Raw genomic sequence first — 72,089 nt, 5'->3', positions numbered from 1 at the left:
AAATATCACCTTGATATACTTGCTGATATTAATAATAAAACTCATAATTGGGTTTTGTGCCATAACAGGGTTTATGCACATATCACAGTTAAGTGGGCTGCTTGTAATGAGGGCCCCATGTAATTGGGTGGCAGGCATAAAAATCTATCAAGCTATCTTTCATGTCAAACTACTTCTGGAAAAGCTGTAGACTGGAGCAGTGCTAGTCAAATGAAAGGCTGATTCTGGCCCGGACCTACTGGATTATCAAAGGAATTATACAATGTGACAATAGGTAGATTTTCTCTTGGACATGGCCTCTAAAAGTTGTTAGGATCAGGACAATGAAAGCCACATGAGCTATGTATGCCATTGGAAATTTCATGAAAGGGTTTTTTGGTTTGTGAGCACCATGACTAAATATCCCGCACAGTATTATAGTCTGTTGATACTGAAACTCTTGTTTATCATACCTGATCTGAAAGTTGAGAGGGACATAGAGACTGTGCAGATTCATTTTGCTGCCTTTCAGCTGGAAAGGCAATTAGTGTTAGGACTTCTTGAATAACAGTCCTGCAAACGTTCTGAGGGAAGTCAGTGCTTGAAATGGAAATGTAGCAGTACAGGTACTCCTTGTTCCAGAGTACGTTTGCTGCTTAGAAGTGCCTGTACTTTCCCATCAAAATGATTGGAGCGTTGCTGAGAAGTGCCAGTACTATCCCTTTTAAATTAAATAAGTGCAGGTACTGAGTACCTGATAGTACCTGCCTATTTACAGCACTGGGGGAAGTGCTAATAAAGACATTGGTGCACCAAATGAAAGGAGTTTGCAGAGTAATGGTCTTCCAAGAAATATGGATTTTGTCCAAATAAAAGTACAACAGTTATATTTTGAAGTGCTGACACATTAAAATTATAAAAGCCCAATATGGATATTCAAAAATGTAACTGGCATTGCAGCCCTGGATCACCCAGTCACCACCAAAAGGAACTTTACTTACAACAGTAACTAAATCATTTTACGAGTCCACATTTCTGTGAGGTACACAATTTGCAAGTCACGTGTAAAAAAACCATATATATGCACATGCAAGTAAAATGTCCAAGCCCAAATTGAGTTCTGATTAGAGACCCATATGCTCCCTCAAAAAAGAAATGTGGCACATGGCTATAAAGTAAATGACCATGGATGAAACAATTAAGTGTAATGGAGAGAGCAGTATTAGAAATCAATCAATCAATACTCTTCATGTTGCCAATTTCATAACACATAAAGTGCAGCTACAAGAAAAATGTATTTTAAAATCGAATACAATAAGGAGGTATCATTTAAAAACTAGTAATAAATAAGTTATAAAAATCAACTTACAATATTCAAAAGCTATCTCATCCATAAGACTAAACAGCAAAATCACTTGAGCATTATTTCTTAAAAATTAAGAAAAAAACAAAATAAACTTCTAAAATCTAATTTCATGAAGTGACTGGACTCACTTTTACTTTAGAGCGGCCCAAAGGAATGAAGTCAGTAAGTAACACACTACAGGATCGCCAAGAATTTGAAATAAGTACAGTGCTGGTCTACAACTCCTAAATTTAAATTTATGTAAGATCGGAATTATAAATCTCTTCCTGTGAACAGTATACAGGGAGCAGAAAAAGGGTATGTGCATATCTGTCTGAGAAGACATCCCATCACAGGGGCATATTTTCAAATAATCTGCAGAATATACATTGTGGGTAACCCAACATCATAGGGATGGAATTTAAACAAAACCTCATTACGATGAACCAGTGCTAAAGATTAGACACAGTAGCTAAGTAAGAACACATAGTCTGGGGGTTTAGGGATAACAGTTGAGACAGCTACACAGTTACTTTATTGCTGTTAGCCTCCCTTCTATCAAACTTAATTTTCTGAATGACTATTTCTTTAAACCTAGTTTCAGAGATGAACACAAAATTTGAAGGATTCTCTTGCAAATATAGTAAATCAAGAGCCCTAAGAGTATACTTAACATGCTTCAGCCATATACTTTTATTAGCTGAGTGCAACTCTAAACAATCCTTCAGAATTAACTTGTTCAGGCTAACCATTGCCCTGTGCGATATAGAATGCCACAAGAAAACTGGGGCATGGCGGAGCGTATCTGATAGATAAGGAACGTCCAGCTCTGTATGACATATGTTATTTGAGCAACTACTTTGAAGAGCTAATAGCCTTTTGAAAAAGCCCAAATCCCTGCCCCATACATGGCTACTGAAATAGCCTTAGCTATTTACACCTGCATAATTTCAGGAAGAGGTTTAGATCCCAGCTTTTTGACAAAAGAAAAAATTCATTCTATACTATTCTCAATGGAGTTCTCTACTGGTTAACCTGTTTTTCCAGGTAATCTTTCTATCAATTAAGATACTCAGGTTGGGAAATGTATCCACCACCTTCACAGTGCATGAACCTGATTTGGGAGCTTCTTTGGAAGTGCCCCTGCCTCTATTACATAGGAAATAGACTCAGTGACCTGTAGGTCCAAACTGCATAAATCTTGTATACTCCTCAATCAGTATGTGCAGTGCCTTACCATTTATTGCTATGAGCACTGCATTATCTGCATAGAGAAGTACTGGGAGTAGGGCGGAGTTAAAATGTGGCTTGTCACTTGTTACTCCTCTCAGCGCAGCCTACATCCCATTAGCGTATAATGAAAATAAAAACAGGGCCAGTGCACAGCCCTGTCTGACTCCACAACAAATTCCAAAAGAACTAGTGCACTCTCCATTCTTCCCGTACCATGCACTGGAAGTAGCCTGGGACTAAATCAGTTGGATAAAATCAATGACAACTGTGTCTATACCCATGTATACCATTAATTGGCATAACTTTGAGTGGGTGACACAGTCAAATGCCACCAAAAAGGTCCATAAAGGCCATATAAATTTGGCCTTTTTGTTGCCACTGTGTACTTGTCGATTGTCATGCTTATGTTAAGACATTGATCTACTCTCCCTTTCCCTTTTTAAAAACCAAATTGTATCTTTATAATGGCATTAGTAACTTCTGCCAATTCCTCTAATGTATTCCAGAAAAGCCGGACCATCAATTTAGCTGTAATATCCAACAAGGAGATTGGTCTACAATTATTGGGTAAGGTATTATCACCCTTCTTGTGAATGGGGATTATTATAGTTTTGGCCCATGACACCAGAGGTCCCATTTTTCCAATAGCGTTAAAAATATTGGTTGGTAAAGGGACCCATAAGTCTGGGTGTTTCTGGAATAACCGAGGGTCAAAGAATGAAGTGCAATGGAGAAACCAGCATTAGAGCTCAGGTAGTCAACCTAAATATTGCAACATGCTGGCATCCTTTTCCAGCATGTAATGTTACAAAATTATAATTCAAGTACATAGTCATATTTAAACATAATACTTGTTTATCATTAAAAAAATCTCTGATCTATGTGTTATATCAAGAGTTTACTATTCAGACCAATACCTGTAGCTCCCTTGCCTTTCTGCTTTCCTTGGCCAAATGTGTGACAAAAACGTGACCTGAGAGTATCATAAATGGTTCTCAGGGACAGATAAAAATGAAGCTGCACTGCTAAAATGCAGAACTGTAAATAGGTATTTATCCCAAGAAAGTCTGCCACGAGTCATTTGTGGGGGTGGCAAACATTAAAAAAGGCTGACCTGCCCCTCACAGCCCCCTGTAGCTATGGACCTGCTTCAGCTAGTCCTTGTCTTTTCAGCGAACATCAGTTGGCTGCAAAAATGAAGCCAGCTTAAAGGTGCTGTTGAATTAAAAGCCAGAACTGACAGAAAAGGTTACCTATGGCATGGTGCCAATTGGCAGCTACATTCATCCGGCCCGAATGCCTTCTGCTATGGTTACTGAAGTCTGTGAAATCTCAGGCAATGACCTGATGCACTCACTCACAGTGACACAATACACCAAGTGGGTCTAGCTATACCCTATTCTCATAGAGCGCAATATGTCATTCTGGCATAGGGATTAAGGTCAGAGGGTTGCTGTACCACACTGTCAATGTCCGCATGTCTCTGTTGGCAATGCGTTGGTGCTCCTACTACAGAGGTACGTGTCCATCCTTCAGATCTCAAGTTCAGATTTCAGTACTACATTCTCCTTTCATCCTTCTGAGCTTTCTAAGAAGAATGCAATTGTGTCTGACATGAGTAACATCTTTGAAGTCTCAAAGTCATGCCTCTGATTGCTACATAAGAATAAAGGTTAATCTTGTTTTTCATAGTATCTTCACAGGAATCGCAACATAGTTGTTGTAAGCAAGAAGAGCTCTGTAAACATGCATACATAGTAATAACATTTATTGCTTTTTAATAATATTATGAGTACTTCTAGGGACTCTCTGTATGCCAACACGCTGAAGGACACCTGGTTACTGACTGTCTGCCAGTACCCAGTGGTGAAACTGTCCTGCCAATTTTGGGACCTTTGCTGCTACCCAGTCAGTTTATCATCAGTAATCACAGCACAAGAAGACTGAGGTTGGGCATGCTACCCGCATGCACTGACAGAAGGAAGGTAGATCATTTTTCTTGAGTGCACTGCAGCAGGAACTGTTAGGGGAGGCTATGATTAAGAACCTGCGGCAGCAAACAAAGTCAAGCATGAATCATAGATGTAACAAGCCACTGTTGTCCCTACTTAGCATGGGACTCCCACCCTTCAGGGGCCATCATCAGCCTAAAGATCAGAACTATCTGAGAGTTATTGAGTTTCAGGGGGCCATCAAGAAAAACTGCAGGGGGGCCCATCATTTTGCATTATGCCACTGAGCCAAACAAAACCTTTCCCCTGATTGCACAACCACAGTACAGCAACTACAATATACATTGAAGTAGCCAGCTAGTTTAAAAAATGTAGATGAAGAGATGTGGCCCAAACGGTCAAAGCTACTGACTTTGGAACTGAGGAATCACATTTAATTCCTGGGTCACTTGACATCCTGTGATTCCACTCAATTCACTTCAGGTCAGGTTTAGGAAAGGATTGCATGGCCCTTACGTCATGCAAGGTTTCGCAAAGGCAACCCAATCCTTAAGTCAAATTCAACAAACCATGCAAAACCACCATGCATAGCCCTGCGTGGCTTGATAAATTTCGAGTAAGTCAAGGCAGCAGAAGTCGCTGCCTTGTGTTACTCGGTGCCGGGAAGGGAATTGAAGAGTCAGTTGTTCCCACTCATTCACCCATGGTTTTTGTGCTTTCCCAGATTTACTAAGAGCATTAAACCTTGGAATGCTTCAAAACTGTACACCTTCTCAATAGAGGTGCAAATAGCAGGAATATCTTTATTTCCCCTTGTTGTTTCCTCTTTGTAAGAAAAAGCTTCAGCAGGAAGGTGTCCCTTCCTGCACAAAAATGATCCTGCAATTCATGCACCCTTGCACCATGGAATAACGGTGCCATTGTTGGCGCTGGGCAGCACATAGTGAGCAAGCACAGTGAGAGAGCAGGAATGCACCACATCTCAGTAAATATGGCGCATTCCTGCCCTTTCTATTTAACACAGTGCTGCAAGTTGTTTTGCTGCCTTGCACTGCTTAAAGTATTGATATATCTGCCCTTCCTCTGCTTGAAGAAAAAAAACAAATCTGACAATGTATAATGTAACCTGGTGCTCATGTAAAGTGCTCTGATGCCCTTGGCCAGAGTTTGCGCTATAAAAAACAGCAAAAGAATTGTGTTACATTCCCTGCGAGGATCAAACTTTCCACCGGAGCTATAGCGTGTCTGTCAAATAAGTAGTTATTTATCTTTCCTGTTGCCCTCAATGTTTCACGCTTTGGATGAAGCATTTTATCACTGTTAAATGTTAGTAGGTGGTTACATGTGTTCAGTGCATTGAATAGGCGAGTACAAAAAACAATGGGGCAAATTTATGAGGCCCTTGCGCCTCATTTACGCCGCCGTTGCGTCACTTTTGTGACGCAGCGGCGGCGCAAATCCTGCGCCATGCTGCGGGGTATTTACAACGTGATGCACCTGGGAGATGTGTCACATTGTAAAGCCCTGCGCCAGCAGTAGGCGTACCTGTGCAGGGGGGGGGCGTTCCGTCGCAGGAACGCCTCCTAAAAGTGGCTGAGTGAAATCTACAAGATTTCACTCAGTCACTTTTGAGCCCATGCTGCGTCAAAACCCTTCTCCTGCTTGAAGCAAGCGTAAGGATTGACGCAGCATTGTGAAGATAGGTCCCCCCAAAGCATTGCTGGAGCTGCGTCGCACTTGCGACGCAACTCCAGCAATGCGCCACTTTTACGGCACAGATGCGTCACGCGTCTGTGCCGTTTTTGCCCCATGGTGCGCCGCATTGTAAATGCGGCGCATTCATGGTGGCGGAGCTGTGGCGCATAATAACTGGCGCATCCCTGCTGATATGCAGGGATGCGGCAGTTATTATAAATCTGCCCCAATATATTAATTACCTTAGAGAGAAATCAACGCACAAATAAAAACAACAACGGAAACTAATGTTCGAATCGAAAGTAGATAAAAAATAACACTAGCACATATCAAAGACATAAGTGGTAGTGGAATCTCAAGGCAAAAAAAAACAATTTAATGTCTGTATAAAAGATACCATGCATGTAGTTTTCTCAGGCATTTAAGGCCTCCGATGTTGGCCTGGAACGTCGACTACGTGCCGAGTTTGCTCAAGGAACAAAAAAGCTTAAATCCAACTGCACAAATGGTTTTGATTACATTGTCCTGTAGATGGAGCTGCGCTCTGCAATTACTGCGCTGCCTTTGACAATGAAGCGTTTGTTTCCTGTCTCCACTTAGCGATTCCGCCCTCTCTTTCTGTTCGTTCTGGTTGCACGTTCTATTTATTTTAATGTATACGTCTCTGCAAAGCCTGTCTCTGAGTGGTGAGATGTCCCGTTGATATGTGGCCTGCAGGGGAGGAGTGGGAGGCAAGGAGCATAGCCTGTTCCCATGACATCCTTTGACTTAGTGGAGCCAAAAAACTCTTCTCAGGAACACCTAATCCTTGGGAACTTTCCAAGTACCACAATCTCTGCACAACTGACACGGCCCACTTGGGACATTAGAGAGCTATAGGTGTGTCTCTCTGAAGTCAGCCACAGCCAAACTGTGCCCAGACCAAGGAAAATAAATTATGTGCACTTCAATTTTCAGCGGTTATGAAGTATTGCATTACACATGTGAAGAAGCTTTCGAGTTAACTCTTCGCGTTCCCGCCTTTTTCCTACTCCCCTCTTGTAAAAGTCATGCTTTGAATATAATTTACGATTTAGTCATGTGCTATTTTTGGAACCTGGCTTGATGATTTAATTTCAATTTTAATGTCACCTCCTTAAACTGCCAGAGTATATAGTGTTGGTCTGACTGCATTTTGTATGATTTCACTTTTTAAAAATGTACTCAGAATATTCTTTCGCGATCCGAAATGAAGACCATCGTACCGCAGAAATTAAATTCCCAAATTTCGCATAGTCTCCTAAGCATTATAAGATGATGTATTTCTTCGGAATTATCACCCAGCCTTCAATCACATTTAAATAAGCGGTTGGAGAGCCCGTAGGAGTGTGCTGAATTTATTTCTGTAATGCTCGTGAACGGGCATTAACCTTTCAGTAAGAGATATAAAAAGAAAAACTCACCCTGCCCTTGGAAAGTTTTTCTGGTTTCCCACAAACATCTGTATCAACATGTACCCAATAAAGGCTGCTATTAAAGGTTAGAATGCACATACCTCAAAAATATAGCACATGCCGTCTTAAAGCATCAGAAAAAATGAGTGTAGCAGAGACTGTATGTGATGAGGGGCACGCCTTTTGGTATTTGATTCCGCACTGGCTTCATATCAAAATTGATCAGAAAAACATCAAAATAGGGAATGTGCATTCTCACTATTAATCAGGCAAACATTTTTGTTTGAGAAACAGCTAACAAAACATAACAAAATACTTAAAATACAGATTACGCGCCTAGTACATTAAAACTAATTGAACAGAAAATGGATGGCATGCCCCAAAATGCAAGAAATGATATAGTATTTAAGAACATTAAAGTAGAAAGAGGGCCTCATTACAATTCCTGCACATTTACATATGGTATTTACTTATTTATAGGTTTTATATAGCACTAGCTAGGCCTGAAGAGCGCTTTACATGATCCTGAAGAACACAGAAAATCAAGAACGCATTACCATATGAAGTGAGACTCAATAGATTCAAGTACACACCAAAGATAAACAAAGGGAATTTGTTAGGCAATGAGCGTGGGTAACCGAAAGAGGTCAAAAGAACAGTATGCGTTAAGGGAGAGAGGATCTAATAGACAGCAGAAGCAGGCAAACATGGTCATTGCTTGCCTGGTAAATACAGTTACTGTGCTGCAGAGAGGAGTGCTATGTATCGAGCATGGGTACAAAAAAAAAAGGTGGGTAGTGACTGGGATTCAATTGCACCTCTTTCGTAATGTTCAACTACGTAAATATTGTCCAACAAACTTATTTCATTTCCAGGGTGATGTTTGGTACACATGCATCATACCACCCAAATGCAATTTTCCACTTTAGCCACAGCTTCTGTGTTACTCATAAAAGATAGATATCATTGCACTCCTGCCAACAATCTACGAACAGTTATATTTGACATTTTTGCTATCGTCATTAAGCATAAACCAAAAATATTACACAATACAAAGTCAAATGTTTTTCAATGATGTTTATATTTTTCAGTTGGTACAGGCAAGTACAGCCAGCACGTGTTTCGTCACGCCTGTGACTTTTTCAAGGCTGTAATGTATATATGCAAAAATATCAGAGGAAGATTGATAATATTACAAGCAACTTATTAAAACCTGATTGCGTTTAACAAGCAGTATCCTCAGTAATGTGCTTACGTGAATAGTGAAACAACGGCAAGGAAAAAAGTGCTTGGTATTTCAATCAACCAGTATAGAAAAATGATTTACAATAGTGCACAGCATGCAAAAAGTGATATAGTTGGTAAAGGAATAAATATCATGCAACTTTTCATTTCTGTGCAAAACCATCCAGAATTTATTTGCAAATCAATAGCCAGCTAATCAGAAGATGAAAGTAGATAAGAAAGAACCTAAGACCCCAACGTAAATATTTGTGGGTGTACAATTAATTAAAAGAATAAAGAAACAACACCTTCTGTGTCCTAAAGGTTGTGGACCGTTAAATGTGCAAAAGACAAAAAGGTCCTGTAGCACTGACCTACGGCAGCGGTGTTAAGGTCGCTGATCTTAAAAGGTGATCCGGTTAAGTTGTCAAGATAAAGCAGTGGCTGCTGGGATGAATATAAAAGTTATAAATTAGTAAATATTTAAGAACTAACTACTTGAGATGAAACACATGTAATCTAATAAAGTAAACACGTACAAACAATTTTGGAATCCAAAAAGACCTATGATATAACAAAGATGTGGAACTTCAATGGTGGTCACCATGAGGTCCTAAAAAGAAAGACATGGTGCATGTAAGCAACCTCCCAAACACTTTATGGGGCGATGAAACCGTATGAATCCATCTCATCAGTGGTGACTCATCAAAAATAATAAAAGGCATCTGTATTGTCCTATTGTGATAGAGCACTGTGTAGAGATCTCAAACGTTAAGTGTGTCCTCCTGCCATCCATCCAGGGGACGTCCTGCATATGAGCCTTGATAAGCCCCCTAAGCGGTAGGAAACGAGTGATTTCACAAAGTGATGCATAAATCACAGGTCATATCAGTGAATAAGACCACAACAAACTTCTAATGGTAAAAAGTACCCCACGTAGGTTACAGTAATGGTAAAGTCCGTAGTAATCGGCCTAATATAAGCACTGGAGGACAGGAAGAGGCCTCGCTCTATTTTAATACAAAAAATCATAATGAAATGCTTAATATTTGTGTCATATGGACAAGTATTGTTATGTTATGTTATGTTATATGCTTTTATATAGCGCACGGATGCCGCAGCAAAGTGGCGTCCCGGCGCTTATGGAGAATAGTAAACACAACACGACAAAAGATAAAAGAGATGGACCTAAATTGTGGTGAAAAGAAAAGTTTTAAGAGCCTTTCTAAAAGGAAGCAACTCAGGGATGGAGCGCAAAGGGGCAGGCAGAGAATTCCAAAGAGTGGCCGCCAAAACTGAGAAAGAGCGTCCGCCCATCCTAGATTTTTGGAAGCGTGGCACGATGGCCAAATTAGCTCCAGCAGAGCGGAGAGCTCTGGCAGGAACATAGTGCTGGATAGTCTGTGCAAGGATGGGTGGGGAGGCTGCTTTGAGAATCTTAAAAGTTAAGCAGAGAGCTTTAAACTTAATTCTCTGCCCCACCGGCAACCAATGAAGATCCTGAATAGTCCGACGGGCCGATACAAATTTGGGAAGGCCAACAAGCATCCTAGCTGCCGCATTCTGAACTCTCTGAAGGCGAGATAACTCGGCTTGATTCAGACCCAGGAACAGGGAGCTAGCATAATCCAGCCTGGTGAGAACCAGGGCTTGGACAATAATCTGTCTGGTCTCCGCATCGAAGAACTTAAAAATAGGTCGGAGACACTGCAGAGTACCAAAACAAGTGCCAGCCACACGTTTTGTGTGGGAAATAAAGGAAAGCTTAGGGTCGAACCACACCCCAAGGTTTCTAACCTCGGTAACAGGGGAAGGAACGGGGCCAAGATCGGACGGCCACCACTGATCACCCCATAATTCATTGTCCCTACCAAAAATAATGACCTCGGTCTTAGAGGCATTCAGTTGGAGTCGATTGTTCGCCATCCAGCCAGCCACAGCTTTTAGAGCTGACTGAAAGGTGGAGGCATCCATGCTGTGGTCACCATTAAGAGCCACCGCCAGCTGCGTGTCATCGGCGTATGACACTAAGGAGAGACCAAAACTATGGGCAACCTTCGCTAATGGCTGAACATATAGGTTAAACAAGGTAGGGCTCAGGGCCGACCCTTGGGGAACACCCTGGAGTATGGGGCGAGAAGCAGAAACAAAAGGGGGGGTGGAAACCTTAAAGGCACGGTCTTCAAGAAAAGAGCGAAACCACTCAAGTGCCACCTCTCCCACTCCTGCTTCCATCAGGCGGTGTAAAAGAATCTGGTGAGACACCGTATCGAAGGCGGCACTGAGATCCAACAGGATCAGTGCCGCCGTCTGGCCCCGATCCAACAACTGCCTGATGTGCTCCACCACAGCCAGGAGGGCAGTTTCTGTGCTGTGGCCAGCACGAAACCCATTTTGGGAATTGTCCAATATACTAGCTTCCTGCAAGTGAGAGGATAAAATAGCGTTAGCATGAGCTTCAGCTAATTTAGCAGGCCAAGGCAGAAGGGAAATAGGTCGGTAGTGTTCGGGCTTGGTGGGATCAAGGGCGGGTTTTTTAAGTATTGGAATTACCGTCGCCTGTTTCCAAGCTTTAGGGACACTACCCGTGCTGAAGGACAAATTAATGAGACCATGAAGAGCAGGGAAGCAGCTATCAGCAAATTCCCGGAATTGGGATGGTCTCATAGAATCATCCGGAGAACCGGATTTAACTTTAATCGTCAAGGCAGAGAATTCATCCAAGGTCGGACTAGGAATAATCAACAATGGTTTATGAACCGGTAACGTATGGCGAATCTCTACAATAGGAAGCTGGGCAAATGACTTATAAATAGCCTCCACTTTTTCGACGAAAAAAGAGGCTAAATCTTCACAATGCGTCATAGAGGATTGAAGGGCAACAGTGTCAGTCCTTTTACTGGTAAGGTCCTTACATATCCTAAAAATGATCTTAGTCGGATTAACACTATTCTTAATCTCCTGGGTGTATTGTCAAACCGAAATGGTAACAATTAAGAGATCGCCCCAAAAGGTGTAGTACGCTGAATAGGGCAGACATTTGTAAATTCGCCAAACAGTATGACTGTAATCAAAGTAACTTGCCTATAGGGTTTCTATACAGACTAATAAATTCTCGGGGTCGACCGAGGTCAATGTATGTAAATAGCTAAACAGTCGAGGGAGATTGGTAACTCAGCACTAAAAGATCTCTAAAACAATCAATAAAAAGGGGAGACAAACTAGTGAAAATTAAGATGCTGGCCCGCCAACTCCTAACTATCGAGTAACACGCAACCAAAGTATCTGGTTCTCACCTCTAAATTTTCACTGTAACGTCTTCCCAGTAAATTATGTAACTAAGTGAAGTCAATCCCCGGTCTGAAAGGGGATTGGGTTATATGCCGTGCTACATAGGTATATAGAAATCGAATGAGGACTGGCGAACCTAAGGAAGCTCCTAGTCAACGAAAATGCAGCCACTATCTTAAAAGTATGTAGACATTCTGTGTAAACAAATGTGGATGCAAGAAGATTCGACAAAGGGGTAGGCATCTGAAATATGCCCCTTGGTAAACATCTGTGATGGTTGCAAATCCTATTAATATGCAAGTCTGTGTTATCAAAGGCACATGGTGCAAAATTAGTAAAACACATGCCTGCTAATCTACAGTGAAACAGGAAAAATAAGAAAGTAACAAAAACGGGGGAAGTATTCATTGACCAGATCTGAAATCCAACGGGGAAGAATATCACATATTAATTGGAAATGTAGAAGTCATATTCATGACGAAGATTGCACTAAAAGGTCAGTATGTGTATTGGGTAAAGTCACCACTTGCGAAACTCGATGGGCTAAAGATGAGGACATGAAACCAAAAGTTAAACCGTGCTAATTGATAACTAATGGCAGCAAAAAATTAACATCTGCCATCTGAAATGTGTGTCAGAATTCATGTTTTCGGAAGAGGGTGGACTTCCCGAGTAGGCTTATATGTGCCAGTAAGCAATGGTCGCCCTCAAAAATTGGCAATGGTACATCCCATTGGTCACCGAACACAAGTGAACATAACAAAGGATAATAAAAGGTATGGTGTGTACAATACAGAGGATCCACATTGAGGTGTTGTAAGGGTGATGGATCACTGGTGATTGCAACCACTACAAAAGTGAACAATTGTAATTAGTTGTGAGTCAACCTGTTACTATCACTCTTCGTTGTAATCCTCCACAGAATTTAACAAAATATGATCCTCCTACATTTGTTAGTTTGTTAACTGGTATTATACATCCTATTGCCTAAAACGTTGTGATAAGTAGTTCCTGTCAACAATCCTTTATATCCAGTACATTGTTCAATTTCAAACAGAATAAGATGCACTTTATATGCATTCTATGCATCTGTAAAACATGTTATAACCCCAAGCATTTGAAATCCGATTACATTTTGGAGGCTGACAATACAGTAATAGACAGTTAATCCCTCAGGAATAAGTGCAGCTCTTTGTCAGTGTTGAGCACCAGTTCCACCGCCCATAACCTAGTAATCCACTTGGTTTCCTCTCTCCTAAGGGTCAGTATCCTATTGACCCCCCCCCCCCCTCGGGTTGTCAGCATGTGCCAGTCCATGGAATTTGATGTCTATCAATTCAGATTCCGCAAATGCAGTGTTGTAGTGTGTTGCTAGTGGATAGTTGCAGTTCTTTCTAATGGCCCTGATGTGCTCTTGCACGCGTTCTTTCAAAGGTCTTATAGTTCTCCCTATAAATATTAGTTTGCACTTACAGATTATAAAGTATATCACAAACTTAGTGTTGCAGTTCATGAAACTTTGTATATGGTAGGGTATTTTCGTATTGTATTGAAAGCATTTGGTCTTGTCTAATGCAAATTGACATACATTGCATCTTGTGCACCGGAAAAAACCTTTCGGTGTTCTCAGAAGCCACGAACTCTCAGAAGTACTGGTCAGTGGTGTTATGTAGCTATGGCATAGGAGGTTTCTCAGTGTCTTGCCCTTGCTGCACGTTATCAGTGGTTTTCTTGGGTTGTGTTTGTTTAACGAGCTGTCCTGACCCAAAATGTGCCAATGTTTTTTCATGATGTTATAAATGGTCTGGCTTTGGTCACAATATCTGGTTACAAGTGCTAAACGTTGCTTAGTTTTGTGTTTCTTGGAGCGCATCTTAAACAGTGTCTCCCTCTTGGTGTTTAAGATCTTTTTATGTGTCCTTGTCAATGTTCGGTCGGAATAGCCCCCATTTTTGAATCTGTCCTCCACACTGTCCAATTCTGTAATGAAGTCTCTGTCATCACGGAAAATTCTACGAATGTGTGTCATTTCTCCCATCGGTATGGCATTAATCTGTGATGATGGGTGCGCACTTTCAGCATGCAAGACCAAATTGTAGGCCGTGGGTTTTCTATAGAGTTTACTCACTATGTTTTTGCCTTCTGAGTACAAAATAACATCTAGAAACTCTATCTGTCTGGGATTCACATTATGTGTGAAAGGAAGTTTATATGCATTGTCATTTAGATGGTTGAATAGTGTACCTAGATTCTCCATATCTCCTGTCCAGATGACAAATATGTCATCTCTATGCCCGCCTCAATATAAAATGTGTTCTGTAATTGACGCAGAGGATTTAAACCAAAGATGTTCCTTTTCAAAGTGCCCCATGTGTAGATTGGCATAAGAAGGTGAAAATTTAGATCCCATGGCCCCTCCCTGTGCTTGTTGTTACCAGTATTTGCCATGCAGGAGAAAGTTGTTTTCAAGAGCAAGTCTTGTCAAGTCCAGAATCATCTTTGTATGTTCATACCGTGTGGCATCGCTTGTTAAAAGAGTAGATGCTAATGCCATTAAACCTTTCTCTAATGGAGTGCTAGTGCATAAGGAATTCACATCAAGTGTTACAAAGTGAAAGATCTCTAGCCATTCGATGTCCTCCAATTTACTCAGTAAGTCGCCTGTGTCACGGATATAAGATGGTAGTCTATGTACAAGGGGCTGTAGAAAAACGTCGATGAATTCAGAAATTCTCTCCGTAAGTACACCAATCCCTGAAATTATAGGTCTACCTGAGGGTTTTTTTTTGTCTTTATGAATTTTTGGCAGAGTGTAGATGCAGGGTGCATGTTGGTGTAAATTGTGCATAAATTTATACTCAAGGTCATTAATCAGACAAATATCCCGCCAATGGTTTAATTTCAACTCTATCTTTCTCATGGTGTCCTTTATTGGATTTGTAGTCAATATATATCAATCAAGCTTTATTCGACAGTTGAGTCATAAAAGCACATTACAATCATTACATAAAACAGTTAATAAATTATCTAAAAGAATTAAAATTACAATTAAATCTCTAGACAACCGTCAAACAAGATGTTTTAAAAAGATATGATTAAGTCAATCTAAAAAAGAACCAATCCATTTGCTCTTATATTACACAAGTATTAACGTGGCTCAGCTTAATGGTCGTACTACTTTAGTTACCAACCTATATTAGCTACATCAAGTGGATTCTACTAAATACAGATTTTTTAGGAGGGAAAATTTACAACGTGCCTCAGAGCTTTTGACCTTATGCCCCAAGCCCACCCTAAGAATTTAGCCACAGCTATGCAAATTGGGGGTGCGGAATCTGTACACAAAATACGGAGAGCTATAGCATATCTTCTGATGCCCAGAAGTCTAGAGATTGGTTTTATCCATTTTTCCCGAGGTACTACATACATAGGGCAAAAAAATAGTACATGTCCTACGGATTCGCATTCTTCTACACATCTATAGCATTTGTCGTTTTTGTTTCCTTGGCCCCCCCATCTGGAGGTAAATTCAGCAACGGGTAGAGTACCCACCCATATCTGAAAATACAATTTGCGATCTAGGGTTTTTTCAATTGTATCCCAGTACCTCTCTAGGGATGGGTGGACTTTTAGATCAAAAAATCGACATGATAAATGGGAGGAGAGACCTTGTGAGATTTCTACCTTATATACCCATTCCCAATACATTGTTTTCAGCTTTTCCTTAGATGGTAAAACAGCATTTACAGGGTCTTTCCAAAGTTCAGTCAAGCCTATGCTACCCAGGAGAGATTGTATCCCATGCAGCCAAGGTATTTTGTGGAACCTATCAGATTCTATTAAATCCACAAAGCCACTCCTGTAATGGTCAAGTTCACCTGTACACCAAAGCCGACGCCAATAAAGTATTGGACGGAGCTTCACAAGATGTTCAAGTGGCTTTTTGCCAAGGTCCAATAATAAAGGTCGCAATGGTGTGCTAGAAGGGAGATTTGTAATCTTGCGTAAAAATGCATTTTCTAGCACCATCAGGCTGTTCAGATTACCAAAGCCCCGGAGCTCAGCCCCGTAAAGGCATGAGCTCAAAACCATCGTCCCATAGACTTCTAATACTGGTGAGATTGGTTTTGTAAATGAGGTTTTGAATCTAGAGAGAAGGACACCTGATTTTTGTTTGTGTATTAATGCGGCACGATCTAATTGGCAGCCCCAACGCATGTCTTTCTGTAGTGTTATGCCCAGATATGTAAATGAGGAAACCTCCTCCAAGGGTAGCTTATTCATATAAATTCTTCCTTCATAAGATTTGTTAGCATTAAATGACATGAACTTCGTTTTTCCGGTATTAACTTCCAGGCCCCTCGCTATGCAGAACTCTTCAAATCACCCAAGAGCCTCTTGTAGGCCACTTGGGGTCTTGGAAATTATCAACGTATCATCCGCGAACATGAGGATGGGGATATGTACTCCTGCCAGTACCGGCGCGTCGGTGGGGGTCAGCGAGAGGAAATCGGCCACCCCGTTGACAAAGAGCGAGAACAGAGTCGGCGCCAAAACGCACCCCTGCCGCATGCCCCTGCCAACCGGAAAGTCCTCTGTCACCTCACCCACACCCCCCAACGCACCCGGGCGACATTTCCCTCATGCAAGCGGATAACCACGGTGAGAAGTTCAGGTGCAATACCCATTTCTCTCAGAACCTGCCAGAGCTTTCTACGTGGGACCAAGTCGAAAGCCGCTTTTAGGTCCACGAACACCGCATATAAGGCGCCTTTTCCCAAGACCACCATCTTCCAATACAAAATAACAAAACGGAAAACTTGGTCAATGGTACTTATCCGAGATCGGAACCCTACCTGCATTGGGCTTAGAATTTCCCGGTCTTCTGTCCATGTTTGAATCTCATGTAGGAACATTCGGCCATTAATCTTCTGTATCGAATCTATTAGGCTGATTGGCCTGTAGTTACCCGCAATAGACTTATCCCCCTTTTTCAATACTGGGACAGTTTCAAGTGGGCAGTGTTGTCAGACAGTTGTCTATCGATCTCTGTACAGTAATCTATATTGTTCATTGCCACCACATTGCCACCTTTGTCTGCCTCATTTATCACAATAGTGGATGTTTTTCTGAGTTTGCCTGTATCAACTGAAAAATATAAACATAATTGAAAAACATTTGACTTTGTATTGTGGAATATTTTTGGAAATATTTTTGGGAATATGCTTTATGACAATAGCAAAAATTTGAAATAAATCTGTTCATAAATTGTTGCCAGGAGTGCGATGGTATCTATATTTTATGCAGCATGTGTGTTCCCACACATCCACTTATGGATTTTGATAAATTCACAGATTTTCCAACTGTTTTATACCTGGGAATGCATCAGAATTGTGCGCTTCCACACCAAAAGTGTAACAAGGAGAAACATCTTTATTTCTCCTCATTCTTTCCTCTTTCTAAGGGGCTGATTCTGATGAGGTTAGGAAGGTCTCCTAACGGCATTTGCTCTGTCCAAATCGAATCGGGAATGTGTCTTTCCAACCGACTCGGAAATGTTTTCAATCGACCAAGTATGATGCAAGTTAGGCGTTAGGAATATCCCAATCAAAACCCCAAGGCATTTGGATTGACCAAGCCGTACGGAGCAGAATTGGACGTCTCTATGGGCCGCGTTTCCAAAATGACCGAGTACGATGCTGGATTTGGACAGCCTTTCCGAATCATGCCCTCCTACTCACATCGGCAGTCGGAAACAGACTTTGGGGGCCTGTAGTGGGCCCCCCTGCACCTGGAGCCTTCCCAATCGGGCCTGTGGGGGCACCCCTGGGTCTTTCCTTAACCCGGTTTAACTCTCCCGATCCGATTAAGTTGGAAACCACTCCCAAACCCATTCGGTTGGGAAGCTTTCCAAACCGCATCAGAATCGGGCCTAAGTGTGAAGCATTCTGGAGCACACTTAGAAAAAGGAAAATGCCTTTAAAGGAAGGAAATTGCACTTATACGTGCTCCAGAGGGATTCCCTTTTTAATCTCATCATGGGCTTGGGGAAAAGTTTGCCCAACAGCATGAGGCTTTTTTATTTAGTGAATAATGATCAGCACTTGGTGATCTGAAATTATCACTCTAGGGAGTGAAAGTAAAAGGAGTAATTTAGTTTCTTTCACTTTTGGTGTATTCTGGGTTCAGGGGCACGGCTCAGCTGCTGCTGAATGCTGATCACAAGGGGAAAGGTATAAATAGTACGGAGAGATTATCACTATTCTAATGATATATCTCCCTAGTGAATCCCTGTTTGAGGATTGCAAGAGGAGAGGGATCCCCAAGCAGAGATTCATCCACTGGGCACCAGGGATTTTTCAAAGTGAGGTGAGGTTACACAGTTTTTCTGCCCCATGGGGGGGGATTGGGCACTATATCCCAATCTGCCTTCCCAAGGGAAGCAGAAAGTACACTGAAAAAATTTGATAAAAAAAGTTTTAAAGAGAAAACAAAGGAATGGGGTGACTCATCCTGGCATCAGGCCACACACTCACTCATAAATACGCCACAGCCTTTCTGCCCCTCCAGGGGTAGATTGGGGGTGTTCACTTTCCTCCTTCCTGAGGTGTCGAGAGTGGCAGAAAAAACACCAAATGCCAGGGAAAGGATAACAAAAAGAATGGAGAGGAAGCCACGTATTTATGGAATTGGGCTCTACTCATGCCTCTAGAGACCCAACAGTCTTTATGCCCCAGCTTTGTAAACAGGTTTTTACATCAATCTGACCCCCTCCACTGGGCCAAAGGCCCATCAGTTTTCAGGGATAGTTGTTTAATGGAATCGGAACAAACATCCAATCTATAAAGCCACTTGACTCTTTCTGCTCCAACAGATTGGTGGATTTACCACAGTGTGCTTCCCAGGTGGGCAGTGAGCCACTAGTTACCAGGGATAGACTTATTTTTAAAATGGGGTGGGGGTCAGTCTGTGCTGACATTAGGTATTACCACCCACCCCAAAAACCCCAACTATCTTTCTGTCCACCTAGTGGGTAGATTGTGTGCTTTACCCCCAATCTGCCTCCTCTAGAGAGAATGAAACTACACTAGACACCAGGGAGTGTATTACTACAGGTACCATGGGGGTACTCTGGGCATTTGAGCCCAACCCTTGCACCTCCGGGTGCTTGGTCTTGTGAAAGTGTCCTCAAATGCTTGTGTTGCCACTTCAACAGTATGGATGATACTGGAACATATATTGCACTGGTTCAGTCATGAAGGGGCAAATACTTATGTGCATGGAATCATGGCTTCATGCATATAAGGTAACACTTTGCCTTCGCACTGGTGCCATACAACAGGCGCAGATTCAGAGGCATAACAACTGAAGTGTGGCACACTGACTGCACTACAAAGAGGTGGTGCATTGTTAGTGTGGCCCCTAAGAGTGTCCCTTGGGAGGGGAACACCAAGGTCCCAGGGAACCAGTAGGTATCTTCCTCTTCAAAGAGAGGCTGTCCACCTCCAGTGAAAGAAAGAGCAACAGTTGCAAACCATGGCCTTGTGAATCACTAATGCCCTTTCCTCAGCAGTGGTGCAAACTGCCAGGGTTTGCCTGTGCACTCAGGCTGTGGTTTCCTTCCTATTCAGCTGCATGTAATTAAGAATGCTCCACAGCACAATCAGAAATACCGCATATTGTAAAATATTTTTTTAATGTGGTAAGGGCCAGTCCATCGGGTTACGACCGTTATCCTTGGAGCCCAAACAATCTTTCTGCCCCCTGGGGGCCTTGAGCCTAATACACTTTCCATCCTTTTCGCAAGTGAGAAGAAATTCGTAATCCTTTGCAAATAGTTCTGACATATGGGCCAGCAGAGAGGTGGCAAACCCATTCATTTGGCCTTCCAAGTCTGTCCAAATGACTATGTGGTGTCTTAGGGTAGGCAAAAAACCCAATATGTTGATTGCCCCAAACAGTCCCTTTTTTTACACCAATCTTTAGTGCATTAGTTTGTCCCTTGGGGCAAAAAGATAGGAGGCGAATTTTCTAATCTTTCTCCAAAGGTAGCAGTAATATTGTTTGGTGCCATGGGCTGGAGGCTGCAGTCCAATTTTAAAATGAAAATGCACAAGCCCTTCACCCCATTTTGTTTTTCACTTCTTTCTATGAAGGCTTTGTGGATTTGTAACCCTCATGCGATAGGTAAAATTAGGTAAAAGCCCCAATCTGCTATCCCAAGGAGCCAAAGTCCAACAGATTACCAGGCAACAAAAGTGATAAAAGGAATGTGGTGGGGCGCCATCTTGGCATCCGTCTCCACCTGGGTCAACAGATTTTATTTCTGCCTGCAGGGTTTTGCAGAATATTGGCTTTGCCCCCGCCTGCCAGCTCATGTGTCAACATCACATCTGAAGAAATCCCAATTTACTCTCACTTGCTTTGAGGGATGGCTGCAGTATTGATGTTCTGCATCTGCAGGCACCCTGAATATCCTGCAACAGAATAATATGCCTAAAACACCCGATTTACTTTCTCTTGCCATCGAGGATGGTTGAAACATTTTGACCCTGGATTACTCAGAAACAAAGGAACCTTACCACCCTGGGCTATTCTGAAACCCAGCAACAAAGAGGAAATCAAGGTGGTGTGGCATGTGAGGGAGGATCCACACGTCTTCTTTCCCAGAATGTCATATGAAGATGAAAGAATGAGTAAATGATAATGTGTTTTTTTACGTGACCAAATATTCAGACACTTCCAGCGGTTAATATTATTTTGGGTCCAATGCAACATTAAGCTAAAAACATATATTAAAAATGCTCCTCATACAACAAAGATACTTGTTCTTATACATATTTCAAAATGTTTGTTATGATATAAAATGTGACCAAAATAGTCAAGTTTCCATTCATTTGAATGATGAGAAAAATATCGGTATAATTCAATATAGTATCAAGGAATTAATACAATGGCCAAACAACAGATACCCAAAATAGCACAGTGTTATGGCTAAAGGTAGTGAGTGGACATTTACTCATTCACAGCACAGTATTGGTGTGGATTAATGAGTACTCCGTGGCTCATCGGGTTGAACCATTGTCACGCTGAACAGGGATCTGTGCTGCACATGAGAATCATGCATTCCCAGTTACAAGATCATCAACACTTGGCTGTGAATAACAGCCGTGGATTAATTTCCCTCCACTATATTATTTTTTCCAAAGTCAACCAAATGGAGGTATAAGTGAAATCTTAACAAATCATTTACATCTTCCCCACACAGGCAAATGTATTTGTCTCTGTCATACTTTAAATGCTGTGATATTGTCTTTCTTCATTCTGGTGATGCACCTTTGGCTTGGGGATGTTAATTTTCATTGAACACATTTAAAACCATTGCAACCTGAAGTGCTTAGACACGAGCTATAAAAAAACTAACAAGTGCACTGTAGTCTCTTCTTGCCTCTCTCACAAATAATTCAGAACAGAAAGTAGTCGTTTTACTCCAACCACCTCCTAGTTGTATACCTTAAAGTGGGCTGTAGTACTTTATCTGTTAAATGTCATTCATTCAGACCTGTATCTTCACATAATAACCTTTGTCTTGAGGGGTTTTGTACAATAAACTGTTTATTGCAGTCTTAACATCATTCATGATTTTCAATGTCATTACGTTATTTTCTTGTGTGTTGCGGAACTTTTATTTAAATGAGCAGGATTTTATCAGAACTTAAATAGGCCAGCACATTAATGGCATAGGAAACTGAAGAAAGATTGAGTGAATTGAATTGACTGATATTACATAGGACACACTTATTTGTGGAAACAAATATGCAATTCAAAGCCATTTAACTCAGATACCAAAGTAACTCAAAGGGTATCACTTTCCAAGCACAATAGAATATTGTGTATTTGGTTGTAATATTTGTCAGCACCCAAACAGTCTCTCCCCTGTAAATGTGCACCTCTCTGCTGGAGCTTTATTAAAAAAATGTCATTAGGATGTTTAAAGACGTCTACTCTTTGGGATATTTGTGCACCATGAAACTATATGGTGCTTTTGACAAATTTATGGCTATGTACTGGTGCAAACCCCACATCAATATCCCATTGCGGCCTAAAGATATAATGAAAAATGTTGAGGCATTAATTTTTTTAAATAAATTTGATAGAATATTTGATGTCTTCAATGGACAAACCTAAAGCCTGGAACACTAAGTGGATAGGCATTGTTAATAATTTCCTCCTTCTGACTGTTGGGGTAGTCCCATGACTGACTCCGATTCCCGAATGAGTTTGAGAGACATAAAATGGTACTGTTGTTGATGAACAAGAAAAACCTAAAAAATATAGAAATTGAGCTTTTTTTAAAATGCTTCCCTGACTACCTGGAGTCCAGCAATGACAAATATATGTAGGCTTTCCAAGGAAACATAGTAAGCAAGGTCAAATAAGTTAAATTAGAACAGATCATTAAGTTGGGTTCAGAATCAATGTTAATGGTGCACAGTTCATTTGATGATTGTTATCAAACTCAGGACAAAGTGGAAAGTATAAAAACTACATTTATTCTGTTTTATGGGAGATAAGGAATCTATCGGTGCAAGTAAACCACCCTACTCTGACTTGCTGGTGAGTAGGACACACTGAACATGATGTTTGTAAGATTTTCGGCAAGACATGATAATTCTGTTTCAGTTTCTCTCATTGAGGAACATTTCCCTGCCATGTCATGGTTTTAAACACTGATATGTCTTCACATCAAAAGGTTCGTTTAGGTAGATGCCAAACCTTCCTACCTCTGACTGGTTGGTGGGAAAACTGTGCTAAATGTGACATTTAACAGATTTTTAGTAGGCCTGGGCAGAATTATAATTTCTCTTGTGGAATTGGCAGAGTTTTGTAACTCCACGTTACGCTTGTAACAGAGAGTTCCTGCCAAATTCAATTCCTGCCAAATTCAGCCAATTGTACATTTCAAGCTTCATGATGTCATTTTGTAACTGAACTGGATTTGTCTCAGCCGCAAATCACTCAATTGTCGCAAGGAAACTGAGCAAAGTAGACAACAGGAACCACAGTAGCAATAGTTCTCCTTGATGTAGGAGCAGAATGGGAGGTTGAGCTTCCTGCTGAGCAAGATGTAGCTCTTCAACCATTGGCTTCACAATCTCCAGCAAGCAAAAGTAAGATTGCTTAACCACCTTCTCCAAGCTGCCCTTCTAATGTTCTAAACATGGATTACGCAAATGCTACTTCCTTTTGAGGTTTTCAGATGGAAAATCAGCTAGGAAGACAGTATGATGAGCCAACAATTCCCAGGTAAAAAAGGTGTTACAAAGGTTGGTTGGTTGGAACGAAGAAGCATATGAGTTGGTTCAGAGCTTAATACTTCAGTTGGCTGTTAGTACAAGGTTGCAAAAAGAGATTGTGTCCTCCATAGAGTACATCTCTGCCACAATACTTCATCCACGGTATAAAAAAATACTGGCCCCTTTCTTTCCTTTTTCAGAAGAGGATGTTTCACAATAAAAGACTTGGATTGTTGACCAAGTGAGAGACTGAGAAGAAGAACTGCTGGAATTTAGAGTCCTAGGCAAATGTTTTGGCATGCAGCCTTCAACCTCCAGAGAGGGCACATCAGCCAACACCATCAACACCAGCAACAACACTAGCAACAAAAGAATCTTATCCAACTTCTGCGGTGGCTTGGTTTCAAGTGGAAGGGCTTAAGTCAAGTGCAGAGGTAAAGGCAACATAGTTTAAGCAAGTGGCAGCACCAAAGACCATTCAGAGGATGGTCTAAGACTCCCTGGATAAGCCCAAAGAGGTGTATGCCAAAACCAAAACCCATTGATCTATTGGAATGGGAAGGTGCAGTAACAGCCAAAGCTCAGCAGTAAAGTATCTGGCTTGTCCAGTAGCCCGTGTGTCTTCTGAGCATGTGTCCAGTGTAGCGGGTACATTTGTCACACTCAGAAGGTTCAGTCTCTTGCCTCAAAGCTTAAAGAGATTGACCATGTTTAAAATGATGAAACACTTCATACCACAAGATTACACTGACCCTAAAACAGCACAGGAGGAGGATGAGAGCAATTGGTCAGACTCCAGTTTATTAGTTCATAAACTTCTGGAAGAGCCCCCTTAGTTTGAGGACAAACTATACTTCCATGACTGAGTAGGCTCCAGTAGAACTTTAATAATTGTTTCAATGATTTTTTTTATATATTTGGTGTCTGACTTATTCAGCCCCACATTTATTCACATGTATAAACTGGATCGTAGTTAAACCAATGTGTACTGAAGAAGCCTCCCTATTCACTTAAAGGACAATGCCTCACATCCCTATTCTTCTTTTCTTCATTGCCTAGCTGGAGACTGCCATTGCTTGTTACTTCCCTGGGAAAAGTGGAGATACAATAGAGAAATGTGCACCATCATGCGTTTTGAAATAGGTAACAAATTATTGCACATCAATGAGTGATATATTGAGTGAGTGATGTAGATTCATGTGGTGGCAGTGAAGGTGTTTTTAAACTAATTTGTAAGCTTGATTTGCTGTGTATGTGACCGGCTCGGTCATTCTGCCTGAATGATTGTCCCTTTCACACTTCACTAAAATTAATTTCATAGTTCACTCCTTCCTAAATTTCTTTTTTCCGGGTTCTTCAGAGTCCAGACCAGTCACTTTAGTTAACAAACCTACTCAACAAAAATGCTCAAATTCTATATTTCTTTTGGTCTTCTTATACATCAACAGTACTACAGGTCAATCTCTGTCAATCTCATTCGGGATTCCGAGTCAGTCACAGGACTACTCCAACAGCCAGAAGAAGGAAGTTATGAACAATGCCTATCCACCTCAATGGGAAACAACATGACTATAGGAGGCCTTCTCTGCCCTGTGGACTGGACAGCGGTGCATTTATTTGAGAAATGCCGAATAGTGTGCTGGCTCAAATATCAAACTCCTCGAATTAAATTGTTGTGATCAGGTAGTATGACTCTAACTATAAACTATGTCACATGACAGTCACACTCGGCTATTATAACAGTTCTCAGTTGTGAGATTGATCAGCCAGGTACACGCAGCTACTTGTCTGGGATGTGTTTTAAAATTGTACTTACTTCTCAGTTAATCGTACATGACTGCACCAGCCTAGTGTCTTGCACTATCATCTTGATCCTCATCTGCCATGAATCTTACCTTCTCCTTGACTCTACGACATCAACATTTACTTTTTTGGAATTCACAGGCCTTCTCTTCTTCTGCCCAAATGCACCATAACACTCCTGCTTAAATACAAGTCCTCTTCAATCCTGCACCCAAGATGGATATTTCGAGAAGAAGACTGAAGATGCACCGTCCATTTTGGAATTTATATACAATACAATTTTTCTTTTCTTAACAATCACAATTTTTAGTACTGTTTAGGTCCTCCGTAACTTGTATTTTTCAAACCTAGATGTCAAAATAATTAGATCATTTTTAACTCTGGAACTGAAGGATTATTCATAATGCATTTATTAACCAAACTGTATCATTCCTTCATTTCTTCCCAGAACAGATTTGATAATGATGTGCTGCTCATTGACCTGATGAATGTTGTGTTTGTCTTTGTCGCACCTTTCCCCAAATCTTTGTTTCTATCCATTCATTAATCCCCTAACTCTCTTCCCCTTGACTGTGTGTGATATATTGAGGAGTGACTTACAAATGTTCACCATAAATGGATCACATACTTGGTGGAGAAAATGTGGTAAAAGTGACACCAACTCACTCTGGGATATTCTTACCTAAACAATAGCCCACTCCAGCCCCACTCACCTGCTCAGGCATGAAAGGGATAACATCATCATAGTGTAGAGTCAGAGCAATGTCTAGCCATGATAGGTAGTGCCAGTATGCACTATCTATCCTGATTCCCAAAGGTAAAGTTACACTTGGGGTGTAAGTTCACTCTTGCAGTTTTATGTAACTACCAGACAATTTAAGATTACGAGTAGTTAACTAGTAGTAATAGTAACTCCTTTTAAAGTGATAGTGATTACTATCTACTCAAAAGGTTACTACTAGTGAAGTTACTGATTGAAAAGTTACTAGTCGCAATCTTACACTGCATGAGTAAACTAACACCAAAAGTGTAAATTTACCTTTTTAAATCAGGCCCTGTGTTGCATACAAAATCTATGCAACATAGAATAACCAGACCGTCTCCTGAGTCCTGACTTCTGACTCAAGGATTTTGTAAGCTTAGTTTCGTTTTTTTATAAATGCATTAGTTACTAGCTTCTCAGATTGCTTAGAAGTTACTTTTGCTAGTTTGTGTAATATGAGATTTTTGTCATGGCGGTCTAGTCTCAGTCGTTGATAACTCTATATTTTCTTTCATTCTAGTTGCCTGTGATGGATACTCTTTCTTAATAATCCTACAGTTGGAGTTCACCTGATTTGGAACAGATGGGGGTGGTTCCTTGCTTTGTGATGTCTTTCCTGTTAGCACAAGAACGTTAATACCACCATCATTAAGAATGCCCATTTGGGAAACCCTGCAGATAGGTTTGTGAAGATTGTGAAGATTGTGAGAGGTAGCTACCATCACTTAATCATAATTTAGTACTGAAGTTGTATTTTGGAAAGAGAGTTAATATTAAATGTTTTGAGTGTGTTGCTGGCAGACTCCATTAGTGGTCAATAGCTATGGTATGACAGCTAGTATAATTGATAGGTGGCTGGGTGTTGCAAAACCTCATCAAGTAACAAAGTGAAACAGAACTAACCAGTTTTCTGTTTCCAGTGCCTTTCTGATGGCAGGGTATAATTAATTACTAGACTACAGGAATAGGTAAGTAATCTACTGAAGAATACTACATGGCAAGGGATGTCAGGTAGGGAACGTTTAGGCGACAAAGTTGATGTATAATTGTGTCAATTTCAGAGGGCAGCTTTTCATTGTGCTATTGTGTCAAAACCACTGTGCTATACTACACCAACTAGCAATGGATAGACCGATAATAAAAAAGGGAAAAAAAAAGTAAATGAAATTTATTTTTTTACAATTCAATCCCATCTCTCCACCCACAACATGCCCTCCCACCAAATGAAATGTTCAATAAAAAAGGGCTTTCAGGGTACCCAGTTCTGTAGAGATGTTGGCCTTCTCCTGGAGTATGTTGTGCTACTCGTGCTGGAGCAGTGTCGTCTCAAGCCTCAGCTGGGCCATCTCGCACATGCGATGCTCCGACTCTCGTTGAGTGCTGTGGAGGAGGCGGTCGGATGATGATGATGATGAGAAGGGGATGCTGGTGGTACAGGTAACAGTGGACCCAGTCTGCAGGTGGGGGCGGTGGTGCTGGTGTAACTGGTTTGGAGGTGGGCCAAGGGACTGGACACCTGTGCTTCCTCCTCTTCTTCCTCCAAGGCCACCAGCTGGCAATATTCAGCAGCCACAGGCTTCAAAGTTTGCTGCCACAGGCAGGGGGTATCTCCTGCTGTGATGGCAGTTGCTGCTTGCCAGCTCCTGCATCAGGAGTACCTTTAGCAATGAAGTAAGAACAAAAACACAAATTGTGATGTTCAGCTGAAACGCTTGTTTATACTGTCTATAGTGGCACAGTAGCAGAACATTGCTGGTCCCCTAGGGCCATTGCCATTTAATTTGGTTGTGATGATTAACTATCACAGCCTAGGTCAACTTTTTCCCACCCATGCATTACATCATAGCACTGATTGCAAGGAATTAAGTCAGAACATCAACATAAACAAAATTTGATTTTTGTAATTAATAAGGTGGGGCATGGCCCGCCATCATGACTGAGTGGACGTAACACGCTCATGCTACACTGCATTCTATCAAGTAATTAAGGCAGCAGGAGCTCTGAACACAACTTTGGTGACTAGCGATTGGTGCTGTGCTCAGAGAGGCTGAGGGCATTGAAAAAGGTAATGGGCAGCCCCTGTGCGAGCTCCTCCAAGGACACTGCTGGCCTGGGCGTCCAACATGACATGGCCGCTATGAGTTTGCACCCACGGCCTTGTACAAAGGTAAAGACAAAGCCAATGATCCACGCCGTGCACGGCCCATATTGTACTTGACACAATGCTGCAGGGTACAGCCATTCTTTAATGTTAGAGGAAACTGACTTTATTGCCAGTTTGAAAGGACCTGCTAGCATGCCTGAGCTCAATATAACACCCACACCACAACTTCCTCATGGCAGCCCGGGCCCAGGGCTGCATGGAGCTACAATAAAGCTGGAGAGTTCCTCACTGGGGTGCTGGGACCCCCCTTCAGGCGATATAGACTCACCTCCAGAGTCAGCAATGCGGTAGCCTTATTGACAATAAGAATGCTTACAGTTTGTTTACAAAGCGCTTGAGGCTACCTTCCGCTGGTGCTGATGCAGATCAGCGCATATAAATTCTCCCTACTTCCACGGACAGAGTAAATCCACAGTCACACGCACATACACTCATCATACGCTAGGGCCCATCACACTAAAATTCACACTATTACTCTATCCACACTGTATATAGGAGAGAAACCTAAACCAATCTGCATCTAAAATGAGGTCAATGCGACCATAAAGTTACTGTCCTGAGTCGTGATTTTAAACATAGGAAATACATCTGAAACTCAATAAATGACAAGGAAATAACCACCCGACACTGGAATTCAAACAAATGCTTGTTTATCTAAATTGGTTCAAATGAAAGTCAATCAATAGCAAAATCATTATTCTCATAGTTACCTATTCTAGCTAAATGGGTCAGGACAGGTCTCTCGGTAAAGTCTCTCGAGCTGCCGTCCTCAGCATAGGTTCAGGAAGAAGTGGCCTCAAAAATCCAAAACGCAATGACACAGACCCTCACTAGTCTAGTATATTTATAACAAAACTAACGGAATTAAAAGTTACAAACAAATTCTGAATATCCGTTGAGCCGCTGAGCAGAGCGAGCAGGAAAGGATGTCACTTGGTAACATTTAGAAAACCTCCGCTCAGGAAAAATCACAAAAATAAAAACACGGAAGAAGGAAACTCGAGTTTGCAAGCGATACATTTATGAATGCTCTTCCTTGGTACCATAGCAGAGCCACCGCAGATTTATCATTGTTCATTGTGGCTTTATTCTTCTCCAAGGACAATTGGAAGCATGCCCGGAGCTGCTGTCCTCACGGAAACTTTTAAATCAGACAGAGGCTGTGGTCAGGTGACTTTCAACCATGTTCAGCAAGGCCTCTCGTCACATCTCAATCACTCGAGCGCAGGCTGTAAATAGCAGCCATCTTTGTTTAGGCCAAAACGGACCATCTTAATTAAAAGAAACACAAAACAACGTTACCACATCATAATGATTATACAGTGTTAATCCCCACTAATACCCTTATGTGTATGTAATTACCTAGCAGTCTGCAACATAAAGAAACATTAGCACACGTTATTTTAAAAGCGCAAACTTGCACATTTAATTAAATTGCACATATTATTAAGCAACATATATGCATTCCCACGTGTAGTTTCTCTCATTAGTAATGTTGGTTAATTTAGACCTTCAACAAAACAAATAATTAATGATTATAAATTAGTAATTTTAAACATAACATATAGACAAAACTGGAGCTTAAAACTCGATAAATTTTCAACAGAAAACTCTGCTCCAGCAATCCCCCCTTTGGTGATATATTATCACCACAAAAACCAACACCAAAAAAAAATTAGTCCCAATTTTTAGGAGAAATTGAAAATGTCTTTTATGACACAACATTAAACACCAGACTCTCTCACATCATCCCTCTTCGACTCCAAGTACACACTCTCCCTCAATTCTTCTAATTCTATTTCTTGTGGGTCTCTCCTTGACCTCTTTTGTTTCTTTTCAGTATTTCCTCTAATTATTCTCTTTTTCCCTCCCCTGTTTTTACAACACAAACACCCCAATCTTAGTATCAATAAAGCAACAATTACGCATGTCAATGGAAATAATATTTTACCAATAATGGTACTACCTATCTTAGCAATAAAACTCTTAACAGCAACTATTTTATTAGCTATTTTAGTCCAGATACTTTCAGCTTCCAGTGGTACTAATTCTTCATGCAAATCAGTAATATTTTTGATATAGACCTTTAGATCTTTGCTTTCGTCAGGAATGTAAGTGCAACAATGTTGAACTTTCAGCATTCCACAAACTCCACCCTCCTTGGCCAATACAATATCAAGGGCAAGTCGATTTTGCATAGACATGGCACGTACGGCAATCATCTCTGTATTTACCAAAAGAAACCCTCCAGCGGTACTTGTTGATAAGCGATCCACCACTGAATTCCATATGCATTTAAAGAAATTCCCACTGCTGGAATTAAAGCTCCAAAGATATCACCTACAATTTCTGACCAAGTTTCTCTCTTAAAACGTGTTAGTAAATTAATGTGTTCTACATCTTCTATCCTATCTATATGAAAAATCTTTGGAAAGACCAGGCCTACATAACACGTGCCATACCAATGGTCAGGCAACTTGTAATAAGCCTTGTTCCCACAAACATAATACACTCCTGGGAAAATTGGATCTTCTCCACCTTTAAAACCCCATTTTGTCGCAATGAAGTATGTATCATGACACTCACTAGTCCCAATAAAATGACTATCATATTGGGATTTCCTTCTGGTAATGCATAGTTTACCCTTCTGTGGTGCATCTAAAGCCAAAGTTGGACTGGCCCCATTCTTCAACTCTTTTCCCATCTCAATGTCCCATATTGTCTCACTCATTTTATATTTCCCTGCCTTCTCATGCATGCTCATTTTCCTTTCCTCTACCATGTCCAGGAAAGCCTTTTCCTCTTCCTTCAAACTGCAAGTTAAATTGTTTCTAAAAATGTAATCTAATGTTAATTCTTCTTTCTTCTTTCTCAATAAAAATCTCACCAAAAATGTTAGCTTCTTTAGCTGGAATCAGCCTTTTGTTCATAGGTAATTGCCCAAAAATGTTATCTTTGTTAGACGTCTCATAATCATAATCTATTTTCCCTAACAAATAAAAAACACTACTTAGCACACTACATGAAATTCCATACGTAGCTGGTAAATGGTGATAAGTAACACCCTCTGAAACGGATGCAGGTAATTGCATACAAACGTAGCAAATCCCTAACTTCCATTGTCTTTACGTATTCGTACAACAACTTTGAAAAAACATTGCTAGAAAAATCAATAATTGACCTATCTTGATGTATGTAAATGTTACTACTTCTAGTTGGAACTACTTTCTGTGAACTCTTCTCTACATTGGTCACATTCCCAGTATGTATTCCAAAAGTGTCTATTGTAACTCTAAAAGTAACTAATAAAACTAGTACACCCCATAATAGCATTAATAATCCAGTACAGCAGCAGCACATTCTACACCATATTTTCAAGAAGGCACATCTACTTTGATTATTCTCTGTGTTAGCCATTTTACTACTTTGGCAGTGTCTTTTGACTTAGCCTCTTCTACTCCACTACTGAGTTTTAGAACTCTAGATTATTTAACACAGCTAATTTCAGATTTTCTCTTTTCACTTTACTCCAAGGGACTCCTTTAGTTCACTCAATTTGGATTTTCATCACTTTTCACTTCTTCTTCAGCAACATCAAATTGTATCAGATCTTCAACAACATCCTGTGCATCCGACTCTTCTCCAATGTCAGTCAGGATAACTTTCAGGATTCCAACAGTTTTGTTCTTCAACCACTTCACATATGGTCCCCTCTGGATTTCCTTGACTCTCTGCCTCTTCACCTTCAGACAGTGCCACGTACGTCCATTCCGGTGACCTATACTTCTGGTTAGGTTTTCTGATTCTCTTGATCTCCTCTTGTTCTTTTGAGACCTTTTGCTTTTCACCCTTTGCTTGATTCTGACTAGACACCTCGTTCACCTGTTCAGCTTTCGATGAATTTGCTCGTGTCAGTCTGTACCTCAGCCTCTTTATCCTGTTAGGCCAAAGATCTCCTCTCACAACCCTTTTCGGTCTCACTTCTTTATTATTTCTTTCTCCGATCCAAGTTCTCTTCCTCAGAACTCGACCCTCTGATTTCTCATTCTCACTCTCATCCGATTCTGTCTCATTTGCCTCTTGTTCTTCAACAATTTTCTTTCGCTCCACAGTCTTTTCCACCACCGATTGAGATTTCCCTAATTCTGTCCCTCCTCGGGTCTCCGACACGCAATCTTCTTGCTGTCTACTTATCCCTTCACCTAGCTTATCAGGAATGTTCCCTACACCTCCTCGGGGGTCTTCCGCAATCTGTCCCTCTCTATCTTCTTCTGACCCTGCTTCTTCAGGTGTAATCTCAAGTGGATTTTCAACCTCCTCATCTGATTCAGGTGTAGTCTCTGTGGAATTGCTTTTTTCTCTTCTTTCTTCTCCACTGCTTGTTGGAACTTCAGGCACTCTTACAGAATCTGATCTCTCCTCTGAGACTCTCAATGTTTCTCTTGAAGCCTCTCTTGGAAAGAAAAAAGAATCACCTGACTCTCTTTCTCCTTCACCCCTTTCAGGATTCTTTTTTCTTCTCACTGGTTCAGTTTCTGCATCATCACTGGAATCTGTTTCTTCAAAATACTCCTTACCAGTCCCATCCTTTGGATTTGGAACTCTCAGAGTATGACTTGCATGCACCCAGTTTTTCACACCAGCACACTTTACTGCAGTCGTTGTAGTCAGAATAACTTGTCTTGGCCTTCCCCACCTTGGAACCAAGCAATTTCTTCTTCTGTGCACCTTAATCCTCACCCAGTCCCCTGGACTCAGATCATGGGCTTGCTTCTTCTCAAGTGTGGTTGCGTCTTCTCCAACCTGGTGAAACACAGAATGAACTGCGTCAGCCAGGCCTTTACCGTAATCCAAAATCATGTCATCAGTTATTGTCATCAACTTGTTGACAGGCACAAATGCATGTCTCATCGCACGTCCCATTAATATTTTGTGCGGACTCAAACCTGTGGTTCTATCTGGAGTAGACCTAATAGTCATAAGCACTAGAGGCAAGACATCAGGCCATTTCATTCCAGTGGCTAAACACATCTTACCAATTCGGTTTTTTTATTGTGCCATTCATCTGTTCAACGACGCCAGAAGCCTCTGGTCTGTATGCACAATGTAGCTTCTGCTGTATGCTCAATGCTTCACAAATTAAACCCATAAGCTCATTGTAGAAGTGTCCACCTCTGTCAGACTCAATTGTCACTGGGAACCCGTACCTAGGAATCAACTCTCTTAACAGCAACTTTGCAACTGTTATTCCATCATTTCTCCTAGTCGGATAGGCCTCCACCCATCTTGAGAACAAACAGACTACCACTAGAACATACCTCAATCTGTTCACTTGGGGCATTTCAATGAAATCTATTTGCATTCTGGTAAAAGGACCTCCTTCTCTGCCTATTGTTCCTAGACTCACCACTGTCTTTTTCCCAGTATTGAACTGCTGACAAATCAAACATCTCTGACAGATGCTCTCTGCAATCAACCTGAACTTTGCATTGTACCAGGTCTGCTTGAATGACCTAATCATTGCGTCCCTCCCCAGATGTCCCTGGCCATGATACATTCTTGCCATTGTCGACAACATGGAATTGGGCATGACTGGTCTACCATCTCTATAGATCCAAACATGATCTGTCTCTCTTGGGGCACAACCTGCCTTGATCCAATCTCTCATTTCCTCATCTCCTGCCTCATCCTGCAACTGTTTCACTTCATCCCACGTTTCTAGGACATTAGTAAACATCACAGAACAAAAAGACATTTCCCTTTCTCGTGCCCTATTAATCGACTGATTGTTTTTTGCACAATACTGTGCTATGTCATTGGCAAAACGATTACCAAGAGTAACAAAATCATCTCCTTGTCCATGAGCAGCACACTTCACAACTGCTAACTCTTTAGGCAGCTGTATCGCCTCAAGCAACTTTCCAATCACTTCAGCATTCTTTATTGGAGTCCCACTCGACGTCAAGAAACCTCTCTGTAGCCAAAGCTGGCCAAAATCATGAACGACTCCAAATCCGTACTGACTATCAGTCATCACAGTCACTCTCAGATTCTTCCCAATCTTGCTAGCTTTTGTCAATGCCACCAATTCAGCCACTTGAGCAGATCTTACTCCTTTCAAAGGCGAAGCTTCCATAACTTCTGAAACCTTGCACACTGCATATGCTGCACTCAGCACACCATCATCAGTTCTTAGACATGATCCATCCACAAACAGCACATGATCACTCTCTGGCAATGGCAAATCTCTTATGTCTGGTCTTGGTTTCGTGCAGTAGTCAAGCACATCCAAACAATCATGATCAACATCATCTCCCACATTCACATTGTCAGCATCTGGCAACAAAGTTGCTGGATTCACATTCACACATCTCTCAAGAGTCACATTTGATGCTCCCAGAATGATTTTCTCATATTTAGTCAACCGACTATGTGACATGTACTGAGTCCTGCTTCTTGTCAAAAGAATAGCCACGTCATGAGGTACGAACACCCTTACAGGATATCCCATTATTATGCCCTCACTCTGTTCCAAGCTTCTGCATGTAGCAGCTACTGCTTTCAGGCAACCTGGCAAACCCACAGCTACGGGGTCAAGTGTCGATGAGAAGTAAGCAATCGGCCTTCTCAGTTGTCCATGCTTCTGAATTAACACTGAAAGTGCACATCCATTTCTTTCACTGCAGTACAACTCAAACTCTTTCTCATAGTCTGGCATTCCCAAAGCAGGGGCTTCACACATTCTGCTCTTTAACTCTTCAAATGCTGCCATTTGTTCTCCATCCAGTTCCAATGGGTCTCTCACCTCACTTTTGGTCAACTTAATCAGTGGCTTTGCTATCAGGGAGAAATTACTTATCCACTGACGACAATAACCCACCATCCCCAGAAACATCCTCACTTCTCTCTGGGTCATCGGGGCTCTCATTCCTCTGATAATTTTGATCCTGTCATCAGTCACCTTTCTCAGACCCTTTTCAATATTGTGTCCAAGATAATGCACCTCTTTCTTGCAAAATTGCAATTTGGCTGGAGATACCTTTAACCCTCCATCTGCCAGATGATTCAGTAAAGCTATGGTATCTACTTCACAAGCTTCACGTGTCTTCGATGCCACAAGTAAGTCATCGATATACTGCACTAGTACTGAGCTTTCAGGCATGATCAAACTCTCCAATGATTTTTTCAACAACTGATTGAATATCGAAGGACTCTCTGTATACCCCTGTGGGATACGACACCATGCTAAAATACGCTGTCCAAATCGAAATGCAAAAATCGGCTGGCTATCATGATGCAATGGAATTGAAAAGAAAGCATGACACAAATCAATCACTGTATACCACTCAGCTTCATGAGGAATCTGATACAAAATCACTGAAGGATTTGGCACAATGGGACAACACGCCACCACAATTTTGTTAACTTTTCTCAAATCCTGTACAATCCTGAACTTTCCATTAGGTTTCTTTAGCCCCATTATCGGTGAATTACACGGGCTACTCAGTAACTCTCTCAAAACACCCTGTTGAATCATCTTGTCAATTATAGGAGTAATTCCCTCAATTATCTCTGGTGTCAATCTGTACTGAGGAATATTAGGATAAACAATCCCCTCTTTCACTGAAATCTTCACTGGATCTACATTATTCATCAATCCCACATCTTCTCCAGTAAAATCCCAAACCGCTGTTTTCACTGTGTGTCTCAACTCCTGAGGCAAATCATCTGGATTAAACACAGCATATGTACCAACAATCTCACTCTCTCTATTATCTAGAGTCATCCGGTACAAAACATCCTCATCTGGTGTCTCAAAAGCTATTCCATCCGGAGTACAGAAAATTGTACAGTTCATCTTGCACAATAGGTCCCTACCTAACAAGTTCACTGGACTTGTGTCACAGACTACAAACCTGTGCATGTCTGAAAATTTCCCTATTCTTACCTTTACTGGTTCGGTAAGACGAGTCTTAATCTGTGTATTGGCTACACCAACCACTTGGATTGCTTCGTCCGAGAGAGGAAGATTTCTAATATCTGCTGACCTGACAGTTGATCTCGTCGCTCCTGTGTCTACCAAAAAAGTAACACTCTCCCCGTTTATTTTCCCATCTACAAATGGTCCTGCCTGGTCTATTTCTAGAGTTGCACCAAGTATGCACTCTTCCTCCTCTCTTCGGCACCGTCAATAGTCCCCTTCAGACTCACTCCCCTCATTTTTTAACCAGTACTGCTGTACCAGGTTAGAACGTCTCGGTTTGTTTACCTGCTCATCATTGTAGAATCCTGAGTCCTGGTTATACTTTTGGGACCCTCTATTCTGCGGCAAAGGCGGTTTTGGCTCTTGGCTCTGCTGTCTGACAACCTTCTGCTGTTGCTGCTGTTGATTACACCCCTCGTTCTGCACCTGTTGATTTAAGGGTTTATTCTCATTACTCACTAATGGTGGATTGGTACACTCGGATCTCCAATGCCCCAATTGTCCACAGTTGTGACTAGGGAACTTTTTCTTGGCCTCCTCTAAATTCCCCTTTCCTTTTCCTGCATATCTGGTCCTATTTCCTTGATTATTTGCCTGTTCCACCAACTGTGCTTCTTGTCTCTCAGCAACTTTCACCTGTGCCCACATTGCCTTTTCTTTCAGCTTTCTCTGTTTTGCCTCAATCTCATCACTGAAGTACTTTGCATGTCTCAAGATTTCATCAATCTTTTTACTCTGCCAATCAACTGTATGCTCACGTATTCTCTCACTGATTTCAGGTCTCAAGCCATATACAAATCTGTATACAAAATGACTCAAGTCCTTATCACCCAGGTGTTCATCTCCACTGAACTGAAATGCCAGTATCAGCCTTTCGTAAAAAGCATGAACTGATTCTTTTGCCTCCTGATGTTTTCGATCTATCTTAACCCAGTCTGTCTCTTTTGGGGGTACCTTATTTTTCAGGAACACTATAACCTGCTCGTACTTCTTCATAACCTCTGGGTCTGGTGCTCCCGTTTTCGGATCTCTTGGGTACTCCTTAGCAGGCCAATCTACAACTATTTTACACTCTGCCCACAAGTCTGCTGGAACAATTATATCAAACAGACTATTCAGGTCAATCCACAGCACTTTTGACAATTTCACAAACCTGTCTACCTGCCTATACCACTCGACGGGCTTTTCTCTCAGTCGAGGGAAATCATTCGTAAATGACAAAATATCCTGTCTAGTCCATGGGACATGTACATATCCTCCTCCAGGAATCTCTCTCATAGGATAAGCATCCACTGTTTTCTCTTTTTCTCTCATGGGAAAAGCTGAGTAAGTCCTGTCCACTGAATCTTCCCTTTTCTTGTACCACCTATCCCTCCATTTTTCCACGTCACCCCATTTTCGCAATAAGGCAATCATTTCCTTAATCTGTCCTGTTCTGCCAGCACCATTTAGATTTTCAATGTCTTTGTCAGAGAAATCCACCCTGTAAGGCTTCTGCAAAGCTTTCACCTTATCCATGTCAACTCCTTGTTCACTCGCTATTACCCTTAACCTGTCATGTGTACTCTTAGCCCTCCAGGTGATACTCTTGCACATAAATAACAACTCTCCATCATGATGGTTTTTCAGTATATCTGTAGGAATTGTTCCTGCAATAAGCTCCTCCAATTCTATGCGAAACCTGGCTACATCAATTGCCTGTGAATCTTTATCCTTCTTTTGAAGAACTTTCAACCAATCATTCAAATCTTCAGCTGTTATTTCAGTAGACTTTTTCACTGCACCCACTTGTTCTGCCATCCACTGTGGTTCCAAAATCGTTCCTCCCAAACAACCAGTATTCAATCCTGAATTACGCTGTACATCTAATCCTCCACTACATGTGTCATGTCTTGACTGTCTCAAATTATTTTCTCCCGTTCTCATTCTTGATTCCTCCACAGTACAAGTACCAACCAAACCATTTCCAACATAAGGAACTGTTAAACCATTTTCACCCATTCTTTGTTTATCAAAAATAGGCACAACCGGACCAATTGTTACAGGCACTGTAACTGCTTCAAGATTTTTCGTCAGCTCTCTAATTTTCTCAGTCAGCTCAGATGTGGTTCTGGCTAATTCTCTTGTTTTCTCGTCACTGACTCGATTCTCTCCCACACGCGCTCTCTCTCTCTCCCTTTCCGTGAAAGAGCTACCACTTTTCAGATCAGGTGTCACAATCTCAGTTTTCACAATTCGCAAAGTATCTCTAATTGGAGTAGCAACTGGCGTGCTCTCTTCTGGTTCTGGTCTATACGGAGGTGGTCTCTTGTAAATCATGTCATCCAAGACCTCATCCTCATAATCATTAGGCCCATACCTTCTCACTTCTGTATCAGGCACCTTTCCTGCACCTTTCCTCCCTTCCGCTTCTTCAACAGTTCTCATAGGATATAATCCCTCTGACATACTAGCATCTCGCCATCTCCTCATTCGATCATGATGAGTCTCACGATCATATTTCCTCCCGAACATGTACCTATAATTGCCTCCACTCCTCTGCTTTTCTCGCTCATGCACCTCATCTTCCCATTCCACCAACGCCTCGAACTTGGTCTAGGCTCTAGACACATCATTTTTTCCTGTAAATTTCTCAACACGGCCAGATTAAATGAACCATGTTCCGGGAACGCTAAGACACCATCTTCCTTAGTATACTTAGCCCAGTTATCTAACCATATACAGGTATGATACCCATATTTCGCAACCATGAAGGATGCAGGAATTCTCGTCGGAGGTAGCAATTCACCCTCTCTAGTTATTATATTTTTATCCTTGTCGAACCACCTTTTAATTTTACCGAACAAGGATTTTTTCTTCTTTTCCTCAGGTTGGTAATACATTTTAACGTTTACCAATATTCTCTAGTCCCTTCCGCAACTGTACGATCATTTTGTCCAATAACAGCGCGACTCACACCAACGCACCAATCCTGGAGCGTCTACGTCACCCTGTACTCCTTCCAATCCCTGCGCGGCTCACACTAACGCACCAATCCCAGCGCGAGCCCTGTTCTGATCCACTACCCAATCACAGCGCGGTCTGTATGACGTCAGCAGTCGCTGCAGTCGCTTCTGCTCCTGTCTTTTGTCACTCGTCTACCCCTCCTTTACAAAGTCTTCTCAGTAGACTTTGTTTCAGATTCTACAAAATCTATCAGTTACAACATATAAACATCTCCATTGTCTGCTTCGCTAACCACAGAATAATAAAGAAAATTCTTTCTCACAAGAATCCCGCTTCTCTCTAGAACAGCGCTTACCTCTGCTCCACTACGGAATAATTACTTTCGTTGACACAGTAGCACATCCCTCTACTCTGCCCTTCTAACATGCATCCATTAACTGTTTCCTCTAGGACTGCTCCAAAGAGTCTTACAATCAACTAAATGCTCATACATTCACGCACTTTCACACCAGAAAATGTAGCACATGCACACAGAATCCTGCCTTTCCCAAGAACAGCAAACAGTCTGTCCCACTACAGAATTATAACACGCGTTAACCAAGCAGCGCTTACCTCTGCCCAGTCCTTCAGATAAGCTCAGAGAATACCTATGACTTCTCCAGCGATAAGCTTTAACGGCGAACCTTACGGATCCCTGGGACTTAAGACCAGAGTTTCACAGATAACCTTCGCTACCATACACACTCCTTTTATACCGAAAATATATCTTTAATAGTAACACACGACGATGTCACTGATTCCGAACCCAGACAATGTGACGCGCAACTTCCATTGTCACACGTTTTTTCCCCGCATACGTACAGGGCCAACAATCCCGTTTTTCCCGAGAGCAGCACTCACTTCCCTCTGCCCTACTACGGAACCGTCACCAGCTCCCCACGTTCCAGAAGCCGTACACACTACATAGAACTCAATACGACGACCTCAACATATAGTATTAGTACATATACCAACATCAACCAATAAATCAATGAATCAAAAGCCTATGTTCAAGCAATCTATCAGATCAAGACAATAATCTAAAACCATCATGCTGCTACCAGGAAACTGCTGCAGATCAGCGCATATAAATTCTCCCTACTTCCACGGACAGAGTAAATCCACAGTCACACGCACATACACTCATCATACGCTAAGGCCCATCACACTAAAATTCACACTATTACTCTATCCACACTGTATATAGGAGAGAAACCTAAACCAATCTGCATCTAAAATGAGGTCAATGCGACCATAAAGTTACTGTCCTGAGTCGTGATTTTAAACATAGGAAATACATCTGAAACTCAATAAATGACAAGGAAATAACCACCCGACACTGGAATTCAAACAAATGCTTGTTTATCTAAATTGGTTCAAATGAAAGTCAATCAATAGCAAAATCATTATTCTCATAGATACCTATTCTAGCTAAATGGGTCAGGACAGGTCTCTCGGTAAAGTCTCTCGAGCTGCCGTCCTCAGCATAGGTTCAGGAAGAAGTGGCCTCAAAAATCCAAAACGCAATGACACAGACCCTCACTAGTCTAGTATATTTATAACAAAACTAACGGAATTAAAAGTTACAAACAAATTCTGAATATCCGTTGAGCCGCTGAGCAGAGCGAGCAGGAAAGGATGTCACTTGGTAACATTTAGAAAACCTCCGCTCAGGAAAAATCACAAAAATAAAAACACGGAAGAAGGAAACTCGAGTTTGCAAGCGATACATTTATGAATGCTCTTCCTTGGTACCATAGCAGAGCCACCGCAGATTTATCATTGTTCATTGTGGCTTTATTCTTCTCCAAGGACAATTGGAAGCATGCCCGGAGCTGCTGTCCTCACAGAAACTTTTAAATCAGACAGAGGCTGTGGTCAGGTGACTTTCAACCATGTTCAGCAAGGCCTCTCGTCACATCTCAATCACTCGAGCGCAGGCTGTAACTAGCAGCCATCTTTGTTTAGGCCAAAACGGACCATCTTAATTAAAAGAAACACAAAACAACGTTACCACATCATAATGATTATACAGTGTTAATCCCCACTAATACCCTTATGTGTATGTAATTACCTAGCCGTCTGCAACATAAAGAAACATTAGCACACGTTATTTTAAAAGCGCAAACTTGCACATTTAATTAAATTGCACATATTATTAAGCAACATATATGCATTCCCACGGGTAGTTTCTCTCATTAGTAATGTTGGTTAATTTAGACCTTCAACAAAACAAATAATTAATGATTATAAATTAGTAATTTTAAACATAACAAATAGACAAAACTGGAGCTTAAAACTCGATAAATTTTCAACAGAAAACTCTGCTCCAGCAGTGCTACATCGGAAATGGCTGCCCCAGGAGGTGAGATCTCACTCCGTACCATTTAATACTGGAGCTCCCAATGTGCATGGAGTGGGCTGAATGTGAGGCTCACAGGCCTCGGCAGCAAATAGCAATGGATTAGGCTCTGGCCTCTAGTGACCCCTTGCCTCGGCAGGGAAGAATATAAGCTGCATTGTAGATTGATCGACCATCCATCTTCTGCCTTTTGGAAGGGGGTGCAGTAGCTAAGGGCTCCACCTGAGGATGCACTTGGGCTTACCTTTTCATAAATTGTCTGCTTGGGCCCCCAGCTACAATGCAATGTATGCCTCTGAAAAAACCACAAATGAATAGTGTTGAGCTACTTTCAACCAACAGGGGCAAGAGACTCACATCCTTCCCTTGCTAAGGAGGGAGATATGGCATTAACTAAGGAAGATCTCCTTTCCTCACTTGAAGATTTTAAAAAGGAACTGTGGAAAGTACTCAAAGCAGAGCTCGCCCCCTCTCTAGCGGTTCTCCGGTCTGATCTCAACTCCAAACTCACTCCTACAACAGTATGTAGTGACTTGCACTCTTGATCTCAAAGCTAAATGTCAGACTCATGAGAAACGAATGGACCGACTAGAAGGCTCTTCTGACCAACTTAAAGTAAACCTCCAAGCTACACTTTTTCCGAAGACTTAAAAAATCGCTCGCTGAGCGATAACATTCCATTACAAAACCTGGAGGAAGTAGTGGAAGGTCCGGACCTTGAGGCTTTTGTGGTAGTCCTGTTCTCTGAACTCCTGGGAAATGACCGCACCAAGATTAAACTAGATTGTGTCCTCCAGGCTGGTCCACTCTTACCTGACAAGGGGAAATGTCCCCAGGATGTTTTGACAAAACTGCACTCTTTTAAGTTGAAGGACGCAATCCTACAAGCAGCAAGCAAGGTGGAAGAGGTATGCTTCAAAGGCGTGACATGATCCGTGTTCCAAGATATTGCAACAGCTACATTGGTTCGGCGACTACAGTTCCAATCTGTTACTAATAAACTACGTCAGGACCACATCAAATATAGGTGGAATTATCGTTTTGGCCTCACCTTTGAGTCTCAAAACAATGTACATCACTTTATTGATCTGGCAGAAGCAGCAGCTTTGTTGGGGGTGTCGGTCTCTGAGTGTGAAAATTTCTAGGGTAATTTGGAAGGACGACTCACGATCTCCAAGACTGACACAGATACATGACAATGGCTCTCACAACGATGACAGAGATGGCAGGGGAAATGCTGCAACTCAGGCTGAAGCAGACACCCATGAATTTTCAACTGAAGCAGTATCTCACGAGAACTGAGATGTACAGAAGGCTCAAATTTTGGGACTTGTTATTTGTCCACTTGCAGCCTAATGTAGTTTCATAGAGAGATAACAAGATGAACACTGAGAAAATGTGTTAGCCTTGAACTTGAGGTAGCGTGGCAAGAACATTTAAGTGGTTTATGACCTACACGCCCACACTTATGCAATTTATTCATTTACTAATATACTGTTGGGGAACTAGGTTCCCAAATGTTAATGTTTTGTTGTTTATGTTTATACTATGTGAGTGGGATTATGCTGATGCATACTGGTTGGGGGATGGTCGGAGAGGAGATGGACCTGCAGGTGGACCGCATAGTTTACACGTTCTGCATGGAGGTGAGCAAGAGCTAGATCCAGGGCCTCTGAGTGAGAATATTTATCTGAAGATATCATGGTATTAACTACATTGACATGGAATGTTAAGGGGATCACTTCTCCAGCCAAACATCACAAACTCTGGAAGTACATTTTAGACCGGAGACATGATATAGTAGCACTACAATAAACCCATCTTAAATGCAGCGAGGATCATAGATTGCACCATAAAGCGTATCCCCTGATCTATAGATCCTCTTCCCCTACTAAACACAATTGGGTTGCCCTCCTCTTTCGTTCTTCTCTAAAATTTCAACCAACGGTATGCATATCTGAAAAGGAGGGAAGAATAATAATGGTAAAGGGGCCAATAATGGGTAAGATGTTCACAATTGCATGAGATTATGCCCCCAATTCTGCACAGGCTGCTTTTCTCCAGTTCTTCCTTACTTTTTTAGGAGGTTTTACAGAGGGAGAGCTAATTCCATTGGGCGATTTCAACCTCACCTGGGACCCGAAGTTAGACTGCATTCCCCAGCGCTTCATCACAGGGAGTTTCACTAGGGCGCTGTAGCAGACTATCCATTTAGTGGGTTTAATTGATGCTGGGAGAGCCACACAACCTACCACTCGGAATTACACTTTCTTCTCACATTCCTATCACTGATATTCTAGACGTGATTGATTAAACATTTATATGCCAACCACTGGAACACTCCATTTTGGCAACCAATTTCCACCCTATTGCACTCTCAAACCATGCCCCTGTAGAAGTTTACTATACTGGATAGTCCCAGCACCTAAGCTCCATCAATGGATTTTCCCTGGATCTCTCACGAGAGATCGTCTTTTCTGGGATGCACTGAGCAAGACTATCAGGGAATTCTTTCAGACTAACAGCCCTTGAGATACTAACCTGTCTAATACATGGGACACTTTTAAGGCAGTTATTGGATGAAATGTATCTTGTTGGTATCCACTTTAACTAAACAAAAAATTTAAGATCGACTGGCTCTTGACTTTGAGGCAGAACTCCAAGTGGCAGACCAGGTCCATAAAGACTACAGCACTACAGAGAAAGGTCATAGCTCTTAGGGGGATACTGTTTGTAGTTCCTGAAAATCTATATAGGATCTGCACGCTTAGGCAACATAAACTGTGGGATTGGTGTCCAGACAGATTCCAGACACCCCCACCGGATATGTTCACCTGTACACCACCTAGCTCACAGTGCCACTATGAACTCCTCTTACCAAGGAGAGAACAGTTTCTGGTAACTATCGAACATGACAACCCTGTTCCCTCAGGGATCGTGGAAACAGTACAGTACTTTTCACTCAGTCATTCATGCTCACTTTGTCTCCGAGAGATACACAGAACAAACGATGGGGACGTTTTCAATAAGCATTTATTGAGCGTCATTCTAGTGTAAAATATATGTGCTGCAACAACCATAAGACAGAAACAGATATAAATGGTTATAAGCACCAACAGAGTAAATGGATGTTAGATTTCTACCATAGTGCTAAAACAATGGATGTATGCTGGTATATAGATGCATGACAATAATAACCCAAACTCCTACTATGCAACCCTAACTAGAAGTACCTAAATGTACCTAGTATGTATGTAGGTGTATAACCAAGAATCCCCCCAGGATGAAACGAACCCCATTACCTGGTGTGGAAGAATGAAGGACCCCGTCTTGGTTTCGAGATAGACACTTCACGAGGGATGTCGGACCACTGTGTCCTGGAGTGTCTGCTTGCAGAAACCTTAGCGTCTCATGTCAGTGTGTCAGCATGGAAGTCTTTCTCCCCTGCCTGCCCCCGCAAATATATGGTGTTTACATACCCAAACAGTACCCTCTGGTGTTCTACCTTGCTGCGTCATGTCGGCTGAGGATGACAAAAGGGATGACCCTTATACATAGTTATTATGCGCATGATGCAGAAGATGGTAGTCCTGCTGTGATTCTGAGAATCCTCATGCATAGTAAATGAGGCTAGTTAGCAGAGAAAACCACAAGACATTTATGCAGCACCTAACTAGGTAAAAGGTCAACTCAAACCCATTATGTAGTACAATGGAAAGGTAAATGTAGGTGAAAAGTTAGGTGAATACCCAAGCCTGTATTGGGGTACATTATAAATCATAACATCCACTCCTCATCCGACCGGACGATATGCTAAAAAAGGGGAATGCCCTTCTAACCAATCATACACCATTGTTAAAATGTTAAGAATAAACAATTTCTGAAAGTTTATCAAAATTGCCTAAACACTCTATAAATCTTGTATATGTTAAAAGCCCTACAAGTCCTTTACAATATGTTCATATATATAGTTTGAGCAACTGAGAGCGTCTGAAAGCCATGGTGCTCAGTAAGAGTGAAAAAGAAAAGAAGAAACATTTTTGTTTAGAATTCCAATTCGGTTGTTTTCGGAAAAGTCAGAATTCTTCCCAGCACACGGAGAGCCAAATGTTTATGTGTCCTGTGCGGAAGATGCAACGTCACTGCTGCTTGCCTTCGCAGATGATGGTCCCTGTAACACCTCACAGATCAGGTCAATTGAGCAAAGATGATCTTCAGTTCCCACAACTGATGCTGGGGAAGCATTTGAAACATCCAAAGCATGTGTGCCTGTAGTAAAGCCGGTATCCTATCCAACAAGAGCTGAAGCATCCCGTGGTGGCTCTAAGAATGCCGACATCAACATCGGAATATGCTGAGGGCACTGCACTACATGGGCCTTTAATGGGTTTAGCAGTACATCCACGTCCGGTGGCGCAACTGATGGAAGTGTTAGACAGAGCTCCAACACACATTCTTGTCTGCAGAGCAAGCAGCGGAGAACAGGCAAAACACAGTCAATCCAGACTGGCCAGAATGATAGGAACCAAGACTCGCTTAGCTCCCGAAGTTGAAGTGTGCCCAGATGGAGTACTATGCAGTCACGGTAATGTCCCTCCAAGTGCGTTTTTCCATCTCCTGGGTGACTGGGACATCCATTGCATAGCAGAAAAATTAAAATCAGGATTCCCAGTAGCAGGATTAGCGGAAGCATGCCAAAAATTGCATGATGTCATCTAGTGTACCCTCACCATTAGCTGTATAGTTTTGCCGTCCCTCAAAGTGTGAACGTGAGAGAATACAAGGTGAGTTCTAATCCTTAATATTTGCTAATCCAAGACAGGACAGGAAGACTGTTGCACAGTGTCGTTCAGGAAGATAATTTGTAGTGGTATGGGACATGCTCTAAATAATGCCTCAGTTCCCTGAACTTGCCATTCCTTAGTACCCCAGACTGATTTTATGTTTATAGTGTCTTTCAGTAAGTTGAAACCCTGTTCAGACAGTTGGGCAGTAACGGGTGCAGAGTATATCTGTTTCATATTAGTAAACATATTTTTCTTTGCAGATGTAGGTGCAATCTTGTAATAATATGAGCGTGGATCTGATATATTAAACCCAGAAAAATAAGCAAACTTTTGTGCAAACATTTGTGAACTACCTTTCGGTGGTGTTGGGCAATGTTCAATTGGTGGTATTTTAAAACATTACATGGTGCACTTGTGTTATGCAAATAATTATGACCATAATGTTGGTAAAAGTACATGGTGTCATAATCAGATGAATCATTGAATATTTCATTTTGCAAAAATGCTGTAGACAGTTCTAAATGATACAGCTTACTATTTACAGTTTCAAAATCCCAATTGTCATAGTATGTACTGGAGGTGATGATATCATTTAAAGAAATTTTAAATACATGTGTTATTTTTAAGTGTTCAGTAGGACCAAATACATCATGTGAGACTTTGTCCCAAACTATTCCATCAGGAACTGGAATTGCTGCAATGTTCACATAGGACAGGTCTCTGTTCACGATGAGATGATGTGTGAGGTTTCAGTACCAAGTTCGCATGTGATACTGCGGAGCATTCTGGGAGATAATGTCCATTCATGAGCAAGAAAAAGACAGTCACTAAACCTATCCTGAATAGTAGGAATAGTACTCCAGTTGTTATCCAGAGCTATAGCCATGGTGATACTAGGTATGTCTTTTTCAGCAAAAGGCAGAAATCATGAAGTCATTGTTTGTGTGAAACTGGAGCTGGAAATGACTCAGGTTCACTTGGATCCAGAGAAAATGTGTTGAAATCTATGAAGTAGCCAGAAGCAGTTTGATCTATCTTTGGTAGCTCAGCAGGTTTTGTTGAACTTACAGATGACTCCTGTAGAGGCATACTGATGTAGATGTTGGCGGTTGGCAGAATTGATATCTGCATTTCATTTGTGCTTAGCTGTTCACTTTCAATGGGAACACGTTCCATTTCATTGTTGGCAACTCCATTATTCCATAGAGTAGAATCTTCAAATGTTACTAGTTTTTCTGACTGAGCCTCCTGTCTGGCAGCTAGAGGAGAGCGGCAGCTACCCAGAAGCCCACGTGGCCTGTTATTCAGGATCGGCCACATAGTATGTTTTGATCAGATCAATGGAGACAAATCTCTTTTCTTTCTTGCTGGCAAGAGGTGGAAGAAGTACTGTTCTTGTTCCTTCAACAGCCAGGAAAGGTACAGCCGTTCTGTAGGATGGCCCAAATTCTTTCTTGTCCACAATCTTTTCTCTGACCAAATCCCTGACTTTTGGGATCCAGCCAGGTCTTGCCATAACTGATTTTACTTCCCCAGTAGCGGTGCGTTTTACTTGGACCTTGCTTCTTAGTGCCCAGAATTCATTGAGTTCCTGTAAAATAACCAACCCACATTCTCATCCCAAATAGGACTTTGTAAGGAGTACGGCCTCCTACGGAACCTCTTGGCATGTTATTAAGTGCCCTCTGGACCCCATATAGGTGATTGATCGAACTGCTACCCGTGCTTAATACCCTTGCTATTATGGATTGCGGTAAGTCCCGGTTTTTCGTTTCCACAATCAAATTTCCCCGGGATGATATGGAGAGGAGTACCCAAAATTCCCATGCCTTCTTTGTAAGCCGTAGAGCTAAACAAGAGGCCACAGTCAGAATGTGATATGTCAATTGCGTATGTCCCTATGAAGACTCGCAAATCCTTTTTAATAGTTCAGGTGGCAGCCGAGCGCTGGGGCCAAACCCACAGGAATCTAGAGCATGAATTCCACTACCACCAAGAAATACTTGTAAGCCCCATCAGATTGTAAGGAGCCGCAGTGGTCCAAATAGACACAAACGAGAGGTCTGTCTGATATTAGTAGTGGTGTTTGCGGTGGACGTGCTACAGTGGAACCCTTCATCTGCTGACAGATGTTGCACTTAAGGACAAAAGCTTTGGTCTGTTTTGCTAAATATGGCCACCAATAGCTTTGCTTCAGTAGTGAAACTATTGTAGTAATCCCTATGTATGCTGAACCCAGACCTTCGTGAGCAGCTAGAATTAAAACTAGTCTGCGATCCATGTTTGGTATTACTCTATCCCCCTCTCCTGGAATTTGAGCATACGGAATATTTTTTGCATCTAACTTGTAGGAGTACTTGAATGGAAAGCCTTTTGGCACGGCTGAGCTGTTTTTGCGTGAAGCGATAACAGCTACCATTATCTGTCCGTCTATTCGCGTGCTAGAACAAGTGATTGCAGCTACGGCAGCAGTTCTCACTGTCACCTTGGTGGCTTCATTAGCAAATGAATTCCCTTCAACGTGAACGCCATCACGTTGATGATTCAGCGTGTGTATCACGTGAGCTCTTGGCAATTCTTTTTTCAGTTCTGCCACTTGATACGAAAGTAATTTGTGCTTTATTGTCAACCTTTTGAGTCTTTAAACCCATTCTGACCCCAGTAATGTAGATATTTATTGTAAGACTGGACACAGTAAAATGAATCTCACACAATTAGTGTGGGGAATCCTCGATCCGTATTTAATAATGCCAGTAATAGTGCTTTTAAATCTGCCAGCTGTGCTGTGCAGTCCCCTAGAGACTGTGTCTTCGTACTCCTAGGATGGAACTTGCCTTCCTGCATACGTCCTTTTACAATCGCACAAGCTGTGATGTATTGCTGTTTACTTCGTATGGCAGGCTGAGCAGAACCATCAGTGTAAATAATGTATTTATACTGATCTAGAGGCATTATTTCATACGGGAGAGGATATTCTTGTTCGTAGTGCAGGAATGCTTATGTTTTAATGTAGAATCAAATTTGTAGTCTACATCTGTTGCAGTGAGAGTATTATCCCATTGTATCCATCATTGATGTAGTACTTTTGCATGTGGAAAGCTTGGTGTTGTAACAGCCTATAAGGCCGGTACTGGAGTTACGACAATTATTCGTTTCCCCTGTGCCAGTGCTCTTTCTCTCACTACAGCAGTCTGTACTGCTGTAAGAATCTTTTAAGTGGATGCAAAGTACATCTCAGTGTTTGTGTACAGATGACATTTGTATGCAATTGGTACAGTTTCGCCTTCATTGAAGGTTAGGTAAGTGTACCCAGATTGACCCGTGATTACAGGGATCACCAGATTTGTGGTATTTACACATGTGTGTACGTGTTTGGAAGCTATCATGTCAGCCTGTAAGAAACAAAGGATATCCGTGTGTTCCTGTTCACAATGTTGAATTGAAAAATCAGGTCTGATTAAATCGTAGAAAGGTTTCACTTTTTCTGTGTAATCCAAAATGTATGTTCTGCCAAAATTTAGGAATCCCAATATGGATTGTACATTTTTCAGAGTTTTTGGAGGTTGGAGCAAAGTGCACATTTCTAAAAAGTTATCTTCTAGGCTTTTTCCTTCATTTGATAACTTGTATCCCAAAAATTGGTCATTGAGGTGGGCTATTTTTGATTTTTTAAAGTTGAATTTGTTGCCCTCAGAAGTGAATCCCAACATTATGTTGCTCACCCTGGTCAAATGATCCAATAAATGATCATCCGTCAGATAAATATCATCTACATAGGACAATATCTCCTTATCAAAATTTTGAAGTAACTCTGTGATCTTGGTTACAGTCCCTTGTATTTGTCCTGCTTGTGTATCCCTTTTTGGTTGAAGTATGAGTGTTCTCATAATGAAGTGAGTTGAATTTCTGTAATGTTTTAGTATTTCTTTGTGAAGTGGATGTAAGTCTGCTACCGGTGTTGTGTCAATGTCTAGATGCGGTGTGTAAGCATCTAGGACCGAGCGGACCAAGTCTCACTTTATTTGTTGTATGTGGGAGGGCACGTTTGAACCAGTTTATGTGCTGCTCGTAGGTGAGCAGAACTTCAATATCCTTGTATGGACAATATTTTTCCGGTATTTCATCCAGAGTGTAAGTTTGAAATGTATTTGTACGTGCATCTTCCGGTGGGAATTTGACTCATGAATAGAACCCCTCAGTCCTGAAAGATTTGTGTGCCCGATCATGAAGGTAACAGTCCCACCCAATGCTGGGACTCCATAGTCCGCTAGTTTTAAAGTAAGGGCATTTCTGACATTTTCTAAGATGTTTATAGCACCTTCTTGTTCCCCTTCCCCTGCTGCATTCACATGTAACGCAGCATTCTCTTCAACAGACATTATTGAAAGAGTTTCAAGGAAGCTGAAATAAGGTTTTATGCACAACAGGGAACTATTATCCTTCAAGCTTGAATAAACCTACAGCCAATACATAGGAGATGCCTACTCAGCTGTGGCAGATATTTCATTGCTACTCCATACATCTCTGGATAGATGTGAGTAGGGGTCTCTGAGAACAGTACGACTGAACTACTCAGATTTGACCGTTAAATAAGAACCAAACCAATGTTGGCAGAGCCATGTCATGTAGTTCCTATAAATCATATAGGATCTGCACATTTAGACAACTGAAACTGCGGGATTGGTGTCCAGACTGATTCCAGACACCCCCACCGGATATGTTCACCAGTATACCAGCTAGCTGACAGTGCCACTAAGAAGTCCTCCTACCAAGGATAGAATAGTTTCTGGCAACTATCGAACATGACAACCCTGTCCCCTCAGGGATCTTGGAAACAGTACAGTACTTTTCACTCAGTCACTCGTTCTCTCTTTGTCTCCGAGAGATACACAGAACAAACGATGGGGACGTTTTCAATAGGTATTTCCTGAACCAGTGTTAATCTAGTGTAAAATATGTGTGCTGCAACAACCATAAGACAGAAACAGATGTAAATAGTTATAAGCACCAACAGATTAAATGGATGGTAGATTTCTACCATAGTACTAAAACAATGGATATATGCAGGTATATAGATGCATGACAATAATAATCCGTACTCCTATGATGCAACCCTAACTAGATGTACCTAAATGTACCTAGTATGTATGTAGGTGTGTAGCCAAGAATCCCCACTAGGCTAAAACCAACCCCATTATTTGGTGTGAGAGAACGAAGCATTATGTCTTGGTCTCGAGATGGACACCCCGCAAGGGATGTAGGACCACTGTGTGCTGGAGTGTCTGCGTGCAGGTACCTCAGGATCTCGTGTCAGTGTGTCAGAATGGAAGTATTTCTCCTCTGCCTGCCCCAGCAAAGATAGATCATATATATACCCAAACGGTACCCTCGGGGGTTCCACCTTGCTGTGTCATGTCAGCCGAGGATGACGAAAGTGATGACCCTTATACATAGTTATTATGCAGAAGATGCAGAAGATGGTAGTCCTGCTGTGATTCTGAGAATCCTCATGCATAATAAATTAGGCTAGTTTTTGGAGAAAAGAACCTGACACTTATGCAGCTCCTAACTAGGTAAAAGGTCAGTGCAAACTCGTTATATAGTACAAAGGCATGGTATTTGTAGGTGAAAGGTTAGGTGTCTACCCAAGCCTATATTGGGGTACATTATAATTTATAACAAAACTGAATGGATATATATAAATAGAGCAGACTTTATCTTGCTACATATTAAACATGTGATATATGATTGGAGGAATAAGGTGGGCTCCCATTTAGCACGAAAACTTAGGGTCAAACATGAGAAGACTATATCGGCCACATCAATGATTTCTATAAACACCTGTACACTTCGGAGACATCAGGGGAAGATGCACAACTAGAATACCTGGTAGGGGTGGAATTACTCCAAGTGACAGCTGATCAAAATGAAGAGCTGGGTAGCCCAATCAGAGAAAACGAGGTTCAATCAGTGCTCCTAAACTACTTAAATTGTTGGGGCCTGCTGGGTTTATGACCCAATTTTATAAGACCTCCTCTCTGACTTAGTGACTCACCTAACACTTCCATCCACTCATTTGGGTTTTATCCAAATGGTCAGCTCTTCAATGAGCGAGGTGCTGATCTGGGCCATTTCAAAACCCAGGAAAGATCCTCATTTCTGGATATTAAACTCTATTCTAAAATCCTTGTTGTACTGATGGGAGGCATTATGCCAGATTTGGTCCATCCGGACCAATCAGGCTTCATTAACGGGAGACAAACACAGAATGTTAATGTTATGTTAGAGAGTTCTCTGTATAGCGCAACGACTTGCCCCTGAATGGTCATCTCAGCGCTGAGGTGACAGACAAATGGAGAAGCAGCCATTAGAACAGCCAGGTCTTAAGATGATTGTAAAGCCAGGGCAGTCAGTGCATGCCCGAATGAACAAGGGAAGCCTGTCCAGTGGCAGGGAGCAAGACAAAAGAAAGCTCGGCCACTGTACTTGGACGTTCGAATACGCTGGGACAAAAAATCTGTTGATTCTTAGATCCAAGATTTCTTCTGGGAAGGTGGGGAATGAGTTTGTCCTGAAAAAATATTTAGGTCCGTTGCCTGACAAGGCTTTATAAGTCAGGCAAAGTAATTTAAACTGTGTTCTTTTCCTCATGGGGGGGGGGCAGTGAAGGGCTCAAAGTAATGGAACTGAAGGTGTGCCTGGTGGCAGTTTGGTAAGCAGGTAAGCTGCAGTGTTTTGGATCACCTGCATCCTGGAAAGGAGAGACTCATTGGATGCTACAACAAGAACATTTCCATAATCAAGGTGGCTCAGTAGCAATGCTTGGATAAGGATTTTTAGAAAGCTCAGCAGAAGCCAAAAATCCTTCTGAGCAAGCGCATTGTCACTAAGTACATGCCACAGGAGGATAGAACCTGATCTTTAATTGATAACTTATTGTCTAGCAGTATACCCAGATTTCTGGCTGTGTTTGTGGGAGAAGTATCAGGGTTAAGCTCAGCTGGACACCATTCATCTGTCCAGTGGAGCTGAGCTTTACAAAACAGAACGATCTCTGTTTTACCTCCATTAAACTGAAGATATTTATAGGACAATCAGATGGCAATTATTCTCATGCAGGCGATAAATCAATACTTAAACGTTCTCAATGTCATGCCCAAAGGATATGACCAGTATGGGTATCAGCTGCATACGAAAGTATTTCAAAACTACAGGACTTGACTGACTGGGCAAAGAGAGCGACATAGATGTTAAAGAGCACAGTGCTCAAAGCGGAGCCCTGAGGAACTCCCTTGCCCAGGGAAAAGGTTTTAGATTGAAAGGGGCAGATAGAAATTGTTTGGGTCCTGTCTTTAAGAAAATCTATCAACAAATTAAGGGCAGTGCCCTGAATCCCTTTCTAATAGAGGCGCTGAATCAAGATAGAATGAGACATGGTATCAAACGCCACTGACAAGTCAAGAAGGTGCAACATAACTGGATTTCTGGTGTCCAAAGATAGACTAAGTGTGTCATCTACTGTCTACCTCATTTGCATTCCAATTTCACTGGGTTCCTGGACGTCGACACTTTAGCCAATGACCCTGTAGATAAACAGATATTCATACATTAGCTCTATACAGAAAAACTCAATGACAATTGCAAAGTCATTCTAACAGCACCTTTACTTTGCATGGTTGAAATGCAAAATGTAAAAAGTAATTCAGTTAACTGAGGCTAGGGCTAATCATATTATCTGTTCCTAAAGAAACGTATATATCTCCTCATCCATGCTTAATCCTACCAGTTCCTTTGTACCTAGCCGTAAAATGTACCGCATTCTAACTGTCCCAGTGGTTTTTCTCTATCTCCCCCACAAGGGGATTTCACTAGCTGATCAATCACACTGTAAGTTAGAAGATTGGAATTGCTTGTGTGATGTTCCTCAAAATGTTTCGCTACAAGGTGTGTTTCATCTATGTTTCTTATAGCCCGAATGTGCTGTAGGGTACGCTTCTGTACCTGTAATATCGTGCTACCAATATACCTCTTGGGACAAGGGCATGTCAGCATATATATTGCAAATTCTGATTTGCAATTAAGTGGCTATTCTTTCACCTATATCTGTTTGAATCTCTGAAACATTCTCCCCCTGCGGGAAGGCTTTGCATTTACTGCAATTCCTGAACCCATTTCTAGGCTTTAGCCAGCTACCTTGAGTGTTAATCTGACTCTTAACTAGAGTATCTCTGATAGACTGCGATTTCCTGTATGTGATCGATGGCTTTCTGTTAATCTCCAATCCAACCACTGGATCTTGCTGGATCAGATGTCAATGTCTCTGTATGGCTTGTGTTACTTTATTGTGCAACTTATTTTAGATTCCAACGTGAATCCTGCCGCAAATGAAAAACAAAACAAAGCCAACTCCCTGGGCTCTATTAACAAATAATGTGTGCAGGGGATCCAGCCCCCCATGCAGCCCTAGGAACCGACACGTCCCCGGGGTTAACTCCCACAAATGAGGGGGGCCTCACGGCTCTCGCAGCAATGGGAAAGTCACCTGCCCGGAGCTTTGTTAAAAATCATACATGGGGGGCTCTGGCCCCTCCAAGCAGCCCTGGGTACTCCCACCTCCCCGGGGTAACTCTATATTCAATTACATATGGTGGTTGCAACACCCCCACAGCCCCGGGGACCAGCACCTCCCCGGGTCTTAATTAATGTTAATTAAACCCCTTGTGGTGCTGTAGAATGCCTTGCTGACCACCACCCCCCAGGCCCGGCTCCAACAATGTCACGGGGTGCCCACCCCTGGGACATCGCAGTTTGCTATGGCTTGGTGGGAGCGGTGCTCCTGCCAAGCCAGAGCAAACACTGCTCCTCTTCATGGAGGCAACAGCATTTTTGCTCTCACTTCCATGAAGCGGAGCAGAATTGCTTTTGGACAGAGGGAGCTGCATGTCAGCAGCTCCGTCTGTCCAAAAGCAATGCCGGCTCCCGCAGGAGGCTGGGGTCCGGGGGGATCATCAGGCTCCCCCCACGGTCCAGCACAAGGTGGGCTTGCTACAGCGGATGGGGTCTGCTAGGCAATATCAGCCCAGGGGGGCCCCAACCCCTTTTATTTTTTTAAAGATGAGGGCTTGGCCCTGGGGGATGGGTTCCCCAGGGCCGGAATAGGCCTGGGGAGGGGGTTGCGTGGCCCCTTCCCATTTAAAAATAAATAAATAAAGGGCAGGCCGGGGGATGGTGTCCCCAGGGCTTATATTGGCCATGGGTAGGGGAGCCACACAACTCCCCTTCCTTTATTTAAAAAAACAACTGAAAAAGGAAAAGGCTGGTCCCTGGGGGATGGGGTACCCGGGGGCCCCAAAAAACTATTTAATAAAAAAAAAAACTCTGGCATGTCGCTGGAGGCCACGCCCCCTTCACCACCACTCTCCAAACGTGCCTCCTGGTGCAGTGGTGGTTGGGGAATGATATCCCCTTGAATGCTGAGAGTCTTTGGGGCCAACAAGCCCTCTTGTTGCCTCCAGTAAGTCCCAGACAGTGGGATTGCTGAGAGAACTTCAAGGTCAAGCCTCCTTTCTCCACCACTCTGCAAACACGCCTCCTCGCATGGTTCTGGTTCCAGAATAAATTCCCCTGAAGGCCTCAGGACTAAAGTGGACTACTTCCCCTAACCAGTAGTGCATCAGGAGGCGTGTTTACAGAGTGGTGGGAAAGGGGTCATCGCCTTTGATAACCTCTAGGCAATCCAGCTGTGTGGGTGTTACTAGAGGTGGCAGGAGGGGTAGTTGGTCCCCAAGGGCCCTCAAGAACCAAGGAGACATCATCCCTCAACTAGTAGTACAGCAGGAGGTGCATTTGCAGAGTGGTAAAGAAAGGGGGTGTGGCCACCGAACATCTCTAAGCAAACCCACTATGTGGGACTTACTGGAGTTAGCAGGAGGGGTAGTTGGCCCCCAAGGATGCCCTGAAGCGAAAGGGACTTCATCCCCGTACTAGTAGTGCACCAGGAACTGTGTTTGCACAGTGGTAGAGAGAGGGGGCATGGCCCCTGACAACCTCTCAGCTATCCTGCTGTGTGGGACTTACTGGAGGTAACAGGAGTGCTTGTTAGCTCCCAAAGCTCCCAAGGGTGTACTTTAGGGCCAACTACCCCTTCTGTTACCTCCAGTAAGTGCCACACAGTGGGATTGCTAAGAATCGTTTTGAGGCCATTCCTCCTTTCCCCACCACTGTGGCTCGGCTCGTGGTGTACAACTGGTTGGGGATGAAGTCCACTTAACTTCTGAGGGACATAGGGGCAAGAAGCCCTCCTGCTGCCTCCTGTAAGTCCTACACTGCAGAATTCTTGAGAGCTGGTCAGAGGCCAGGGGTAGTATTCTATTGGTTTGTTTGTTGTGTTTGCCCACCCAGCACTCAGGGGAACCTACCAACCCCAGACATTCTGAAAAATGTGAAATCCAAAGTGGTGTAGTTTGCATGAACCCCAACATATTTGACAACAGAATCCCTTGCAAAATCAAAGCGTGGGAAAAGAAAACCACAATTTCTGTGCCCAAAACTTCCAAACCTTAATGCAAATGGCAAAAATCCTACCATCCAATGTTCCCATCTATCCTTATCAAAACAGTACCAAGCAGGCATGCATGGCCCTATAGCACTGGAAAAGAACATACCAACATCATGACCGTTTGAAAATCACATTGACACAACATGCAATTCGCACATTCACAGATGTGACCACTTTCTGTCTGTTACAGTAGAGAACCAATGCTTGTGAGGCACTGTTGTTATTGGTAGAATCATGGGAACACTGAGTAGTGGAAGTTCGTTTGTTCCACACAAATACCAGAACTCTGTTTCAGAGAATTCTGTTTCTGGTATGTTTACCTCTGCATTGAATTCTAGGTAAATACAAATGGTGGCCTCCATGCTAGCTGTACCACTCCTGTACTGATGAAGAATTTCCGACTTGGCCTTCAGCAAATCAGCAGTTGCAGCCCTGCTTGGGCCTTAAGAAATTCAGCAATTACAGTACTTATTGGGCCTTCAGCAATTCAGCAGTTGCAGTCCGGCTTGGGCCTTCAGAAAATCAGCTGGTGCAATTGATTTCTTTAACCATAAAATGCCGCCACTACAGCCCTATGTTTTAACCCACAACAGAGATAATATTCTTTTGTAAATAATGAGGGCACATATGGTGTGCCCCTCCAGGTCACAGGACAGGTATCGGTATGCTCATTGTCAAGAACAGGTCTAGGCCCCTGTGCACACACTTAGATTAGTGTAATGCCAGGACTAAATATAAAATGCCAGATTTACATGCAGCATTCGTGCATGTGAATCACTATGAAGAGGCTAGGTGTCTATTAAAACAATTGTTTCATTTCTAAAATAATTGGGACATGTAATCTGTGTAGTAGTGAACAGCACTTTTCTCCTGCGATTGCCATGCTACTGTGGTAATAACTTGGAATTTGTCCTATGTACTGCAGTAATAAATATGTGAATGTGCTTGTAATAGTGCAGTTGCTCTAAATAACCTGAAGTTTTGGTTCACATAAATAAACTGCATTCCTTTAGTTGTGAAAATAAAATGAAAAATTAAAAATGTAAATGGAGTGAGTGTAGATATGATTAGTCCCATTTCCGTAGGAAAGACATATTTTGTTCTTAATTTTTGTTTGACAAATGTGTATTACATTTTTTTTTAAATGGGTTCTTCATGGTAAATTTCATGCAAATCCATCAAGCGTGGTGCAAGATAAAAATGGGTCCCAAAAGTGGCTTTCCCCATTTTGATACACATGTTATTTCGTTGATTGTTTGATATAAATACATTGAATAGATTGTTTAGAAAGGTATCCACATTGGGCATAAGGATGTTACATTTTAACATATATAAACTTTGGACCTTGGTGACTCCAAAATTAACAAACAAAATTGGATCTGACTGGCTGAGGGACCTTTCTATCCCACTGGTAATTTCAGCACTGAGCATCCAAAGACAAATCTGTGGTACCAAAAAGATCTGATTGATTGACCACAACATAGGGAGAAAGACTTGCTGTTATCATTACAGATATGAGAACTTGGGGGCTTATTTATGAACTGGTTTGCATTGTGTTTGCACCAGCAATGTGGTACATGCACAATGCAAACCTGAGTGAGATTTATGAGTCCATGCGAGGCCTCTTTGCGTCGGCCTGAGTGGCTCCTAAATCATAAGTAAAGCATCACAATGCAAATAGCTGTCTTGTCTTACTCTGTGCTAGGGAGGCTTTCCATGGACATTGCATGAGTGTTCCCACACAACTCCCATGTTTTTTTATGCATTTACAGATTTACGAGAACTGGTAAACCAGGGAATGTCCCAAGCAGATTCCCCTTTCCAGGAGAGGTGTAACAAGAAGAAATATCTTTATTTCTTCTTGTTAATTCCTATGTCTATGTAACCTGTTTTCCAGAGCACACACAGAAAGAGTAATATGTCTCTCAGGATTGTTTTTGTGCAAGAAGGTGCCCCTTCCTGCAAAAAACAATCTTGCATGCAATACAGGCACCCTTGCCAAATCAAAGCACACCAACTCACTTAACCAAACACCCACTCAAACAGCCACTCACTCACCCATACAGTCACTTACTCACCCAGTCACTAATTCATACAGCCATTCAGATACCCATTCACTCATTCAAACAGCCACTTACACATTCACTCACCTACTCATACAGCCCCTCACACAGCCACTCACTCACCCACCCATAGATTCACTGACCAATCCACTCACTCACCAACACAACTACTTACACACCCACTTAGTCACCCATACAGCCACTCACACACCCACTCACACACAGATACACACAGTTATACAGCCACCCACATAATATATGTTAGAAGTAGTATCACTTATTAGTATTAAACCTAGTATACTAATTGAACGTTTGTAGTACTTTAAAAATATGTTTAACAATCATAAACTCTTACAAAATACTTACAATTACTGGATGATGTCATCAGTGATGTAATTTGAGATGTTATCAGTGATGCCATCAGTGATGTCACTGACCATGTCATGAGTGATATAATATGTAAGGTCATAAGTAGGGGGGAATGTAATTTATTATTAGCTCGAGTAACTATAACTGTTGAACTTCACTGGCTTTGTATGAGTAAAATCAGAGCCTAACTATAATGTCCTTATAGCCTTTGGTTTTTCCGGTGAAAAAAATAAAATATATGTATATAAGTGATGTTCATTATATATACACACACACACACACATATATATATACAAACATATATATACATATATGCACACACATATATGTACATATACACACACACACATATATGCATACATATAATGTGCATCATGTGAAATTTCTGAACAAAGGATTAAGCTTATGTCCAAACTTCAGATGTAATCTTATAAATGCAAGAATTGATCTTTACACATTTTCAAGGAAGATCAAATAAAAAAAGCTCTATGCACAAAAAGAACATAGATAAAAGAAGGAGGAAAGTAAACCTGTATTATCAGCTATAACAGCTAGGCACTGAGTCTATTATAATCCCTCATTAGTCTGGAAATGGAGGCATCTGAGATTGATGTGGGTGCAATGGACACTATGCCAGATCTAAGGTTATGAGAACATTTAGAAATTTCCACAGATTAAACATTTGAAAGTAGTTTCAAATCGAAATCTAAATTCTGACCCCAAACTTCCTGCAGGTAAATAGATTGGCTTATTTCAGGAGATTATGATTGAAGGAAGGAATGGAATAGTCTCTACTGGATTGGACAAACGTATACAGAAGAAAACATCCAATTTCAGAACAAAATGACAAAAAAAGAAGGGTGGGAAGCACTGACAGATTTACAACAAGATAATAGAAATATAAAAAAAAGCTAGTGACAAAGTGAGTTATATTGTGATACCCAGCCGTGAAAAATACATGGCTGAGGCACACAAGCACAGATCACTACAGGAAACTCCCGGGTAACCATAGCGATGAACAAAAGCAAAGTTTCCAACTCATGCTCAGAAACTGGAATGATAGAAAGCTTCTGGATGTGGAGTAGTATAACTATTTGAAAACCATGCACCTCTATCTTGCTCACAATTTATTTTCTCCTGCAAGTGCACAACAATAGCACTGATCCTCCAGTAAATTCAATTGTGAGGTCAATAGGCTCCTTGCTTGAGAACACTTCAAGATGTATTGATATATTTTTGTTTCCATATGTAGAAAACCTCCCATCTTATTTGTGTGACTCACAAGATTTTTTAAATAGAATCAACGATCTGTTGTGGAACTGTAATTGTCACATGGCTATGGTGGACGTAGTTTCTTTATAACCATCCTTTCAACACACCGATGTATAGGGGTGTGCAAGTATTTCTTGCAGACTCACTCTATCTCATTTCTGGAACACTCCATAAAGCTGATAGAAATGATTTAATTCTGCCTCCAACACAATGTCTTTTTATTCAATAACAAGTACTGCTTACAATGTGCAGAGAACTGAAATAGGTACTTTATTTGCACCAAGGTACACAAATATACTGATAGGTTGGTGGGAACCAGAAACAGCATGAAGTGATCAGAATAAATTAAACATTGAGCGAATAATCATGTGGGTTTGTTATATAGATGAATTATTTTTGATTTGGGAAGGTGAAAGATCAGACTTGGAGTGTCTTCTGAAATCTCAAAACAACAATTGGCTTAAACCAAAATTTAAACCCAAGGAGATGATGGACGGAGTGCTGAAACTTTTCAGACACTCACCTTCAGTCACAATGCTGGATTGAATCCATCATCATTCTATAGCTCACTTTGCCACCCCAGTTTGGACCCAGCCATATGCAAATCAGTCTTGACCCTGTGCTCATGGGAACAGTCCAGCCCAAACTGCCTAGCCAGGTCCTCCCTGGAATGGAAACAAGCATCCTGGGACCAAAATTTACCATTGAAATTCAGGATAAAGAGATCTTTTATTTGGACATTGGGATCTACATTGAAAAAGAGAAATCTGTACAAAGCTATAAAGGAAACCCACCAGCACAAATAACATTTTACATGCAAATAGTGGTCTTCCAAAATCACTAAAATGGATTGTCCTCTATTGGGAATGTCTTAGAGCCAGGCGGGGTTGCTCAGAGGGACTCAAATTTGGCCAACAAGCCACAGAAATGAATGAAAGATTCAGAATACAGAGATACTCTGATATTGTTTTGATTGACACTTTATAGAGAGTTAAAGCCAAGAAATGCAAAACATTACCAGTAACTAAATCCAAATGAGCATTAACGTGAAAATCATTAGATATATCAAAGATTATGACATGACCAACAGGGTTACAAGAGAACTATTACAACACAATTGGAAGTTCCTAAAAATTGACGAGAATCTTAAGTCTTACTACCAGAATTTCTTAATATCACATACAGAAAACTAGCGTCATTGGGAGACCTCTTGACTAAGATAAGAGGCTCTACAAATTGCCTGGTGAGCAAAATAAAGGGATTTTGGAAATGCCCCAAATGTAAGGCTTATGCACATAGATGGACTACCATAGAATTCAGGATGATATATGAAAATATGAGTAAAATAAAGGAATGGATTACTTGTGAAACTGATTTTGTGCTATACATCCTAGAATGCACATGTGGCAAAAGTATGTGGGAAGTACTGTTAATAAGCTCAAACTGAGTAACACCTCTGTACAATAAAAAATCAGGACTTCCAATATACACTGGCAAAGCACATTATGGAAGTACCAATGGAGAAGCAAACTGTATGAAATAGTGTGTAGTAAAGCAAATGGCAAAGTAACTGCGAGGAGGGAATAGAGAGCTAGACCTTCAGAGAACAGAATCCAAAATTATTATTTTAATGGGTACAGAGAACCCTCATGGTGTCAATAAAGATGGGTACTGCATGTACACTAATAATTGACATCTCCCATCTGCATACAATTATGAACATTATGGGCTTTTATTCTGATTTTGAGCTTTAGTTTATACAACTGTGTAACTGTTGCTCATATTTGTTAGAGAAATTTAGACATTGGTATAGGAGGAGATCAACACAGATGAAAGTAAGATATTATATGCTAATGGCAGAGATGAACGAATAGAGGATTTTGATTGGTAAAAAATGACATGAAGAAGTAAGATCCTGAAATGAAACACAGATTTGAAATTGTTTGGCGACCTAGAGGATTATCCCAGATATTAATCAAGAAATTAATCATTACCCTATTGAATTATCTCCTATTTTATTGCACAAATTCTTATATGGCGGAAGGAACTTCTGAGCAAAACATCTGAAGACTCAATAATTTAGAAATGTGGAATCTTTTAATCCTGTTTTTCAATATTGTTTTTAAATCTGTTTGGTTCATTAGTACTGTATGCAAATGTTTCACATGGATTGTTGTTTACATAGCAGTTGCACTTTATTAGACCTGCAGGTGAGGATTGTATGGAATCTAATTGAATGAACATTGCTGGCACATTGAACTTTATCATGTCATTAGGTAATTATCTGACATTTTTAAAGATTGCAAATGTTGCAAATAGACTATTGTTTACATTTAAATTGCAATTTATTAGATCAATATGTTTAATTTGAATATAATCCAATTGATTGAACACTATTGGCATTTGCACTTTATCATGTCATAAGGAAACTATTCAGCATTTTGATAGATTAATGCATGAACTTTACTTTCAAGACATTGTACTTTTAGAGAGATCCTATAGATAGATTGTTATGATTAGAGATATTCCTGAAGAAATTCTAGATAGTCTAAGACACTGATCGTCTCCTCGGTGAGCACACGTCCGTGGCTCCCCCGTTCCCTTTTGGATTTTTTTCCTTCTCCGGATTCATCGCATACCCACTGCTCCAATCAGACGCCACCGCGACTCCTGCTCACACCACTTCTGGTGGTGTCCCGAACCCCTGCATTCGTTGCCCGGCCCGTTTACCCTCTTCCCCCTGACCTCGAGGCCAAGCCACTCTGCATTACCTGCCTTCACTGCTGAATTGCTCGCAGCATAACAACACCCCCTCCTCACGGTTGCGCTCACCACTCTTGCGCCAGAGCACCTCTGAAATAGGCAACCCAGGTCCTGAAGATGATCCTAAATTGACATGATCGAAACGCCGTCGACCTTTACCCACCAGCCCAAACATCCTTGGCGCATGCCGAACTGGTTCACTGAAATAATGAAAAATACCAATTATACCTTTGAGTAAATTGTTATGTGAACCTTTTAGCTGTATATATTGTACTTCCTTTTGCGCCGCCTGCTGTGGTTTATTCACGTTGTCACTTGCGCCGTTGTTTCACAAGCACGAGCACTTTTGTACACTCTCTACACTATGGTTGCCTGAGTATTTTTACTCTGCTGTGCTCTTATTATTATTGTGTAAATATTCCTTGATCTTCTGAATATATGACACCGATTGGCGCTTTGCAAAACATCTTTGAGCCTCCTCTCTTTTTTGCTTTTTGTAATGTCTTGTACATACCAACCTAAATAATTCCAATATATTCCTGCTGAGATATTGTTGCTATCATAATGTAGCACCTTAGGGCATGTGTGTGTCTCAGATGTGCACACTAACCTTTGGGGGCTGCATCAGGGCGCCTTAGGCCCCCGGGCACCCTTGGATTTGAATTTGCAATTTGCGATTGCCAATTTGGCCCATAGGAATGAATGTAGTCACATTAGCTAATAAAAATGTGTAATTTCCGAATCAAATTAGCTAATGTTAAGGAATCGCAAATTGTATTGCGATTCCTACATGCATAGGAATTTGCGATTACCAAAGAGCGATTCCTTAAAAATCGCTGCCAGCGTGGCAGGAGTGTATCTTGGGGAATGCCGTGGAGGCGATCAATGGGAATATTATATATATATATATATAATATATATATATATATTTCTTCAGTTTCTGCTCCTTCCGCTTTCCCACGCCCTGTGCAGAGGATCGTTCCAAGCTGGCAGAGCGCGCCAGACATCATTTCATCAACAAAGTTCCAATTAACAATCACTCAGGGGCAATTACCAAAAGTTGGTTATTTCCAGGTTACGCGTTTCGCTTGTGAAACAAGCTTGGTCACACAATGTATTGTGGGGAAGGGCATACCTTACATAGACGGTGTGGAAAGTAAAAAGGGGACAGGAAGTGCAACATACATTGTGTTACAAGGCATCCATTTTGTAGTGTGCAAATTCACTTATCTGTATTCACATTTCATACAGAAATACTAAAATTAAACTTGTGTAGGTCTAATGCACACTAGCAATATATACATTTTTTTACATTTTTATGTATCTCTGATATCTCTAATTGCAAGAAAAGAAAATGAAATAAAGATGAAAGTAAGATACAGAATCGATTAGAGTTTTAAAATGTATGGTATAGTGCCAGAAGTCCTTTTCTATGGATGTTGGAGTAAATTATACTCACAAAAGTCCCCTTAGTTCATGTGTGGAGTCAGCCCCTAGTGCTTTGATCCCTACTCTGTTAATTCTGTATCGAGTTTCTTCAGGTTGACATTATGTACTGTTCTCACCATAGTGCCTGTCTTGATCATTATGTACTGTTCTCGGCCTAGTGCCCACCTTGATCAGTATCCATTTCTTCGTGATATGCGCAAACATATGTGGATTAGTGCCGTTATTGCAAACTGCTGTTCAGTAGACCCCTCCTAGTTTTCATATGTCATGTTCAGCTTAGTGTCAACGGTATCCCACTTATTTGTGAAACACTATGCTAGATTCCTACACCTACTTCCTCTATGTGTTGATGCATCGCACATTCCCCATACCAACACCCCAGTAGTCCACCATTGAAAACATAATCTGTAAATTCCATATTCCTACTTTATAATGATCTACACACATACTCTGACCCTAGATATAGAGTTAAAATCAATTAGGAAGATGAGTCTCTTATCTGATGAGTCTGACCCTCCACCAAAGTGATTGAAGAAAAGGGTAGGGGAATACGTTGGAAGCTGATATTCTCTGTCCGCCCATTCCTTTTCTCCTGTGATAGAAAGAAAAAGAACAGGGATAAGCTAAGTGATAATTACACAAAGGTATAAAATAGTTAAAAAACTCTTACATCCATGAATGATTCCATAGTGTGAGTATAAGATCTAGTCTAGTTCAAATTCAGAAGATTATTATAGTGTGTATATACAGCAACATATACATTAGCATTCAAAATTCTAGTCGGACAATCTAAGCTTGATTACGGATAAGATATCGTTCTGACTACGATTTCTACAGCATGTTATCGGCCTCTGCTTCCCCAATGTGGCACTATTCGTGTAGATGTATACTTATCTCTTCATCCTGATTAAGACCCTCAGGGTACTTGGTTTGGAGATTGATTATATGACACAATTCTTTTTTCCGCAAGGTGAGGGTTCTGTTACCTACCCTGTCGGTGTGTTCAATCTGTTCTATTGCAAAGAAAGTTAAGAGAGAGCTATTGGACAAGTGGTATTCAGAAAAATGTTGCGCTACTGGGTACTGGGGGACTTTGTTATTTATTGCTCTCATATGCTCCAGACCAAGACCCTTTTCTTAGTAGCTAATATGGTGCTTCCTATGTACCTATTTTTACAGGGACTTTTAAGGATGTAGATAGTGAACGTGGTGCCACACGTAAGGAATTGATTGATCGTCTTTTCCCTATTGGAGTTTGTTAGGTTTTTAGGAGCTATTTCTGCAAGCCTTACAGTGGCCGCATGGGAAGAATCCCTGTAGGCCAATTTGTGTGTTTATGTTTGTGTCCGTTATCTCTCTTTAAAAGGAAATCTCTGAGGTTTCTCCCTTTCCTGTATGTAATGTGCGGTCTATCTTGGATTGTATGTCCTATAGTGGGATCACTTGAGAGGACATTCCATTTCTGATTGAGAATTTTAGATACTTTCTTGGAATCACTGCTATAGGCGAGAATCACTCATTTGGTGGTATCAATCTCAGTTGTGCGTTTTTCTAGAAGAGTCTCCTCTCTTAATCTTCTTCACCTTTTCTTTGGCTTTGGCTAATACCCAGTTTGGATACGCCCTTTCTCGGAATCGTCTCATCATATTTTCTTGTTCAGCAAGGACATTTTCCTCTGTGCTGCAATTCCTTCTTGCTCTCAATAGCTCCCCAAATGGAATGCTCCATTTGAGTGTTTCTGGGTGGCTGCTGAGAACATGAAGAAGGCTATTTCCTACTGTCGTCTTTCTGTGGAGTCTGGTGTTTATTGTGTTATTCTCTATTTCTGCCAACACATCGAGGAATTCAAATTGTCTCCTGCTCATGGTGTATGTAAGGTTGAGGTTATAGGTATTATTGTTAAGTTCAATGATAGTATCTTTAGGGCTTTCCTCACTCCCTTTCCACACAACAAAAATATCATATATGTACCTATACCATTTCACTACTCTGTTTCCTTCAGGGTATGTCTTAAGTTCTTTCAGGACCAAAAGACCATTAGAAACTAGGGAATATGTTTCTGTGTTTTTGTGAACTGGCATTTGGCTGGCAGTGTACATGTATTGGGGTTTGGCTACTGGTGTGTGTGGACTGGTATGTGGCTGGCATTTGGCTGATGGTGTGTTTGAACTGGGGGGGTGTGTGGACTTGATTCTGGCTGGCGATGAGTGTGGCTGGCATTTGGATGGTTATGTGTGTGTACTGGTGTTTGACTTGTGTTTGGCTGGTGGCTGGGACTAGGGTCATTCTCCTCTAGGAGGACAATTTCTGGCCTTTGCTTTGTGCCCCCCTTGGGGGCAGATCGGACATTTGTGGTGCGAAACAGCACCTAGGCGCAGACTTCATAGGTTTTTATAATGTTTATAATGTTAACTGATTTATTTCTTGTCATAATTTGCATTCGTGATCTTAATATTTTATTTTGCCTTTTTATTGTAGTGCAAGCTATTGATTTCCTTGGTAGCGACTCCTGTAAGAGGTTTTGGCACTGGTAGAGCTGCAGTTTGTGCAGTTGCATGAATTTGGTAAGGAAATGTTTTGTAATGTTTACTTGAAATGAGTATCTTTGCCCTTCTTTAATGTTTTTTTTTTACGTTTGTAATATTTGAAGCATATTTAGCTTATGATTTTTATTTATTAAATTCTTGTTTGGATTTGTGTAATTTATTTTTGTGTTTCCTTTCTAGTAGGATTTCTTTGGTACTTACTGTGTCTGTGCAGAGGAGGTACAGTTGATCCTCAGTCTAGCTGTCTGTGGCAAGTGAGAGGTATCTTTTTAGAATATCAAGTTAATTGTGTGGATATTATTGATAATTCTTTCCAGATCGTATGTCAATAGTTGTATTTACTGTTTGATACAGCTCAGTTTGTTGAGTTATAATATGACACATTATTCTTGAATGTTGTGTTGTTTGTTGTGTTAGTTTCATAAGTAAGCATTATGGCTGCCCACAACTGACTGCCCAACAGGTTATAGGTTTGCTTTTTGAATTTGCCTCTGAACATGGCTCTGAGGCTGACCCTGCATCTGAGGCAGAGGGCCAAGTTGAAGATTATGGCAATGAATTTTCTATTCACGATGAATCATCTGATGATGAACCACTATTAGTATTCTTGAAGTGCTTCTTTTAGAGGAGGAAATTGATATGCCAGTAGTATAGGAAGACCAAGCTGGACTGCTGTCAGGTGCTGTAAGGCTTCCCATTGGAAGTGCTGAACCCTGGGTTGCCCATAGCATGGTGCAGCCTGCTTTGCCTTTCTTTCAGGGTAAAGAATCAATACAGAGATCGTTTTCCCTATCAATTTCTTCCTGCTGTTTATTGAACAGGTTTTGAGGGACAGCTGTGCCCATTTAAGACCCACTCCAGAGCTACACAGTAGACTCTTAAAAATCTCCATTAGATTAAGCAGTTCTAGGGTTTAATATTCCTGATGGGATTGATAAGGAAGCAATCACTGGTTCTTATATTGGTCAACTAGTCCCTTGTTGGCAACTGCTATATTTCCAGCAACTATGAGTCAAGATCAGTATTTGCTTTTGCAGTGGATGCTGCATTTTGTGGATAATGCTGCAGTATTGCCATGCAGTCACCCTGATTGTGACTATCTCTTCCAGATTCGACCCATCCTTGACCATTAAGTAGATCGTGTCTCAAAGAACTATGTTACAGGGAAATATATATCTATGGATGCGTCTTTCAGCTTGTTCAGGGGCACGTTATAGCATTAAGCTGTATATGCTATGTGACATATAATTTCAGAGTGTACACTGGTAGGGATTCTTCAACTGAACCCCTGGATTGTTCTTCGGCTTTTGGAACCAGTGAGATAATTATGTGGGAACCTGCCAAAGCCTTTTCTGACAAAGGTCACCATTTTTATGTGGCCAATTTCTGCACAGGTATGCAAATATTTAAATAATTGCTCAGATTGCACACTGTGGCATATGCTTAATCCGCTCTAACAGTAAAGGTTACCTTAAGGAGTTTGTGTGTAAAAAACATGAGATGGGAGAGAGCAGTGCATTGAGTAGTAATAAAATTACGCTTTGAAATATTCAGACAACAAGGGATGTCCTAATGATCACAACTATTCATGATGAAAGTACTGTGTCAGTGACTGTTTGGGGTCAGGTTGCAGAAGTGTTCAAACTAGTGTGCATTCTAGAATACAACAAGCACATGGGAGGTGTAGATAGAGTAGATAAAAGGTTGTAGCCTTACAATGCGGCTCGAAATTCCTCTATCTGATGTAAGAATTTGGGTGTTCATCAATTTCATTTAGCATCCACCTATGCTCATATTGTTTTTAAAGATCGTTCTCCAGAATCGAAGATGACTGTTGTACAGTTTCAACCATCTGTAATAGGCAGCCATGTTGCAGTAGAGGAGCCAAGTGTTCCTAGAGTCGGAGTGGTGGCGCATGTGGCTAGATTGAAAGATTACCACTTTCCTGACTACATTCCTCAACCGCCCAAAAAAGACATTACTTGTTGGAGATGTAAAGTCTGCGTCCAGTGAAGAGTACGAATGGAGAGTCGTGTGTACTCCTCGTGTATCCTGCTCATTCTGTCCCATATGTGCCTACATGTTTTAAATTGTATTATACACAGCTCAAGTATTAGGAGCAACCATGACAGTAAAAGGGAAATGACTGTTCTATATTGCTATATATTTTCCATTTAGATACCCGGTTGGCAGTAGTTTGATGTGCTTAGTTACACCTGTTGTGTATACGTGATAGTTCTTTCTATATGAAAAAAACTGCTGTTTTTACTTGGATGTTTTATTTATTCCTGCCTGTGCGTTGTGTGTGTACTCTGTTCACTGTGGGACTGTTTTAGAAATGAAAGTGGTGTGGAGCTTCATGGTGATGTCTGAGTGGCATTTGGCTGGTGGTGTGTGTGGCTGGCATCTGGCTGGTGGTGTGTGTGGACTGGCATTTGGCTACCAGCATGTGTGTATTGACTAACAGCAAGTCACTACACACACACCAAGCCCGAAGCCAATCCACACATTCTGCCAGCTGCCAGTAAGCATGATTGCAGTGTCTGAACTTGTGTCTGGCTGGTGGTGTATGTGGCTGCCATCTGGCTGGCATTGTGTTTGAACTAGCGTTTGGATGGTGGTGTGGGTGTGTTGTGACTTGCTGCTGGTCACTGCACACAATGGCAGCCAGATGCCAGTTCACACACTCCTCCAGCTGCCAGGTGGTATTATTGCTGTGTAAGTCCTACGGCGTATGAAAGTGATGGGCCCTTGAATGGCACCTTTTGTTGATATGAGTGTTGTAATGTTCTGGACCCAGGGCTGGTGGTGTGAATGGTTTGTGCATCTGATGAATGTACGGTATAGGAATAGCCTGTAAAGGAATGGCCTGTAAAGTGGTTGGTGCCTTATTGTGGCTTTATAGCTCACAAGCTATGAGTCACTGGTTAAGTAGTACTAACTATAAATTTCCTTACTAACAGTGATTCCTACGTTTTAATTTTTATGAAATCTTTTGTCAAGAAAATGTACAATTTTAACTTTTCAGTCAACCTTGTTCCAAATCCAACCAGGATGAGTGTGTACTTGAGTAGTGGATGGTAGAGCAATAACATTTGTCTATTCTCTTTTGCTCTGCCAGGGTGTATATTGTATCAAAGGAAAATCTATGCCCAGAATCCATTGTCCTCTTCAAACATAGGCTAAAAACACACCTTTTAAGTATCTCTGTGACTCAAAGTACTGGAATCTGCAAGGAGACACACATTTCCTGCCACCTAGAGTTCCCACATGTATCCCGATGCAAATGGTACTTAACCTGTGTGGGTGGGCCTAGCGTCTGCCCACTAGCTGGATCCAAAGTGCAATGTAGCAACATCAACAAAAGGTGTAGCTGCTGTTTTTGGACAAGGTGTCAAGAGCTACCAAGGGAACCCCCACCAAACCCAGGCATTTTTTTAATCCAACCACCAAGGGGAGTATAGGGTGGTTTGTGTCTCATGTATCCCAGAATGTTTTCTTACCCACATTGCCCTGCAAACCCCAAAAGTTGCCTAAAATCACACATTTTCCTTGGATTTCTGTTCTTTCAGAATCAGAATGAATCCACAAAGTTCCTATTAACCTGTGGTTCCTCACTTGTATCAATAAAAATGCTGCCCCACTTGTGAGCTGGGTATAGTGCCTGTGACTGGAAATGGATCAAACTATGGTCCATTGGAGTCTTTGCAAAGGGACACTGATTGACCTTGGCCTTTGATTTGGCACTAGACCCAGCCACACAAGTGAGGTACCATTTTTATTGGAAGACTTGGGAGAGTAGTGGATGGTGGGAAATTTGTGACTTCCTGCAGATTCCAGAATTTTCCATCACAGAAATTTGAGAAAAATGAATTTTTTTAGTCAAAATTTGACGTTTGTAAGGGCTTCCGGTAAGATAACCATGCAAGTCACCCCACCCTGGATTTCCCCGGGTGTCTCGTTTAAAAAAAATGGAAGGTTTTCTAGAATTTCCTATGTGCCAGCTGAGCTAGGGCCCTAACTCCACATCTAGCCAGAATGCAAAAAAAGGGTATTAACAATAAAAGTGCATTTAAAGTGGCCATTCCCCTATCTGTGCTATGGTATGATCCTATGTGAATAATGGAACACCCTTAAGTCCTGAGCATTCTCCTACTGCTAAAGTATGTTTACAAGCAAAGTGGGCATGAAGTAACCCTTAAATATCTGCCATCCATGAGGCTGCAAACATTTAACATACTATGTAGGGAGTTAAGCAGGTTTGTATGTTTTGCCACATGAGCGCATTAAATGTGGTGGCCTAATCTGCCGTTTTAAGGCTTTATGCTGAAGTCCTCTTCAAACGTGCTTCACTGAGGCGCTTTTGTCACATCAAGTGTGTGCTACATACACAGTTAATCATTAGTGCAAATCTGCCACAACCTATCTGTTGTTTCAAAAACAAGGTGGCAAAACAATTCCAAAGTTACATTGAAAGTGCAGAGTAGTGTGTGCGTCTTACAGACCAGTACCACGAGAGGAAGAAGTGGTGACATAAGGCTGAATGAAGCCCTTTTTCTTATGCAACATTTTCTATACACTAATTTACACATGTAACATTCATTGTCTCTGTATGAGTGTGTGATGTAAAATGCTCTGCCACCCTACACTAGAATGAGAGGCGCTATAAAGCAAATTAAATACATGTGAAAGGGCTATGGAGAGATGAGAGGCACTGTTGGCGTGTGATAGTGAGGGAATCATTGAAGAACCCCAATAAAGATTGTTGCATC

Source organism: Triturus cristatus, chromosome 3_2 (genome assembly GCF_964204655.1).
Source record: "Triturus cristatus chromosome 3_2, aTriCri1.1, whole genome shotgun sequence".
Classification (NCBI taxonomy): Eukaryota; Metazoa; Chordata; class Amphibia; order Caudata; family Salamandridae; genus Triturus; species Triturus cristatus.
Note: the sequence above shows the minus strand (reverse complement) of the source record.